General features: G+C 38.9%; 1 protein-coding gene across 1 annotated transcript; it reads left to right on the top strand.

The window, feature by feature from the left end:
* The first annotated feature begins 36,206 nt into the window (after positions 1-36,206).
* On the top strand, positions 36,207-58,240 carry LOC134364685 (zinc finger protein 883-like). The gene is made up of 4 exons (XM_063080738.1): positions 36,207-36,296; positions 37,333-37,479; positions 52,659-52,785; positions 54,840-58,240. The coding sequence occupies exons 2-4, from the start codon at positions 37,465-37,467 to the stop codon at positions 56,831-56,833; spliced, it is 2,136 nt and encodes a 711-aa protein (XP_062936808.1). The 5' UTR covers positions 36,207-36,296; positions 37,333-37,464; the 3' UTR covers positions 56,834-58,240.
* The last annotated feature ends 13,849 nt before the right edge of the window (positions 58,241-72,089 follow it).

Here is a 72,089-nt window from a genome sequence, read left to right as displayed (position 1 = left end):
ATATTTGCCTTTGATTTTTTTCTTCCCCCTAGTATATGGAGTACAAAAAAGTGCCATCTTATATAAGACACATATGACACATGAAGACACAGAGGTGAGAATTCCCAGATTTCTGTTTTGTGACCCAGAGATGTTGACTTCAGTTGAGAACAATGTGTGATTACAGGAGTTGGTGTCATTTGAGGATGCGGCTGTGGACTTCACCTGGGAGGAGTGGCAGGACCTGAATGATGCTCAGAGGGCTTTGGAGGGGGATGTGATATTGGAGACCTATGGTAACCTGGTGTCATTGAGTGAGTAAAACTCCCAGTAACTTTCTCAAAAAACAGCTTCTTTTTTGTTCATAAATATAGGAACCATTTATAAGGTTGCATGCTATATTGGTAAAATTACATTTTATGAAAACATGCCATCTCTGTCTCATGAGGTTCAATTTGGCTTCTTCATTGCAGAACTTCTGAAGCCGAGCTCTTGTCATTCTTCCAAGAATCACACATAGCAGTTTTACGTCCTACATTTTTTCCCATTAACAGAACACTGTATTAATAAACTTGAGGTGATTGTCAAGTTAGAATAAGGAGCAGAGCCATGGACAATAGAAGAATGCCCAGATCAGATCCTGCAAGTTTTGTCAGCAAATACAGGGTAGAAGCCAAGAAAAGTAAAGCCCTTCAGATGTTGGAAGTGTTCAGCTGTTTCTAGCAATTTCCCCCCCAAGATCCAGACCTGAGGATGGCTCTTCTGCAATCCTGTATTGCATAATCTCCAAGGTGGGGTGTCACATGTAGATCCCAATATTTTATTTTTCTGAATGTTTTATCTGTATCCAAAATCTAATTCCTACATTTTTCTTTTTTAACATTTATTTTTCATATTTACTTTCTTAACAATCTCGGTTGCCCTTGTGTCCTCAATTCTCATGTACTTTTTTTCATAGTGTATCTATTTGGTTTCTGTTGCTTGTAACAGAATACCTGCAACTGGATAATTTATAAGGAAAAAAATCTTTTCGTTACAAGTCTGTTCTGGAGGCTCAGCATTCCAAGTTCAAGAGGTTGTATGTGGTGAGGGCCATTGTTCTGGTGGGACTCTTCACAGAGTCCCAATATAGTGCAGGGTATCACATAGCAAGTCGATAAGAAAATAGGAAAAGAAGTAGTGAGCCTTGTACTACCACACCCAAAATCATGGAGCTGAGGAGAATCTGGCATGGGAGAATGGAAAGGAGTGGTCCTTGACTTTGAAGGAAAACCAGGAAATTCTGGGTGCTAAGGTCAATTGAATTAACGGTTTCTTGTTGAGGGGCTCAGATTGCTGTTTTGGAGTGGAGTTCAAATTGAGTATTTTCCTGTTTTCTTTGTGAAAATCATTCAGAAAAAAGAAAGGGGAAATATGCAGGAGAGTCTTTTTATATGGATAGAACACCACCATAACTTCATTGCCCAAAACAAAGGCTTTCACAAGAAATGAATTATCAAGTGGGGATGGGTGTGCCACAAATTGGGAATAGATTACAAGTTGATTTGAGAAGGAATAAAAGAACATTTTTCAAAGATGGTGGGAACAACATTTGTTGCAGAACCAAATATTTTAGAATTGAAGTGGGTGTCTCAGGTGGAGACCTGAAGTTTCCTGTAGCGTAATGGTTTATGAGAAGCAGAGGAAGTCAGGTTAAATGAAAAACTTGGAGGAAACTATCTTTATCTAGAGTAGAGAAAAGGATATTTTATTATTTGTAAAACTTCCACATTCCCATAGCTATTTTGTAATGGAGGAGTGTAAAGCATATAAACATAAATGCAAAATCCATACCCTAAGCCATTGGTGCATATTTGATAAAAATTTGGCTCACTTCTGTACCTGAAACTAGCTGATGAAGGAAAACCTAGCCATCTTCATAGTGAAATAATGAGAAAAACAGCAGCAGGAGACACCGACTGTTATAAAAATAAAACAGAGACTGGTGTAAAGAAATAAAAGGTGCTAAGCACTTAGTTGAAATCTACAAGTAGGCTGAAGGTAAAAATTCTTAACAAACATTTACTCCTAAATTAAAATTTAAAAATGAACGCAGAAGGAAGGAAAAACATGCTATAACATTAGAAAAAATATTAGTACAAGATTACATTAAGGCAGTAAGAAGAAATTCTAGACAGTCATGAAACCAATATCCATTATTGATTTTTTTTATATAATCATTTGCTACTAGCATTGGAAGGCCGTTGTGTACATTTACATGTACAGTCAATAAGATGTGTTTATTTGTGGCTCATAGATAGTTATGCTTTTCTCATTTCTCATGTCCAGATAGATGATGACCTAGTGCAGAGGAACCAAGAAAGTCATGATAGAAGCTAGCAGCAAATTGTAATCACCAACAGCAACACATCAGCCAAGAAGAGAGCTGTGTTAGGAAAATCATTTTATTTGAATTCATATGATGTTTACATCTGATTATAAATAATGGAAACTATTCAGGAGACATGAAGAGTTTTACATATGTCAGAATGCACTTCTTCCTAGACAGCCTTCCTAGAGACCCCTCATTTCCACTCGGCATTGCTCTAGTGAAGGTTGTCTGTGGTGACACTGCCCCTGTGATAGATCTCTTCCTGGGCCCCCAGACTTTTCCATACATCCTTTGAAATCTGGGTGGAGGCTCCAAAGGGTTCCTAGCTTTGGCAGTCTGTGAGCCTGCAGATCTAATGCCATGCAGATTCCTCCAAGGCTTCTGGCTTTTCCAAAGCTGCAAGTCCAGCCACACCTGAAGCCAATTTACACACAGCTGGAGAAGCCAAAGCAGCTGGGATGCTGAAGCAGGGAGCAGCTTCCCAAGGTGGTCCTGGGCAGTGAGCCCGTGGAGGGTTCTTCATACCTGTTCCCCAAGACAATTCTCTCTCCTTAGGTCTTTGGGCCACAAATGGAAGAGTTGACCCAGAGGCTTCTGCAATCCTTCAGGGCCTTCTCCTTCCCTTGATAACCCCTTTCCTTTGTACTAACCTTCTTAGCACCATTGGAATTTTCCTCTGAAAATGCTCTCTGCTTCTCTACCACATGGCAAGGCTGCAAATTTTACAAAACTTTATGCTCTGCTTCCCTTTTCAATTCTGGCTTTATGTCATGCCTTTGCCACCAGAACACAGCCTAGGCTGTTGCAAGTAGCCCTGCAGCTTCCTTAATGCTTTCCTGCTTAGAAATTTCTTCTGTGAAGTACTCTGGTTCACAATTCCTAAGTTCCAACTTCTACAAACTCCTAGGGCATGGACTGAGTGCAGCCAAACTCCTAACCAGTTCATAGCAAAGTTGATCTTTGCCCCAGTTTCCAATAAACTTCTCCTTATTTCTACCTGAGACCTCCTTAGAATGGTCTTAAGAGTCTGTATTTCTATGAGCATTCTGCTCACCACCACGTAACCAGTCTCCAAGACATTTCCAAACATTCCATCATCTCTTCATCATCTTCTGAGTCCTCCAAACTCCTCCAACCTTTGCCTAACACCCAATTCCAAAGCCACTTCCACATTTTCAAAGGTTTGTTGTAAGCAACACCCCAACTATCTGGTACCAATTTTCTGTATTAGTCCATTTATGTTGCTAATAGCAAAATACTTCAAATGGGGTAATTTATCAAGTAAATAAAGTTTATTGTTTACAGTTTCTGTGCCTGGAAAGTCCAAAGTCCATCTGGTGGTGGCCACAGTGACTCAGGGGTCTCACATTGCAAGATGGTGGAAGTAGAAGGAGCAGAGAGAGAGCAAGAGACTTCTCTTCTTTTGAAGCCCTCAGAACCACGCCCCTGAGCACCATTTTTAATCCATTCACTATTGCATGGTCCTACAATCCAATCACCTCTTCAAGTGTCCACCTTTCTTTTGCCATAATAGGATATCCCACCCTCTTTACAGTCACAGTGGGGGCTATGTTTCTAATACACAAAAGTTGGGAGATGCAATTCAAGCCTCAGGGAGTTTGAGGGGACATAATTCAATCCACTATGGGAGGCCAGGGAACTTCTGGTCCTTCCAGCTTTTATAGGTGTTCTTGGTGGTGCTAAGATCAAATGTTGTCTCTAATCTGAGTATTTTGTTTTTTCTTTCCATTCTGTGTTGGATTATTTGCTGTTCCCACCACTTAAGCTCTGCACTGGAACTAATGTTTTGTCCTTTGGTTACTTCTGCAATGGAAGAACTTCCTGTGGAGCCAGCACTTGAGCCCTGTGGCTGATCAAAATTGCCACTTTGCTGCTGATTCCCTGGGGAAGGCTTTTTATGCAGCTCAATTTTAATGGGTGACATTTTATGTACTTCTGTGTCTTGTGGGGTCGGGAAACTCTGTGTTGTGTGGAAACTCTGGTCTGGGCCGGAGGCTTTTCAGCAAACTGCACCCCCTGCAGCTCTATATTCCTGACCAGTCTGCACTGAGTGATCCTGTGCTGATTGGAGGGCAGCTCAGCTGCCTGTGCTATTCCAAAATGTTCCCCCACTGTGCCCATCTCCCCCATTGCCCACATTCAAAACACTTCCCACAGGACGGGCCATGGACCATTCCCTTGTGATGACTCACCAGCCTCTGACTGGTTTCTCTTTCCTGTTTTCTGTGGCTTCTTGCTCCTTTTGGGGTCCACAGAAACCCTGTTAGTGATCTTGCTGGCCTGGGGTCACCAAGGCCCTCTTCTCCCCTGCCAGTTCCAAGCAACATCATACAAAAGGCAGAGCTGTGGCTTTTGCCAGCTCTTGCTACATGTTGTCACCAGTTCCAACCTTAAAGTGTCTGGGGCTTGAAATGGTGGGAGCGATCCTTTCTGTCTCTCATCGTGGCCTCTCCTACCTTCATGCACTCTGTGGGTCTCTCCTCCTCTTCCACTGAGCTCTAGCAGCCCCAGCTTGGCTGTTGTTTCTTTTTAATGGTTGTAAATTTGTTGTTTTGTGGGAGAGAGTGATGCTGGAGACCATCTATTCTGCCATCTTGACCAGAAGCCTTACCTCAGGCTGTGGTGCATAGTTTTTTCCTACTTTCCTATTGTAGGTAAATTTGTTTGGCCATTATTACAAAATTCTCTCTTATATACATATAATTTTTGAAAAGTTTGCCTCTAACTCAGAGCCAGGTAGTGGGTTGAATAAAAATACTTCTATGAGAATGCACATATCAGGCACAGAACTGTTAAGAGATTAAATCTGCAATCATTTAAACTGCTATAAACAGTAATACTTATCTTATTCAGTGAAATGTAATGTTTGGAATGAAGATGTATCCATTATTTCTATTCCTCATATTTTTAAGTGGGACCACATAATAGATAAGAATCTGTGTACCATGTACTCTGTACTTCAGGACTATCTTGTGTTTATGTCTGCAGTGATGGAGTGCTATCTTTGTATCTTGCCACTAAGAGGAGCAACAGAGCAAATCCCAGTTCCACTTGTGTATTGCCTAGTGCATGGGTCTACTTGCACATAGGTCTGCAGACCTAGCAATGGCTCCAGAGCATGTTTTCATTGAAGGAGCCTCCTGGAGTCTGCAGTGGCCCCTTCTCTGTCCTTAGAGCCCCAATGAGTGGAGGGGACCCTGGCGCCAAGGAGGGTAAGAACAAGTAAGACAAAATGGGGTTCAGCATAGAACCTGAGGTCTGAATGCAGGTGTTGCAGGGCCCCATTGGACAGAGAGGTCACTTCTACTTGCTATCCTTCTGTCCCCTAATCTCTGGTACCAGTAGGCAGAAACTACAGCACCATTATTTCTTTATCATTTTACACGTTGTATTATTTTCTATTTAGGGGTTTAATTTTTCATTTTCTTGTTTATTTTAGTTGGGAGGTTAGCTTTTTGAACTTAGATCTTTTCAAAATATACATATTTATTGCTATAAATTTTATTCTAAACCCCTTTAGACTTTTGGTATATCGTGTTTTTGTTTTCAGTGTCAAAATGTTTCTAATTTTTGTCTGTGTGACTTTATGTCTTACTGGTGTTTGGAGTTCATTGTTTAATTTCCACATAATTGTGAACCACTGAAATACCTTTCAGTTAGTCAGTTTCAATTTAAATCTGTTGTGGTTAGAAAACATACTTTGATTCAATCCTCACATTTATTGAGGCTATTTTATGGACTAGCAAATGGTGTTTTTTCGGGTCCTTCCATGTGCACTTGAACAAAATGTGTATTCTGTTGTTGGGTGGCATGTTGTATGTATACATATCTGGAAAGTCAAGTTGCTTTATAATGTTGTCCAGGACTCCTATACCATTGTCAGCGTTTTGCCTAGTTGTTTTATCCATTAGTGAAAATTGCACCGCTCATCTCCAAACATTTATATAGAATACTCTACTTCTCTCTTAATTTCTTCCCTAATTATTTTCATTTAATGTTAGGCCTCTGTGTTTCATGCATGTGTATCTATAATTGTCATGAAGTTCTCATGACTGGCACTATTGTCATTATAAAATGTCTCTCTTTATAATATTTTTGTTTTAATATTTATTGTGTCTGATATTTGTATGGCCACCTAGTGCAGCTGTCTTTTGGTTCTGTTTACATTGCATACCTTTTGCTATCCTTTAACTTTCAACCTCTTTGTATCTTTGAATTTAAAGAGTTTTTCTTATGCACAATATTATGTTTTTTCTTGTTTGTGTTTTTACAAATTCATTCAGACAGTTCCTATCTTTTAAAAAATTTATTGTTTTAATTGATAGATTATAACTGTATATGTTCATGAGGTAGAATGTGATGTTTCAACACGTGTACACGGTGAAATGATAAAATCGGATTGATTAACATTCATTACCTCACATACTTATCATTTAATGGTGAGAACATTTAAAATCCACTTATCAACTTTGAAATATACAATGCATTACTGTTAGCTATATTCACCATGCTGTGCGATACACCACCAGACCTTATTCCTCCTGCCAAATTGAAACTTTGAACCATTTGGCCAACATGTCCACATTTACCTTTGGCCTCCATCCTAACACTCAGCTTCTATTCTATTCTATTTTCTATTTTTCTTTGGTTGACTTTTTGATAGACCACATATACATAAAATTATGTGGTATTTGTTTTTTGTGCCTGGATTATTTTCCTTAATTTAATGTACCCTAGGTTCATCCATCTTGTCGCAGTTGTCAATTTTTTTAAAGGCTGAGTAGAATTCCATTTTTTTATCTGCATGACATTTATCTTATCTGTTCTTTACTTGAGCATTTCTGTAGTTCTGATATGTCTGCTGTTGTAAATAATGGTGCAGTTAACATTGGAATGGTGATATCTCTTTGACAAACTGATTACAAATCATTTGAATATGTACTTAGAAGTGGGACTATTAGATCTACAGTAGTTTGATTTCTAGCTCTTTGAAAAAACTTTATGCTACTTTCCAAAATGGTGTTCTAACTTGCACTCCCACCTAAAGTGTATGAGTGTTCTCCTTTATTTGCATGCTCATGAACAGTTATCTTTCATCTTTTTTTTCTTTTTTTTCTGACCGGTAAGGAGATCACAACCCTCGGCACAGTGTGGTCAGCACCACGCTCAGCCAGTGAGCGCAGTGGCCGTCCTTATATAGGATCCAAACCCGCAGCCTTGGTGCTACCAGTGCTACACTCTCCCGAGTGAGCCATGGGGCCAGCCCATCTTTCATCTTTTCGATAATAGCCATTCTGACAAGTGTGATGTGTTCTCATTGTGGTTTTTAAATTGTGTTTCTCAGGGTTAGTGAAGTTGAAGATTTTTTTCATACTGCTATGGCCATTTCATGCCTTCCTTCAAGAAATGTCTATTCAGTTTCTTTGCTCATTTATTGATTGGGGTTATTTGGCATTTTGTTATTGAGTACCTTGAGTCCTTTATGTGTTTTCAATATTAACCATTTATCAGATGTATAGTTTGTAAATATCTACTCCGAATCTGTGGTTTTCTCCTCACTCTGTTGTTTCATTTTTTGAGAGAAGCACAAGTTACTCTGAATACCAGTTTGTACATGTGATTTATTTATTCTCGTTCAGTGGATTCTATAATTTCCAGTTCATGTAAAAGTTGTTTTGATAGTGTGTCACAATTTCTTGTCTAACACAGTTGTGATTAATCCCATCTCATAGAAAAATGAGAGGTTGACTTTTAGGTTTGTTACTTGAAGTCTCAGACCATCTGTAGAATTTCTCCACAATGCCCTATTCCATTCTTCCATGGTAACCATGTTCTCCAGTCCGGGAGCCTGGGTGGGCCTCTCTCATTAACCCCATCATGTCACTGACCCTACCTGGTGTGGGAGTCAGTCAAGAGAAGAATTCTCTTTGTACTTAACTCAATGGATTTGGGTCCAAGAGGTGAACACCTTTGCTCCCTTCATTGGCTATCACTGGGTTTATGCATATTGGGGAATGTGAAACCTACCTCAAGTGCACACAACTGAAGAGTGGATTGATTGACTTTCTGTACACTAAGCATTTTTCACATATTACTGTCAAAAGTGTCAGTTATATATTTTATGCCCATGTGTGGGCAAACTACACATGGTCTCAAGTTTCATTTCTATTTCTCAGCAAGCCAGTGGGAACTATAGCATGGAACTGAGTGCCCTTAGATTCCACTTACTCATTCTCTTTTTTAAAAATTCTGATGTCCTGGTGGGATCGAGACCCTCTGGGCTCATGGTGAGAGGGTCTCAGGCCTCATCTTTCTGCCTTGGGGAACCAGAATGTGGACAGTCCAGAGACTAGGAATTTTGGGAAGCACTCTGGCCCAGGCCACAGGCAGAGTCAGAAGCTTTTACCCAGTTTCAGGACCCTAGAAATGTGTTATGGTTCTCACTTCTTAAAACATTCCTTAGGTCTCTCTAATATATTTATTAAATGTTATTGAAGCCAGTCCCTAAAGGAGTCATCATTAGCAATATGTAGTAATATAACTAAGTCCTGCTTTAATTTCATTACATTTAATAATTCACAGATGGAAGAATTGTCCATATGCATATCAGGCACATTTCCTTCTGTGAGTGGGATACTTCTATTTGGGCCTTTAAATGTTTAGTCAGCTGGACAGCAGGAGACCAGTATGGATTGGGATGTTCGACTGCTCTGTTATCAATACATAATGAGTTTAAAGCTGATCAGTGGAATATTCATTGGACTAGTCCCCACTCAGTACAACAAAGGCTCAAGTGTGTTTTGTCTGGTGAATTATGGGATTCTAGATTTGCTTCCTTTGGCAGATCTCTTGAACCATGTGTAGTATAGTCACTAATGAAGGAATGATAAGATATCTAGCTACTGTCCCATGAATTTTTGCAGATTCCACTGTAAAATCTATTTCTGAGCAAGAGCATGTTAAGATCTCTAGCCAGAGTAGCCTTAGATAATACAATTGTTCTTGATTATTAGCTCACGAAGATGTTGTCTATGTTATTGCCATCACTACATGCTGGGCCTGAGTAACCTCCTCTGGGGCAATTGAGATTCAGGTCTATAAAATAAGGCAACAAGCTAAAGGCTACTGCAAGCCTCACCTAGTTCTCCACTGTCATTTTATTTATCTAATCAAATGCCTTTAAGTCTAGGTTAATGGCTTACAACCATTACAAAACCTGGAATGGTCATGTTTCTGGCATTTATACTTTGCAATTGTTTTTTAAACTGTGCACTCATTATCAATTAAATCTGTATTGAAATGCCATTCCTGACAAAATGTTTGCCCAGTGCTCTGAGTTGATAACCAATACCTACAAAACAGATAAATCAAACTTAAAGATTAAATCCAGACAACTCAAGCCCAAAAGGAACTGTTTCAGGCCCCTTCATTTCTCAAATATTCATTTGCCCCCAATTTGAGACCAGATCTACTGACTGGAACATGTTCATCCTACCATCAAGGGACACATAAAATCTGGCATTAGACTTATTTATCAGTGATGACTTCAAATAAAGCTCTTGGTGAAAGGGGAAAATGTAAAAGTTGATGAAATTAATTTTGTAAAACACAGAAAAAAATGGAGCCAGCAAAGGCACAAAAGAGGGAGGCTCATGCTTGCTTGTCTGAGGTAGGAATTTTTCCAAGTACCTTCTAAAAACCCATCAGAAATCACTTCACATCTTCCATGCATGTTCAGCTTTGTACAAACACACATTTCTGTAACAAAGTTGGTTATTAAACACTGTTTGCCATTGCAGTAATCAGATAAGATGCTCCAAAAAGAAACTGCCTAGTTATGGCATCTCAAGCAATGAACTGATGACAAATCTGACTCTGAGCCTCCAAAACCAAGCAACTTATGTGAATTTCTCCCTAATGCCAGTAAAAGTTTTCTCTCACCCTTTCCCCACAGAATGCCTTCATGTCTTGTTGTGCTGTGCATTCCAGATTTTAATCCAATTGTATATTCATGATAACTTCAATGTATTTGGAGATTTTTATTCTCTACAATATTTTTTTGTAGGGTAACAGAAGAAAAGTACCTTAACACATTACATCCCTCATATGACAATCACAAAACTAACACCATCCTCAATGGTGAAATGTTAAAATCTTTTAATGGAAGATCAGAAACAAGATCAAGATGTCCACCCCCCTACTTTTATTCATCATAGTACTATGATTTCTAGGTAGAGAAAATGAAGATTATAATTTTAAAAGGGTGATGTTTTAGGGTGAGTGAGTAGGACATGTGAGAGGGCTGAGTCTTGCTTAACACTGATCCCTGGTTTTCCATTTTTCTAATGTAAATGTCTATTCTGCTGTGTTTTAATTCCTGTGTTTTGTCTGATCCTACAATTGCCCCTGAGTGACTATCCTACAAATCTATGGAACTCAGCCTTGATCTCCCCAGAGCCATTTTGACTCAGATTTTATCATCTAAAGCCTCTCTTCCTCAGACCCCTAACTCCCAGGCTCTAACTTAAAGATCTCTTGATGTAATATCTGGGATTTATTAAATACATGACTGGCAGGCATTAAGGGGGGGTGAATCAGTGACTGATAGTCTATCCTCTAAGATAGGGATTGTCATTTCCTTTTTGTGGGCCTCAGTCTTCTGTCCATAAAAATGGAGAGAGTAATACACATTTGGATGGTGAGACATTATAATATTTATATATCATTTTTTATCTGCAGTTCCTCACTTATGCTACTTGTCTTAGTCCATTTTGTGTTGCTATAACAGAATTACCTGAGACTGGGTAATTTATAAGGAAAAGAAGTTTATTTGGCTTATGATTCTGGGACAACTGCATCTGGCACAAGCCTCAGACTGCTTCTACTCATGGCAGAACGTGACGGGTACAAGCAGATCACACGGCAAGAGGAAGCCAGACAGACAGAGAGAGGAGGTGCCGGGCTCTGTTAAACAACCAGCTCTCTCAGGAACTAATAGAGTGAGAACTCAATCGTTAATCTCCCCTCCTCCAGGGAGAGAATTAGTCCATTCATGAGGGATCCACTTCCATGAATCAGTTTCCAACACTGCCACACTGGGGATCAAATTTCCATATGAGTTTTGGAGGGTACAACACATCCAAACTCCATCCCTACTCTTTTACCTTTTCCTCTCTTTTTTTTATACCTGCTCCTTTTTTCTCCCTGGGACAGTAAGTCCCCTGAACCACCTTAGGTGATTGTAAGTGATAAGACCCCATTTCAGGAGGATCTCTGCCCCATTCCAGAGAGGAAGGAATGCTGCCCAGAGAACTCAAGAAGAACCTGAAGAAACAGGTCTTGTTGGGTTTCCCCATGCGGTCTCCTTGAATTAGATCATACACTTTTGGACCAATCACATTTCTACATGGTTGTCCATGCTTCAATCATGCCTACATAAAGAAGCTTCTATAACACCCCAAGAGCACAAGTTTAGAAGAGCTTCCAGATAGTTAAACACGTGGAGGTTCCTGGAAGGTGGTCACCCGGGGAGGGCATGGAAGCTTCACACCCTGTCTCCCATACCTCCTCCTATGCATCGCTTTGTCTCTGTCCTTTGTGATATTCTTTATAATAAACCAGTTAGTGTAAGTCCATGTTTCCATGAGTTCTATAAGCCATTCAAGCAATCTAATTGAATCCAAAGAGGGTGTTGTGAAACCCCAATTTATAACTGTTTGGTGAGAAGTTTCAGAGGCCTGGACTTCCAGCTGGCACCTGAAATGAGGGGGTGTCTTGGGGACTGAGTCCTCATCCTGTGGGATCTACTGCTATCTCCAGGTAGATCCTGTCAGAATTGAATTGAATTAGAGGACACTCAGCTGGTGTCTGTTGCATGATTGCTGGCTTGCTTGCTAATGGGGAGAAACCCACACACATTAGGTCACAGATGTCAGTCTTCAGTGTTGATGACTGTGCTGTGAGAGCAAAGGAAAAACAGTTTACTTTTTACTATTCAAATGGGCACCTCACGCTGGGTTAATGTCTAATAATGTAAAGGCCAAGAGTGCAATCCCTTTCCTTCTGTGAAGGTAACGTCCTCAGAGTCAAGGAGAGGAGGCTCAGAGATGATATCCAGGAGTTTACACACTAGTCATAAATTGAAGTGCTCACATTTATACATTTTTCTTCAAGTTATTCCTAGCATTTAAATTTTTATACTATAACTAGAATTGTGTCATTAATTTTATTTTTCTATTGTTCATTTACTGTATAAAGAAGTACAATGAACTTTTGCATATTGTTCTTGTATGTATCCTGTTACTTTTGTAAACTCAATTATTAGGTCTAAGATTTTTCAGTGAATTCCTTAGGATTTTCCAAATATGAGATCATGTCATCTGTGAATTAAAATAATTAAAGATTTTTTCTTTCCAAAGAAGATGTCTTTTATATATTTTTGCATTTCTTTTCATTCTTTTTTTTTTTCACAACTCTTAACTAGTTCTGGCTAGTACCTTCGTTACACTAATGAATAGATGTGGTGTAAATGGATACATTTATTTTGTTCCTAATTTAGAAAATAAGGAAGCAGACTTTTACCATTAAGGCTAATGTCAGCTGTGAGGATTTTATACAGCCTTTTTCAGTTTGAGAAAATCCTCTGTATGCCGACATCACGAAAGAAAGTTGAATTCTGGCAAATTTATTTTTTGGGTCTATTTAGATGGTTATATGGATTTGTTAATGATTGTATTGATATGGTATATAGATGGTTATGTGGTTTTGTTAATGATTGTATTGATATGGTATATAGATGGTTATGTGGTTTTGTTAATGATTGTATTGATATGGTATAGAATCTTGAACAATTTGGGGCAATTAATCAAACTTGTGTTCCTGGAATAAACACAACTAGGTCATAGAGTATAGTTAGTTTTGTATGTTGCTGGATTCTGCTTGTTTGTATTTTGTTGAAGATTTTTATGTCTACTTTCATAAAACATGCTTGTCACAATGTTTCTTTCCTTTTGCAGTTTTTTGGTGTAGTTTTATTATCATGATAATCCTGGCCTCATAAAATGAGTTGGGAAGTTTCACTGCTTCTATATTTTGGAGAGTTTAGGAAGAATTGAAATTAAATCTCCAAATGTTTGGTAGAAGTCATTAAAATTTCTGGATATGGGCATTTCTTTGTGTCCTAAATTCAATAATATTAATAGTTCACTGTAAATTGAGTAAATATTTAAATAAAGGCACAGAATGTGAGACTTGATTAAACACAAAAACAGACAAAAACAGATTCAGAAATATGCTATCCAAAGAAACACACTTTATTTTTTAAATTATTTTATTTTTTTACAAAAGATGGCCAGTAAAGAGATCTTAACTCTTCCTTGGTGTTCTCAGCACCATGCTCTCCAAAGTGAGCCAACCGGCCATCCCCTATAAGGGTATCCAAACTCTTGGCCTTGGTGTCATCAGCACTAAACTCTCCCAAGTGAGCCATGGGCCAGCCTCAGAGACACACTTCAAATACAAAGACACTGACTGAAAGGAAAAGGACAGAAAACAAAAAGTATACTATACAAACTGTAAGAACAAGTTGAATTTGAGATCTTACTACCAGACAAAATAAACTTCAACACAAAATATATTACCCCAGATAGAAAACTTTCATAATAATAAATGGATCTTACAATAGGATATTATAGTGAGTATATATGTATGTGCCTAAAAGCAAAGCCTCAAAAGACATTTTTTTAAAAAGCCACAGAACTGCCCAAGAAACACAGAAAATATACAACTACAGTTGGACAATTAATACTCCTTTTTTATTAATAGGTGGGACCACCAGATGAATCTTCAGTAAGAACACAGACATTAGTGACACTGTCCTGACTTGACTGACAATGATAAATCACTATGGGAACACTCACCCAGACAGAACAAATGCTAAGTGATAAAACAAGTCTCAAGACAGAAATCTTACAACATGGGTTTTCTGAAATTAAATAAAATGAAATGTAGTTAGAAATCAAAAAGAAAAAGAAATTCAGAAAATCCTCAAATATTCAAAAATTAAGTCATACACTTGTAAACAATTTGTGAATAAAACAAGAAATGTAACAGGAAATGAGAATATATGTTGAACAAAATGCATTGTAACAATGATGTTTGTGATAGAGTAAAGGAAGCAACAAATTCTTTCTCACTCCTGCCATTGGGGTAAAAACTAATTTCCCTTAAATGTGGGTTGGCCTTGGCAACTTGCTAAGCCAACAGAATCTGGAATATTAGAAGCACAAAAGTCATTAGAGACCAAACATCGTACCTTAATTGGAAACATGGATTGTCAAAATTTAGATAGAATATTAAAGTCTAAATGAATGAATAACAATCGTCTCACATTTTATGTTATGATATTAAATTATAATTATAAATTTTAAAGTTTCACTTAAGAAAAAGCATAGAGGAGACACTGCATAACTTTGGAGTTGGCAATAATTTAACCAATATTACACAGGAAACAAGAACAATAAAAAAAAGTCAAACTGTATAAAATTAAAACCTTTTCTGCATCAAATGACACAATGGAGTTGAATGACATCCCATATAATGGGGAAAGTATTTGCAAAACATACGTCAGAAGATATTGATATTCCGATATTATGTTTTTAATCTCTACAAATAAAAAACAAAAGAAAATTTAATACACATAAAAAGACATACCAATTGTTGATGCACACATGAGAAGAGGACCAACATAACTTAGTCATTAGAAGAATGCATATCAAAACCACCATAAACTGTTGCTTTGCATCCATTACCATGGCCCATACAAAAAAAAAAGGTGTTGGGAAGGAAGTGTAGCTGCAACATTCATGTATTGCTGGTGGAAATGTAAGATGTGGAATATGTTATGAAGATTTCTGAACATAGAATTACCAATGGGCCCATCAATTCCACCCCTACGTATATACCCAGAAGAAGTGAAAGCCAAGACTAAATCAGACATTAGCACCTGCATGTTCACAGCAGCATTATCCACAATGGCCAAAAGGAGGAAGCACCAAGCATCCCCCTGTGTATGAATGAATAGACATCAGGTGGTATATATGAATAATAATACTATTGAGCTTTAAAAAGTAAGAAAAACAGTGTAAAGTACTACCACATAGATGAAGCTTGAAGACATTAAGCTACATGAAATAAGCCAGCCATGAGAAAACAAACATGTTATGATTGCACATATATGTGGTTTCTAAAGTAAAAAAATTCATAGACGTAGACTGTAGAATAGTGCTTCCCAGTCCTTGTGATAGAGGAAAATAAGGATTTAGTGTTTGGTATGTCCAAATTTTATTTGGGGAACATGAAAACATTATGCAGATGTATGGTGGTTATGGTTGCAGATTAATTTGAATATATTTAATTCTACTGATCTGTAACTTTAAAAACGATTAAAGTGTCAAATTTTATGTAATGTATATCATAATAAAAAGTATTTTTAAGATAAAATCATGGACATAAAATTTATAAGAAAAAGGTGCAAATTATTAAAAGCTGTGCTCCCTGTTTTTATTCCTTGTGTATCTTTCTCTTGACCCTTGCTCACATGTATCCCACTAACTCCTGCATACTTTCACCCACTGAATCCTAAGTGTGTTTCCACACCTGCTGGCTGGGAGCACAAACTACAAGATGGATGAATCCTCATCACTGAACAAACATATTCTTCAGGTTTTCCGAAAAGTGAGACTTCCACTGTCAAATAGAAAGTTACTATTTTTGAGCTACCACAGTGCCTCCCCCTTTACAGTCACTGCATGTAGGCATCGCAATAAAAGTTTAAAAACACAAAAACAAAGGTAGCAGGACATGAGACCAGATGTGATTGGAACTGAGGGAGAGGGAGGAGTTTGGAAAAAATCCCCTTTTGGTGGTTTGGGTCAAGACTACTTGGTAACATTATCATATATGAGTGTAGTTCAAAAAATTCATAGAAATAAGGAGTAGGGCTGGCCGGTTAGCTCAGTTGGTTACAGTGTGGTGTTATAACACATAGGTCAAGGGTGTAGATCCCTACACTGTCCAGCTGAAAAAGAAAAGGAAAATGAAGAATAGAAACTAAAAGGTAATAGTAATCTTTCCATGAAAGTTTTGAAGTAATCTTTTCCATGAAGTTTTTCACCCTCATGACAGGAGAAGATTAACGAATATGGCTTTTGTTTTGGATTGGTTAAGCTCAAGGTGATTTTTGGATACCTACAAGGAAGCATTAAACTGCAAGTTGAACCTATTGTCGAAAGGCTGGGAATGAGCTCCATACTGGAGAGATACAGTTAGCAGCATCAAACCATGGAAAGCAATATCTGTCAAGGAGACCTGCAGAGTGAGATGAACGGGAGCAGGATGGAACACTTGGGTGAGATGCATTAAGGACAAAAAGAAAGTGGAAGAATTCAGAAGATACAGAGAAGAAACCACCAGCGAGTCTGTTACAAAATAACAGAGAACAATTTCTATGGGAAAATCATGAATAGCAGTTTCAAATACAGCAGAAGATTCAAGTAAGGCAAAGCCAAAAAAGGTCTTTGAATTGGATTATAATGTAAATTGTTGGTAAATTTTTAATGAACTGAACTAAAGCTACATCAAGTAGATTATAATGCAAATGATCAACAAAGTGTTTACCAGAAGATATTACTTTGGACTGTCAGTGGTACAACCCACATGTTATTAAGGGTCTGCAGTGGATTCTGTTCTCTACATATCCCAGGCTTTCCCAAGCTTCAAGTAGGGAGTTTTAAAAGCTGCCTGTGACCACACCACTTAAGCAATTCCAGAAGAACCTTATTAACTGATACATGATTTAGCACTGCATAACTGCTGCCACTGCAGAATGAGGAATGTTTATTTCCAGGTTGTTAATGAAACACTGTCCACTACACCGTGCATGTGACCAATAAAGACTGTGCTTCAGACTTTATATGTCATGAGAATTTAACATGTTGTTGTCTTTGGGTCAATTTGAATCATAACAATATGTTTTATTGCCATGGGATCAGAAAGTCCAGACACCAATTTGCACTCAGATCATTCTAAGTTCCTGTAATCTGCCTTTATGAACATTCCAAATTTCTCTTTTCTATGTATATTTCACTAATGTTAAATTTTATTTATTTTTACTTTTTTGCTTTAATTACTGAATACTTGTATAGTTCATAAAATATAATGCAGAAGAAGCAGATGAGTACCCAAATAAACACCTTACCAGAGATGGAGTCATATTCTCTGCTCTTGGAGACAGGTAAAGGACTCTGATTCATAGATGGAAGAGAAGGAGAGTGGAGGCGCTCATTAGAGAAATGAACCTAGGGCTTGGTACTAGATTCTGTTGTGCAAAGCTCTCCAAAAAACAACTAGGAAACAAAATAACAAAAGAAGCCTCCCCTGGGGCAATAGTCCCTCACACGAGAATGGGCAGGAAAGAACTCCCTGAAGGAGCACCCACACTGAACATGCTGATCCTTTTTTTCTCTTCATCGGTAGAGATTAAACCCACAATTATTCCTAGGCTAATGAAAACATTTATTCGCTAGCGATTTAGTAACTGTTAATGTTACAAAAAAAGTAATTTAAACTTTTAAAGATGGTTGTTTCAAATAGTTACAGTACACCAGAAAAGGAACATTACATGCTCACTAAAAGTGATGTTATAGAAAGATACTTAAGAGGTATTAACTACTTGCCCATTAATAAAGACACCAGACAAAAGTCCATAATAGTGTTTCCACTGGAACACCTCTTGCCTTTGTAGACCTAAACTTCATGGAAACTATGCATCTTGCAACCTCACATTTTTGGCCCATGATGGTATAGGGGAAATGTCCATAGTGTATATTGGTCATAGTATACTTTTCTACAAGTGATTCCTAATGACACCTCTCCCTCTATTTATGCCTTCACATAGTTCCCTCCCACAAGGACATTGGGCTTTGCCATTTCACTTAGTTTGTCCAATGGGTCTTCAGTAAATGAGATAGTTTTGAAGAATATTTGCCCAACCGTGTTTGCCTTCTTGAATACTGTCATGTTGTGAAGAAGCCCAGGGCTTACCTATTGGATAACAAGGGCCCTGCCAAAAGCCAGGACAAACTGCTACATTTGTGAGTGAAGTCCTCTTAAAGGAATCAGCCTCAGCCAAGGCCCCAGACCCCTATAGCCTCATTTATGATTGCAGGTAGTACCAGCATACTACAGCCCAGTGGAGCCCAGCCCCGAATACTGATTCATAGAATTATAAATGAATGTTTTTTAAACCAGTAAGTTTTTCTTCATTTGCTACACATCAAATCCTAATACCTCCAATCCCCCCAAATTTAGTATGTTTAGCATAGTGGTGAGAAGGAAAGAAAGAATCAGATTACGTGACAAATACAACCAACAGAACTGCACAATCACACATATAAGTTGTAATAAGCACAAGAAATGTCGACCAGATGGAACTCAACACAGTTGCCAGTAATAAGAGATACTATGTGAACCATAAAAATAAATTCTCTTGAGATCATAAGACTATATTTAATTTGTACATCATTAGGCTATTGCTTATATGTGGGCATGGTTTTATTTATATTTTAAGAAACTAATTAGGGGCCGACCCATGGCTCACTCGGGAGAGTGCGGTGCTGATAACACCAAGGCCACGGGTTCGGATCCCATATAGGGATGGCCGGTTCGCTCACTGGGTGAGCATGGTGCTGACAACACCAAGTCAAGGGTTAAGATCCCCTTATCGGTCATCTTTAAAAAAAAAAAAAAAAGAAAGAAACTAATTAGAAGTAACTGTGTGATTCTAATTTTCACTTTTTAAATAGTGGAATATAGGGTTGTATTAACTTCCTCTAGAACTTATGATTTTTTAAGATAAGATTACTGACATGGATTGAAAAAACCTTTTAATGCCCCATGGGTTCACAATATCCACAGAAAGCATTAGGCAAAAAACGGATAGGTATATTCAAGGCAAAGTTTTCTGAAACATTTGTTCTAAATTGAAAGCTGCTTATGACATTGATCTCAAAAATCAATATGAATTTTGACTTTCTTGTGGCAAAGTAGATAATACTAGTCAAAAACTCAGCATGCCTGGTATGTATAAATTACTTGACCCTGGGAAACTTACTCATCACCTCACATCCAATTTCTTTTTTACATGAGAGAAAGACACTGGCAAACCCTCCCTGAGCTACCAAGAAGCATTATCATAATAGAGGAGGTATCAACATATTTTGTTTGTGGAAACAAATTGTGATGGACTAGGTTTGAGAGAGCTTTAATTCTGGAAACAATGAGGGTAGAATGATGTAATGGGAGTGTGTTAGGGAGCAACGTAGACATATCCTCTCAATTATAACAGGTCATCCTCTTCTACAAAGCACACCCCGAAGACACATCCAATGAGTAATGATTCCCTAGGCTCTTTCCTCTCAACCAACTCATATCTTCCTGCTGAATGTTGGCCTGAACTTATCAATATCACCCAGTCACTGAGAGCTGCTGAAGAAGGCAGTATCACCCAAAACTTGTTCACTCTCAGACTTAGGCTCAAAAATTGCTTGGGGCATAAAAATATAAGACATTCCATCTGTGACTCTTCTGTCTCTGCTCTGAAGGGCTAGTGAGGGTGTTCATGTGAGAGAAGAGTCCTTTCAGGTACAATTTGTACTTATGGAGCCCCCGTATTCACAGTGCATGAGAACTACTTTGCTCTCTCCCAAAATGGGACCTTCATCCAGTACACCATTCTCCCTTATAGATCTCACTGTCCCTGGAAATTAATTTAAGTATAAACTTTTCTGAACTCAAACCATGAGTTCTAGGCAGGCTGTACAGTGCAGGAGTGGACAGAAACTTCCCTCATTGAATAGACACAAAGAAACAATGCAAATACAATTTTTGCATAGTAACACTTAGTCTGGACACACCTCACAATTTTATTCCTAGGGGATTTGGGGGTCATTTCACTAGTATTAATACAATCAAGTCACAGATGCAAGCTCCTTCATGGCAGAGCTGGAACTTGAAATTACTGCACATCTCCCATACTCATGTTGTCTGCAAACCCCAACCCAGCTCACCCCCACTTGAGAGCCTTTTTGAAATTGACCCCTGGTTAAGTATAAGAAAATGGAACAATGATCTTAAATCAATAACTTAACCTTCCACAATAAGACACTGAAAGTAGTAGAGCAAACAGAATCTGAAGTTAGCATAAGGAATAAAAAAATTACAAGACAATATTATGAAATAGAAAATAAAAAACAATAAAGAATAACAATAAAATTATCAGCAGATTAAAAAAGATCCAAAAAATTGACAAATCTTTAGCTTGTCCAAAGCAGAATAAAAATAAAAGAGAGAGAGAGAAGACTCCAATAGCTAAAATTAAGTATAGGTCATTACTACCAACTTTAGAAAACAAAGAAAATGTTAGAGAAGAGTAATATGAAGAGTTCTATGCTGATATGTTAATTTAGATAAAATGAAGAAATTCCTAGAAGGATAGAACTCCTGAGACTCCTCATAATAAAAGTAATAATAAAGTCAAGAAAATAACTCGTAGTCTGAGTAGACCTATTGTGTGAGGCGCCCTCCCACAAGAAATGCACTTACAGGCCACTCGTGCAGAAAAGGGCAGTTTGTTCCCTCCAGCGGGCCAGCGAATGTCTCTGCGGGGCAGCCAAGGAAGAGTAGTATTGGACCTTGGTCTTGTTGGGTTTTTGGTTTTTTTTTTTGTCTTTTTCGTGACCAGCACTCAGCCAGTGAGCGCACTGGCCATTCCTACATGGGATCCGAACCCGCGGCGGGAGCGTCGCCGCGCTCCCAGCGCAGCACTCTACCAAGTGCGCCACAAAAGCAAAAACTACATCCTGTTGATAAAAGGGATTGCCCGGAATCATAAAGAATTACACAAAGAGATAGATGCTCATCCAGAATGTACGTTGGAGGGCTTCAGTGGCGAGCGGGTGGGCTGCCCTCTCAAAGGAAAAGCAGCAGGAGGAGAGTCGGGCTGGGCCTTTTATACCCAGCGAGGCTGAGCTGGATGGTTCCTATGGGCTAGGAAGGAAGGGGAAGGGGAGAGCGGGGTTTATGCCGAGCTGGGACTCTTCTAGAGGTGTAGAAATTCACACATGCAGGAAGGGGACGTGGTGGTGTGGAAGAAGGGGGAGGGGTTTTTTTGTGCGATTCTCAGGAAATGTGCTGTTCTAGGGACCTGACACTTTTCGCAGCCAATTTGGGTGTTTCTCCCGTCCACCTGCCGCCGTCTTAGACATCGGCTAAAACGCAATTGCCTAACATTCCCCCCTCTTGGGTATAGATAGGAAAACGGGCAATGCTATCATCTCTGGCTACTTCCTGCTGAATGCGGGGCATCATAGGGGCTGTAAGAAGTGGGCACGTGGGAGTCGGAGTGGATCAGAAGCTGGTTGATGGATGCCCAAGACACCTCTTGAATTCATTCCTGAATGAAGCGAAGGAGACAAGGGGCCCTGGTTAGCAGTATCCCAAGGATAAGAAGGGGGCTTAGTAGGGGGGAGGAGCCATGTACTTAATGGGTTTTGCCACCACTGATGTGAGGTAGGGTCTCCCTGTGGAGATTGGTTTTGACTACGCCTGTTTCATTGATGTAGTGACAGCATTCTTCATTCAGGAACATGCAGGTGCCGCCTCTATCTGCAGTGAGGGGGTCCAAGGTGAAAAATGGGGATAGAAAAATTAACTGAGGCCTTGCAGTTGCAAAATTCTTTTGTAAATTCACCCTTCACAAACCACTAGTATGACTTAGACCTTCTGCCACGTGCTTAAGCCTTTTTTTTTTTTTTTTTTTGGTTCCCATACTTCTTTCCATTCTGGAGCAATCCAGCCATTCTATTTTAGGACAAAATTCACTACATTAGATGCTTTCCCACCCAAAAGTATTTTTCTTTTTAACCTTCCTAACCACAACTACTACATCTTCATAGCTTTCCCATATCTCCTCTTTTCCTACAGTCTTGTTTCTTTTTAGCAACAATACCAAATTAGCCTTATTTGTCTAAGAATTGAATACAGAATGATCTGGTTTTGGCCGCATTTACAACTTTGGCCTTAAAACCTTCTAGCAGAGATAAATGCAACCCTGTTTGACCAGTAAACCCAGGGGAAAAATGTATGCTGATAGTTCTGTTATCATTTCTCATAGCAGTCTGATATTCAAAAAGCCCTTTTACCCTTTTTTCAGTAAGCTTCTGCTTTAACACATGCAGAACTCCACACAGATAGACACACTGTCCAGGTTTCTGTTAACTAAAATGCCCATCTGTATCCTGAATCAGTAGCGGTGGGTCTAAGAGACAGAGTCTGGTGGAGAACGGTGACGTAATAGCCGAAACTTGTAGGCCCCAAGGGTTGGGCGGTTTTGACATTTTGGGGAGGGGGTGTAAGAAGGAGCATATTCAAGTTTGGAAATGTGCACCAAACAACCACGGGAGTAACTGAATAAGCACGGGCTTGTAAAAGGGTTAGGTAGGTTAGGTAGGACAGACGGGGTGGGGGTGAGGCTGGAAGGTTGTGGGTTAACAGGAAGGGCTGTTCATAGGAGTTTAAAAGGGCTGAAGGCTGATGGTCCACTAGGGGTGTCCCTAAGCCTAGCAAGTGCCAACAGGAGAAAGATTGGCCAAGATAGGTGGGTTTTTAGGGAGAGTTTGATAAGAGGTTTTTTGAAAAAGTCGTTGGCCTGCTTAATCTTACCAAGAATTGTAGATGGTAAGGGATTTTGAGTTTTCAGGTGATGTACGCTGGTTCGTAAATAGATGAAAGGGCTTTAAAAGGTCCAGGAGAGTTGAAGTGGGTCTTGCAGTGAGATAATCCCGTAGCCCAGAGAAAAGGTGTTTAACAGTGGTTGGGTCATTTAATGGTCCCTGCAGGGTGTCCTTAGCTGCCTTGTATAAGGGTCGTGCTAGGAGGGCAAAGTTGGGGATCCACTGTTGGAAGAAACCCACAAGGCCCAAAAAGGAGAGAATGTCGTCGGCACTCTGGGGAATTTTGAGATCCTGGAGGAGGCAGATACGGTCCCCTGTAAGAGACTTGGAAGTGGGGGGTCAGGCATATGCCTAGGTAAGTCACTGTGGCAGTGCAGAGTTGAGCCTTGGAAGGTGTGACCCGATAACACCTAGATCCAAGGAAGTTGAGAAGGGTGGCAGTAATGGTGGATAAGGGGGAAAGATGAATGGTGGCCTGAAGCTTGTGAAGGAAATCCAGGCCAAGGAGGGGGAAGGGGCAGGAGGGAGCCATTAGGAAAGAATGAGAAGGGAAACCCATCCAGGCTAAAGGAAGGGGTTGTGGTGGTCCATGGATTAGAAGAGGTGCCATCAATTCCCATGATTGCCACTGGGGAGGGGAAGCTGGTGCCCGAGTAGGAAGGCAGAACAGAGTAGGTAGCCCCGTGTCCAACAGGAAGGAAATGGACTCACCCACTGCCTGGAGCATGACCCTGGGCTCGGCGTGGGTGAGAGGGCTTTCCGAGTTTGGGCCCCATCAGTCATCATCCAGGCCATGGAGCTGGAAGGCAGGACTTACTGGCTAGGAGCTTCCCCTGTGTGGAGGCGCCGGGGACCCTCTGATGCCAGGGCAGTCAGATCTCCAGTGGTGCATCCTCTGGGATTGAGGGCATGGGTGTGTTGGTTCCTTTGGATCTGGACATTGGAAGGCCCAGTGTCTGTCAGCACCCCACTTGAAGCAGGCACCAGGGGGGTGCTGGGTTACCTTTTTCCATGGGCTCCCAGAGCCAACTGGCTGCAGGGATGCTACCAAGGCTTGGGTTTGTAGTTGGACCTTCTGCTGGACACAGGCCTGTCTTTTAAGCTCGGCTGTTTCCTCCTGGGTATTAAAAACTTTAAATGCCATTCTCACCAGGTTGGGAATGGGAGGTCGAGGGCCTTACTGGTAGAGGGAGGCAGAGGACACTCCACCCAGTGAATTCAGTTAGCCAATTAAAATGTTCTCTACCAAAAAAGGAGGGGAGAGGAGAGGTGCAGGAGATCGGGGAAGGGGAATAGGGGTGAAGACTTGAGTAGCCTCAGGTGACCAAGGCGGGACCAATTAGGAGGATTCCAGGAATCCAGGGGATAAAAGGCGGCAGGGAGTTCTGGGGGTCAAAGATGGGAACTCTAGGAGTTCAGCCAAGAGAGTGTTAAGGGCTCAAAAGCGAAAGCAAACTACAAAACAGGCCATGGGAGCTCCAGGAGCTCAAAAGGCAAAACAATATTACAGCTATAATTGATCAAAATGGCAGGTCCTGCTGGAGATTGAAAGGAAGGGAGTTCCAGGAACACGGGCGGGGGAGGGAGGCGAAACAGAGGAGGACAGCTCCATTAGCTCAAGAGGAGTGGCCAGGTTTCAGGAAGCCTCCGGTGACCAAGGCAGAGTCAAAGACCAGGCAGGACCAGGTAAGAAGAGAAATGTATGAACTTTTAGGAAAGAGAGTGAAAGAGAGTGAGCAGGGGGAGCTCCAGGAGCTCCAGAGAAAAGGACAAAATGACCACAATTGAGTGAAGGTAAAACAGGCAAGGGAAAAACAATTTAAGATAAAACTGGGAACATAAGGAGGGATTCCTTAGGACCGTGTCCAGGCAGAAGTGGGAGGCGACCCGGGGGTGAAGGTGCTGGACCAGCATGAGGCACCGGGGCAGGTGCCGGAGGAGCAGGGCAGGAGGGAGGAGGAGGCTCTGGATAGGGAGGGGAGGATGAGATGCTGGACCCCGAGCTGGTGGGCTGGCCAGGATTGAGGGGGTTCGGACAGAGGAGAAGGGGGGAAGGATGTGGGGATTTTAGGTGCAGACGGAGCCAGTGTGGAGTGAGCGAGGAAGTCCGGTTCCAAACTGAAAGTAAAAAGGGTTAAGAGGCTAACAATGGCTGTGAAAATGGGGGGAAGAAAAGAACCAGATAAAAAGGTAATATTGGGATTAACACTTGTTCATCTGGTGATATAGTTGCCTGTGGCTGGTAAGAAAAGCTTGGATATAAGGAATTGGCCCATTTTCCCGATTGCTCACAAAAGTTGTATAACTCCCGTAGATTGCTGGGACTTAGGGACCCAAAAGGAGGCCACGTGTTTTGATTGTCTAAGTTATAGGCTGGCCACTTCTCGGTAGAAAGTCTAATGAGCTTTTTTGGTTTAATGACTGGGGCCAGGCCCAAAGTTTTGAAATTATCGAGGAGGCATTTTAGAGGGCAGTCGGCCAGGAGAGATGGAGCGTCCCCCATGATACAGGAAGGAGAGAGTACCATGGCCAAAGGGGCGTCCATGCTTCGGATGGGGCACCGAGAAATCTCAAACCCCGGAAGTGGTCGTCACCGGTTTCCTGGTGGTTGAGGGACCCCAAAGGGCCATAGAGCTGAGGGGCACCCAGCGCTGGGACTCGCGAATGCCTATTAGCAGAAATGAAAACCCCACAGCGAGTGAGAGGGAGTGGGAAACGGGAACCTCTGCTTGCCTTGGCCAAGTCATGGAGAAAGAGAGAGAGACAGAGAGATAGAGAGAGAGAGAGGGAGAGAGAGAGAGAGAGAGAGAGAAACAGAGAGAGAAATGAAAGCGGTAATCCAAAGACTCACCAATTAGAAGGCCGGTGTTGCATGTGCCCGTGGCGATCGGGAAGAAGGGCCCAGCTGAGTGTCATCACTGGTGTGGGCTCCGGGCCATGGGCAGAGAAACGGATGGGGTCCCACTAGGAGTGGGGAAACCCCATCCAAGTCACAGCACCAATGAAAGGGATGGCCCAGAGTTGCAAAGAATTACACCGAGAGACAGATGCTCAGCCAGAATGTACGTTGGAGGGCTTCAGGGGTGAGCGGGTGGGCTGCCCTCTCAAAGCAAAAGCAGCGGGAGGAGAGTCAGGCTGGGCCTTTTATACCCAGTGAGGCTGAGCTGGACGGTTCCTATGGACAATTAAGGAAGGGGAAGGGGCGAGCGAGGTTTAAGCCGAGCTGGGACTCTTCTAGAGGTGGAGAAATTCACACATGCGGGAAGGGGACGTGGTGGTGAGGAAGAAGGGGAGGGGTTTTTGTGATGCTCAGAAAACATGCTGTTTTAGGGACCTGACACTTTCCACAGCCATTTTAGGTGTTCCTCCTGTCTGCCCACCGCTGTCTTAGACATCGGCTAAAACATAATTGTCTAACAGTTGGCACACTGGTTTGTCCAGGTGTACAATGCAAAGTAGGGACCTAGGTCACAGAAGCCAAGAATGAGCTGTTAGAGGAATCAAGAACACACTTTTCATTGTGTATCTTCAATGTAATTGTTCACTGCATATGGTTTCTGTTTCTATGCAACAGCTTTTATTTCTATGAGAAGGTCAATGGTTTATCATGCAGAAGCGGGGATCGTCTGCAGGTCAGACAGGGGGCAAAATGGAGTTACTTAGGTTAAGCAAGCAATTTTACAGAAGCAGATAGCGTATGTTATGAGGGTGTCAGGAGCTCTATTTCACTCTTACAAGTGCTTTAATAATAAAATACTATATACACCATGAAGTTCTTATATTCCGAAACTTCAGTTAAATTACACCAAACATTTGGAGATTTAATATAAAGTCTGCTCAAACTGTCCAAAAATAGAAGCACAGTAGAGATATGTTTCTGTTCATTACATGAAGCAGTTTTACTACCACACCAGCAGGATCCTGAGATATCCCAAAGAAAAAAAAATCACACCAATTTATCTTGTAAGTCTAGGTTGACAATCCTTCAAAAACACTACAACCACCCAGAATGCAGCAACATAGAAACATAGTTACCTCCACGGCCTCCTTAAATCCCCGGAATGTCAGCTTTGGGCAGCGGAAGCCACACCTGCTCTTCCTGACACGCCCTGACCTCTGACACTCTAACCCTTGACAGCACACCTGTGTCCCCTGTTCTACGTTCATGGCTCACACAGGCCCATCAGCTCCAGCCTGTGTGAGACCCACCGATGTTGCTCCACCAAGTGCTGGGAACCCCATCCTGACCCCCAGGGTCCACCCACTGGACGAGGGTTCCTCTTTCAGCCTGGCATTAACTTTCAGGGGCAAAAAACCCAAACCCCAAATCTGAGGAGCAGCCTCTGGAGAGCCCCAGGGTGGGAAGTTGCAGGCGAAGATGGCGGGAGTGGGTGGAGCGGCACATGCGCAGAACGAACACGGAGCAGCCCTCCCCATAGTCCTCTACGGATGATGTCACTGGAGAGCTGAGAACATTTCCCAGAAGTCTCTCCAGCTTCCCTTAGTAACCAAAGAAGGAAAAGCTTTTGCTTATTTTCTCAGCAGGGAGTCCTGTTACCAGGAGACCAGCACCTGCTGAATAAGGGCTGGCCTCTATGCACGTGACAATGACGTGAAATTCTGGTTCTTTTTAAAATCCTGCTTTGTCAACCTTGGGGTGGAAATAATGGGGAAATTCAAATTTGGGTCAACTAGTCAATTATCATAATAAATATATATATTTAGTTGTGATATTGGTATTCCTGTCATAGAAATCACATCTATTTTTTACAAATGCGTTTTAAACGATGGAAAAATTTTGTCTCTATTTAACTTTCATTTTGTAAACAAACAAGAAATTAGTATAACTCTTTTAGCCTATTAAAAGATGTTCTCATCCAGTAAACTAATTTGTGAGTCTACAGTGGATTACATTACACAGTTGGAAAAACTGCTTTTGTGTATATTCTAAAGTAAAGCAGCTGAATTACAAGATAGGTGTGTTTGAGTGAGCTGGACTGAAGCCATGTTGGGACCTAAAACCTTATAGGCCTTAGGGATAAAAAAAATGACATGCTAATTACTTTGACATAGTCACTGGACACTATATAAATGTACGCAAATATCACATTTTATTTCATAAATATGTAGAGTTATCACACGTCAATTAACAAAAAATAAGTTAAAAAGAACTATTCAGAGCCAGAAGTAGATTACAGGTGACAAGAAACTGCAGGAGAAGTGATAATGGGGAGTTATTGATTAGAGGGTGCAGAGATTATGCTTAGGAGGTCATAAACAGCTTTGGGTATATAGAAGTGGGGTTTACACAGCATTGTTAATGTTTATAATTTCAAGCAATTGCATGTTTAAAAATGCTTAAAATGGCAAAACATTTGTTATATATATTTCACAATAATAAAAAGGATTAGTAATAAAAACACCAGTTATTGGCGTAATATCAGGGATCCTTTAAATACAGGATGATTAGCAGGGGTTGTGGGGTCAATCAGTGACTATACTCCATCCTCTAAAATACAGATTCTCATTCCTTTGTTAGTGGGCCTGTCTTCTGTCCGTAAAAATGGGGAGAGTAAAACACATGTGGATGTGCCGAACTCACGCTGAGCCCATTTTGTAAAATAAAGTCCATGAATGAAATCTTTCTCTCTCTATTAAGGTATTAAGGTACAGTCCTCAGAGCCAAAGACAGGAGGCTCTGGAATGATACCTAAGTCTTTCCACACTGGTCATGTGTTGTAGTTTTCATTGTTCAAGTTTACTCTTCTTTTGTTTGACTTATTCATGTTTTGATTTAGATATGCAGAATTGTTTTCTCAATTTTATTTTGGAACTATTTCTTATGTACAAAAATTTGATTAATTTCTGTACATTGATTTTCTATCCTATTACTTTCCTGAAGTTGTTTATTAATTTTAATAGCTTTTAGTGAATTCCTTACAATTTTCTAGATACAAGATCATGTCATCTGTGAATAAAGATGATTGTGCTTCCTTTCCAGTGTAGATGGTTTCTATTTATTTCTGTTGCCAAATGTCCTGGCTAGCACATCTAGTGCAGCAATAAGTAGATGTGATGAGAATGGATATATTGATCTTGCTCCTCATCTCAGAAAGTAAGTCTACTGGCTCTCGCTGTGAAGAATAATGTCCGCTGTGGGTGTTTTGTTTGTTTTTTATTATTATTATTATTATTGTATTTTAATGCCCTTTAACTGTTGTTGATGTTTCCTTCTATGCGAAGGTTAAATGTTTTCATCATAAAACGATGTTAAATTTTGTCAAATTCATATTCTGTATATATTGAGATGGTTGTGTGATTTTGTTTGTCATTGTATTGATGTGTATATTATGTTAAATGGTTTTTAGCTGTTAACCAACCTTCTATTTTTGAGAATTTAGCTTGGTCATGGGGAATAATTATTTTATATGTTGCCGAATTCTGTTGTATTGCTTTTGCAGGATTTTGTATTTATACTTAAAAGGTAAACTGGTCAGATTTTTTTCTTTGTAATATCTCAGTATGCTTTTGTTATTGCAGTAAAACTGCCTCATGTAATGAATATTAAAGTGTCTATACTGAGTTTCTATTCTTTGGTCAGTTCAAGCAGAATTTACATTAAATCTCCAAATGTTTGGTAGAATTAAATAGTGAAGTTTCTGAATAAAAGCTTTTCATGGTGTATAGTAATTTTTTTATTATTAAAACACTTGTAATAGGTCCATTGAGATTATTTATTATTTTCTTGAGAAAGTTTCAGTAGTTTCTGACTTTCCAGGAATTTCTCCATTTTATCTATATTATCTAACATATTGACATACAATCTTGCATGTTAGTCTTCAATATTTTCTTTATTTTTGTAAGTTTCGTAGCAATGACGTTTAATTTTTTATTTTAGTTGAGTCTTCTCTCACTCTTCTACATTTTTTCTCTATGACCTTGAACTAGCTAAAGTTTGTCAAATTTCTTGATCTTTTATTAACTTGCTTTTAATGTTATTGTTATTCTTTATTGTTGTTTATTTCCTATTCCATTGTTTTTTTGTGTGTAATTTTATTTTTTTCTTTTCTTATGCTTACTTTAGATTCCGTTTACCTTAAATTTTTCAGCATAATTTGGGGAAGCTTCAGTTATTATTTTGAGAACATTGTTCCTTTTTAATATACATGTTCACATGTATAAACTTATATCTAATCACAGTGTTAGCAGCCTTTCAAACTTTTTTATTCTTTTTTACTGATAGACACTTCCATCATTATAAAATGTTCCTCATTTTTTCTAATGAAGTTTTATGTTTTAAAATCTATTTTGTTTTGTTTCCCGAAAGATCTGATCAGTGGTTATAGGTACCAGTTACTGCTGGCTACATCTGCTTGATACAAATAGAAGAATTAAGCTGCAAGAGACTCTCTAATTTTTTATGGCTTCTACAAGGTATTATTACAATCATAATGGCTTAAAACAGCAGAAATTTATTCTTTCATAATTCTGAAGGGCAGATGTCTAAAATCAGTGTCATTGGACAATAACATGAAACAGAGATGCGTAGATGACAGCAGTGTCCAACACCTCTGAAATTTTAAATGGAGGGCACTTGGAGAGCACTGAACCCAGACAACTAGGTGAAGAGAGAGGGCTGAGAATAGATGGAGAGCAGGAGGCAGAGCCCAGCCCACTTGGCGCACCTCGTCTGCAACTTTGACTAGGAAAAGAGAACGTTTAGAGCCCTGTAGTGTCCTGATTATTGCTCTCTTCATCTTTTACAAGAATCTTGATCTTCTCCCCAAAACTCCCACTCACAATGCATGTGAGGTGCTGTATTTATCCAAACCTCTGAAGGCTGTGCACATATGAAGTTCACTCTTTCTCTCTCTCACTCTCTTTTTCTCTCTCTGCATTGCTCCTTCCTCTCCGCAACTCTGTCTGCAAATTCCCATGGCCTCATCTCTCTGAAGCCCACCACTGTCATTTCAATTTAGCACATCTCCGTGCTCCCTTCCGTGTGGCGTGGAGAGCTGGAGCAGATTGTGACACCCACCAGATTTGACTTTGTTCTTCTCCCCTAAAAAGTAAACTTCTTATCTCAGTGGTTATAGACAAGAGAACATATTTCTCACTCACCTTTACATTCAGGTCAACAAGGGGTACGTGCTGCTGCTCAGAGTCACTCAGGGACCAAGGCTGTTTTTGGTCCTGAACTCTTAGAGTTACTTCACCTGGAGCACATTTCAGATTGGACACTTGTTCTTCCCTGCATTATTCGAGGTGAATCATGGGCCATAAATAGTCTTCTGACTCTGCATAACTGTAAGCGAGCTTAGAAACATGGGGATGGGATGGAACATTTATCTCCGGGTTTCAACACACTTAACATGGTCCCAGCCCATGGTAGGACATGTCTGCTATCCCAAAACAAGTCAGAAGTCAATTTCTCATCTCCTAAATTGGTGGAAAAGGAGGTCTCCAAGGAAGATAAAGCTGGACATTAGTCACATTGGTTAAGGACAGTTCTTCATCAGTACTAAACTGTTGTAGTAGGAAAAATAGTAAAGAAAACACAACTTCAATTTGTACAAAAGTGACTGGATATTTAAAAGAGAGTAGGAGAAATGAGAGAGCAGCCAGGAGATCAGGGCCACCTGGGCTGGGAATAACTGCAAAAGCAGGAAGCGGGTTGGCTCACGTAAAAGGCATCTGAAATTCAAACCTCTGCTGTATCACCATTTTTTTCTTATCTTTTTGGCAAACCCTTTACTCTGTCTGTTGTCAGGTGATCTTCAAGACTTACTCCCTCCACCTGCCAGTGCGACAAATAATGAGGAGGAATAGAAGGAAGAACTGAATGTGGGAATGAAGTGATGGGAGAGACTCGACAAACCAAAATTGAGAAGAAAGAGACAGTACAGGGGTAACAATTTGCTTTCTGTGTGTTCTGATCACAGCCTGCAGGTCCTGAAGCCCCAATGCCTCATTCAAACTGCATGGGAATAGACAATTCAGAGACAGAGAGAGTGTTTACTTCTCAAGAGGAGAGGCATTAAGAGTTAGGGGTGTAGGGGATGAAAGAAAGAGTTCTGAGAAAGAGAGAATGGAGGGCTCCTGATAAGGGTGAATGCAGCACTTCTGTGATGCATCTGAATAACCCGAGTTGTCCTGCGCTCTCTGGCATCTGAGTCTCCTCTCGCTTTCACCTTATTGTCGACATTTGCTCATGGTGACCCCACTCCCCAAATTCTATTTGAATAATGCATTCAGGTGCATTTTGGCTGAGATTTTTATTTTAGGCCTGTGGCCAAGGAGCAGTGGGCAACTGCAGCATCGCTTAGAAGAGAGTATCCCTCTCTCTCTCTCTCTCCCCCCCCCCACACATAAACACACACACACGCATGCACACATGCACACATGCAAGCACAGTAGGAAACAAGAATTTTCTTCTTACAGGCAGATTTGTGTGATGACCACATTACAAGAAAGTGGCAACTTGGTGAACACATTTCAAAGGCAAAAGCATTGACTAAGAATAACTTGTGGTTTTCAGATATTTTTGAAATTCAGCCCATGATAAGAAATACATTTCGTATTACGCCAGTATAGCCTTGAACGATTGAAGCACAACATCACACATGAAAAACTTAAATTTACAGAGTGTGATACTGTCTGATATATTATTTTACATTACATTTCAAGTAAAAATGTACTTATCAGAAGGAAACAACATGCTCCACAATCCTCAATGGGCCAAATAAATCAAAAGGGACATTAGAAAATATATTAATATGATTGAAAATGAAAGTACAATGTACAAAATTTGGAAGACAATTAAAGCAACGCTTTGAGGAAAGTCTATAGATGTAAATATTTATATTTAAAAACAAGGATCTCACATCAGTAATCTAAACTTACATGTGAAGACACTGAAAGAGGAAGAGCAAGTGAAATTTAATGTAAGGAGAAGGAAGAAATGAATCAATCTGGCAGGAGTTATCAATGAAATAGCTAATGGGAAAAAAAAAAAGAATAGAACACTAACATTAGGCTCATGTGAGATTAAAGAAACTGACAAATGCTTAGCTAGAACAGAGAGAGAGAGAGAGAGAGAAAGCAGAAATAACTAAGTTTAGAATTTAAAAGGGAGACATTACTACCATCCTCACACATAAAACTATTTACTGAAAAATAATATGCAGAATGGCATGTTAACATATTACATAATGTACATGAAATGAACAAATTCCTACAAACAACCTGCAAAATCTGAATCAAGAAAAAATAAATCATAATAGTAGACCTAGTACATGTGAGGTGATTGTATTAACAATGAAAAACCACTACATACCCAGAAAAGATCATGTCCAGAAACTTTAATGAGAAATACTATCAAACATTTGGAGATTTGCCATCAGCTGTTCCCAAATTCTACTCAAGATAGACATTGTAGAGCTGCTTTTCTGCTCACTGCCTGCATCAGTATTACCATGATACCGAGATTCTACAAAGAGATTACAAGCAAAGAAAAATTCAGAAGAATGTGTCTTATGACTATAGTCGCAAAATTCAGTAAAAATAGACAAGTAAATAGAATCAAGCAACATATAAAAATAATTATACCCTGTGTCAATGTTTCACATATCTCAGAACTACATTTTTGGTTAATAGAAAAAATTACACATTGTGATACACTATATCAATAAAATAATAAACAAAACCACACGACATCTCAGTAGATGGACAAAACAAATTTAACAAAACCCAACATCCTTCTATGAAGAAAACATTCAATAAAATAAAAATAGAAGGGAACATCCTCAAACTGATGAAGAGACTTTGAAAAACCCACTGTTCACACTATTGTTAGTGGTGAAAGTTCACATGCTTTTTTTCTACGATTAGGAGCAAGATAAACAATGCACTCTCACCACATCTTTTCATCATTGTGCTAGACAGAAAAACTGCAACAAGTAAATAAAAGGAATCTAGATTGCAAAGAAAGTACGATTTTCTGTATTTTCAGTGACATGTTCTTATGTAGGAAACCATAAGGAATTAATGAAAAACAGTTACAGTTTTGAAAAGTAAAAAAGGACAAGATCAATATACAAAAACCACAATTCATGTACACAAAAAGAAATAATAGAAATGTAAAATTGAAGAAATGATTCTAGTTACAATAGAATCAAAATAAAATCCTTAGAAATAACTTTAATAATAGAAGTGAACAGGGAAAGCTACAACACATGGCTAGTGTGGAAGCACTTAGGCATCATCCCTGAGCCACTTCTCGTTGGAGGAGAGAACTTTACTTTCACAGAAGAAGGAAAGGGATTGCATTATTGAACTTTATGTTAATAGAGGTGGGCTCAGGGTGAGGGCTGTACATCCAAATGTGTATTACTGTCTCCATTTTTATGGACAGGAGGCAGACATACAAAGAGAGGGAATGACAAACTGTATCCAGAGTGTGAAAGATCAGGCAGCTACTCCCACCACCCAATCCCTGCCAATCTTCCTGTGTTTAAAGGATCCCCACATCCCATACCAAAAATTGTTTAAGAGAGAGGCATGGGATTTAGGAGTTCAAGGTGGGGGTCTATAGATTCTAAAGACTGACACAAGAAGGCTGTGGGAAGATCAAGGCTTAGTTCACTGGATCTGCGATTAGAATCACTGAGGGGAAGTTGAAGAATCCAAGAAAACACAGGAATTTGAGCAAAGCAGGAAATACATTAGGAAAAGAGAAAACCAGGTATAGGTTTTAAGCATGACCACAGCCTCTCATCCCATCCACACACCCCCAATGTTCGTCCTTCTTTTACTCTGCCCGACATTCTAACATGCAAGCCCATATCAACTCTGATGACTCAGGATAGGCATTTTTGCTTTTTTTGTGGGTTTTGTTTGTTTGTTTGGTGGCTGGCCAATAATTGGATCTGAACTCTTGACATTTCTGTTATCAGCACCACATTCTCCCAAGTGAGCTACTGAGCCAGTCCTGTTTCCCTGTTTTAAGAGGAACTTCAATGTACCAGAAACTTTGATAAACCCATGTAGAGAACCTGTTGCCTTGTTTGGTGCATAAACCAAAGAAGAAAAGACAAAGTTCATGTCGACCCCCCAGTACAAAAATTTGATTTAATAAATATACAGATGGGTTCATGGAACATGGGAATTTCTGGGCAATTAATTAGCAGACATGGCAACTGTAAATTGGCACACGGATTAAGAAATGCACCTACCCTGTGACCTTCCTATTTTATTTCACTATGCACTAGAGCAGTTTTTCTAACTGCATAATACAATGCAGTGAGACTCACAAATTAGTTTACTGGATGAGAAAAAACCTCTTTCAATGTTTTGAAAGAAAATTACCATGTCAATTTTTGTTAACACATTTAAAATAAAAGAGAGATATGATTTTTTCATACTTTAAAATGCATGTTTAAAAATAGACATGGGTTCTATAACAGCTAAACCAGGCCCCCATTTGAATTTCCCCATTGCTGACACAATGTCTCAGGTTGTCAAACTAACATGTACTAAAAAATCAAAATCCCACATTTGAGGGCTGGCCGGTGGGTCACTAGGGAGAGTGCAGTGCTGATAACACGAAGGCTGCGGGTTCGAATCCTATATAGGGATGGCCGGTTTGCTCACTGGCTGAGCGTGGTGCTGACAAAGCCAAGTCAAGGGTTAAGGTCCCCTTACCAGTCACCTTAAAAAAAAATCCCACATTTGTGGAATAGAGACTAGTCTATTGCCTGGTTAGAGACTAGTCTTGATCCAGCCAGGCTTGATTTCCTGGCAACAGTACTCATTTGGCTCTAAATGAGGGTCCCCAGTGTATTCTGGGAAATGTAGTCTCACTGACCATTAACAACACAAGTGCAGGACTATGGGAAAAGGTCCTGTGTGTTTCTTCTGCGCATGTGCATCCTCGCTCTCCTCGCTTTCTGGGAAATGTAGTTTTGCTTTGCAATGACGTCGCCCTCACTGGACTACTATGGGACTGGGATTTCTGGGTTTCTACTGCGCATGTGCACCTCCGCCCACTCCGCCCTCTTTTGTGTGGAGATTCCCGGCGCTGCCGCTGTCTTCACGCTGCTCCTCAGATCCTGGGGTTGTACTGTGCGTCCCTGAAGGTGGGTGTAAGGGTGAAAGTGGAGCCCGCGGACCTCTAGGGCCCTGGGGAGCGGAACGGTGTCCGGGCACTTGGGGGCAGAAGCGCCATGGGCCTTGGGGGCCCTGGGGAGCGGGACGGTGTCCCAGCACTTGGGGGCAGAAGCGCCGCGTGCCTCGGGCGGGCGGGGCCTGACGTGCGGCGAGAGCGCGGACCTGGGCCGGGCCGGGGAAAGGGTGCCCGGGCTGCGCTTTCCAGACGGTTCCGTCAGAGGATGGCTCTGCTGGAAGGAGGGCGGGCGCTGCCGGGTGTGCAGAAGCCGGTTCCAGATGTCCCAGGACGGGGGCTCAAGTCCCAGGTGGCGATGGGAACGTGGGTGGGGGTGTGTGAAGACAACGAGCCTCGGGGGAGGTCACGTTCCAGCTCCGCCATCAGGAACCTAGTACTGACCTATGGGACATGCACTTAATCTGTAACGTGAGCATGTGGACATTAGTGTGATGCTCCAGGTCCCAGAGGTGAATCTGGGATTGTGAGGTGTGTGCAGACTGTCACTCTGTTTCCATTGTGTTGTGGGGTGTCTCAGTGTCTCTCCTTGAGGTCCAGTCTCTCATCCCTCCTGCCCTGTGAGGCCAGCCTAGCTCTCCTGGTCATGGGCAAAAGATGTTGGGTTGCCAGATGTGTACTACGCAGATATTTAGGTAAATATGAATAAGATGGGTTGCAGTGGAAACACTTGTCTGGAATTCTGTGTGAAGTCATTATATTAATACGAAAATAGTCAATATAGCCGAACTATATTTCTATAGCATTAGTTTTAGTAATGACACAGTGTGTTTTTCTTTAGTTTAAATGATTAAGTTGTATGTTTAGGTTAGGTTGATTCTTGCTAAATTAGTAGGTAATGTATGTTTTCATTAACCAAAAACAAATTGTGTGTCTAATGTGTACCATTGATGTACTTTCTAGTGCACCTTTAATGGGTCTTTGCTGCACCTTACTGATGATAAAGGCTTGTTGTTTCACAGGAAGGCTTTTTGTTTGTTTGTGTTTTTCAGCTACTGTGTGGAGAGTTTTGGGGAGGAGAATCCCAGGTCAAGCCACAACAGTTCCCTCATTAATCCACTCCATTCCCTCCTCTCCCAGCTAAGCTGCCAGAGTGCACTGTGCATTTCCAAGAGCAAGAAAAGATGGATAAATCTACAGTGAGTTATTTCTTTATTTATTCCTCATTTTTTTCACTGTATTACCTGGGTATTATGGGGCATGGGGAGCATGAATTAAAATGGAAAAGTAGAAATGAGTAAACCTCAGCTTGAAGCAAATATACTGACATGAGGTAAAGTTAGCGTGTGGATATAGCAACATGTAAGACTTCAGAGTCATCTAAGTTGAGTACAGATTTGTCTCTGGTCTTTCTAATGTCATGTCAAAAAGGCAGACACTTTCTTTTTACATGATTGGAATGGAACCTGAGAAAAGAATATGCCAAATTCTCAAGGGGTATGAGGATTTATTGGCACTAAATTTTGATACCCTCTCTATTAGAAAGTTTTTGACTGCCAACCTGGAAATAAACACATAGCTTTCCACAGTGGAAATGGGTGGCAAGTGCTAAGGCACATGTTGCTGAATAAACAGTCTGTAAGGTTTCATGTAATTTAAGCCTTTCTCAGCCACATAATTTTGTTAAAATATACTGAGTTCTGGGGGCTTACATGTATGATTTAGCATTTGCAAATCAAAACGCAATGGTTTAAAATATCAGGCCACTTTATTTTCTTGAAGTTCTATGGATCCACATGTCCGGTGCCATGATTGAGGCTGTTGATTGAAGATGGCTTCACTCACATGTCCTCTTTGTTTGGAAGACTGTAGTTGATTCATGGATAAACCATGGAATTATCACTTAGTGAAATCCAGTGCCTTTTCTGTAGTCTTTTTCTAACTTGAAATTTCTGCCACATTTGAAACTGCTGTACATGATCTTCCCCTGGAAATACTTCTATGTTAGTTAGTTTCTCTCATGCCCTTACTGATGGTTTTCTTTCTTCTCTTCAGAATTCTTCTTCTCAACATAGCTCATCAAAATGCTTCATTCTGGGCACTATTCTTCTCACTGTGCTCTTCTTCTTGACTTAATCAGTCCTCTTTAGTTTGCATGCTTTTTTCTATTTAGCTTCTTCTCTTTTCTACTTCCTCCCTTTTCCTTGGATCATAAGTTGAACTCACTGTTGGCTGCTTTTTCTAGCTATTCAAAAGTTACCTTAAGGTCAATGAATCCAAAATGAAAATGACATCTACTTCTATTCTCTTACATGTGGTATCACTACCACCCAGGCAGTGACCCAAACCAGTGAAATGGGATGTTTCCTGGACTCTTCCCTGTGTCTGTGTCTAATTCTTTGTGGTGTCAATTTTTGCTACTTTTGTTTGCTTGTTCTTTTCATTTTATTCTGATTTCTGTATACACCGCCTCAGTATATTTTAACAAAATTATGTGGGTGAGAAAGGCTTAAATTACATGAAACCTTACAGACTGTTTATTCAGCAACATGTGGAGGAGGTGGTTGTACTTATAAAGACTATAACTTTGTTCCCATGGAAATATTCTTGTAAAAAAGCTGAAGGGTATGTTTCCTGGGTGATGAGGTTCAATCCCCAGTGACCTGTGCTTTTAACCAGCACCTGTGGTCACAGCCTTAAGAGTCTGAAGGGAGAAAGCCTTCAGGAGTTAGTGGGACATGGATGAAGAGCCAGTAAAAAGGCATGCAAAGAATAAAAACAGAAATTGTAGATTTTCATAATTTGTACATTTTGCTTCTATAAATTTATGTCAGTGATTCTATGTGTAGTTTTTCTTACCGTACAGTTTTGTGTTTCTAGTTCAAGAAGACTTGTCATGTTTTTAAACTTTCTTACATATTTTAGTGTAGTCTTGTCGTATTTCAGATAATCACTTAGAAATGAATGAGAAAGATGGGTGTGTTCTTTAATCATCAGTATGTTTATGAACCAGAACTGTAGCTAACAGTTGGTTAAGAAAGAAAAGTGACAATCTAGTTAACTGAAATTTTACATTCTCAATTAGGGTTTGTGATGTAACATAAGATGTGAAATGGTGGCTTTATTTATTTTGGACCTAATGTTCAATGTGAACCTACATGCTTCCTGTTGCATTCAGAGTACTGTCTGTGGTCTCTAATGACTTGTTTGGTGTCAATGATCAGCTGTGTAACAAAGTGACACAAAACTTGGTTGCTTAGAATAAGAATTTCTTCCTTACTCCATGTTGGAATGTTGTGGGTAAGTAGACTGTAAAAGGGCAGTGTGGGTTGACAGCTGCAGACGTGTCTGGTCTCATGTGGAAGAACACTAGTGGCTGGGGGCATTGGGCAGACATCCATCCCTCTCTTTGTGGCCAGGTGGGCTTCCTCAGAGTCTGGCAGTCTCAGGGAGGTCAGGATTTTCTGCTTCTCCCTGGACAGGTGTCCAAGAGGCCCAGGCAGAGACTGTGAGGCTTATGGTTATCTCTACTCAGACACCAAAGCATGTCTTCCACCACATTTTTTTCGTCAAGCACATCACTGAGAGCAACCCTGATTGAACAGGAAGGCAGTTAGATTCCACCTCTCAATAAGAGAAACAGTAAGACATTGCAGCAATCCTTAATAGACCACAGTTGGCTCTCTGGCCATAAATTTCTACCACATGCAGTATATACTCTGCTCCTCTCAAGAGCCATAGAAATCTACTGTCATACAATTGACTGAAAATCCAGCTAAGTCAGGTCCAGTGGCCTATTACCTCCATCTCCTCAACATTTGGTAAGCTCACAGTGAGGAGAATGGCATAAACATGTGGGCACTTCCCTTCAGACAGTGTGGGTTGTAAGGGGCAGTACCATGCAGGCACTGGTCTGAGCAGTTAGTTATCCCCTTTGAACACCTGGTTTATTTCTTTGATTAGGGCCCTGTATTTGTCTCTGGAAACAGTGCCTCCTGCTTCTGCACTGTGCCCTCTGGGCTCTCACTACTGTCAACATCCGTTTTTCTTAAATGCCTGAGTTTGCAGTTGATAAATTTCTTTGCCTATTTTTAGGTTATAATCTTGAAAATCCAATGACCCTTTAAAACCTTTATTTATTTATTTATTTATTTTGTTTGATGGGTAAGGGGATCGCAAACCTCGGCATGGTGTGGTCTGCACCACGCTCAGCCAGTGAGTGCACCGGCCATCCCCATATAGGATCCAAACTCGTGGCCTCAGCGCTAAGAGCATCGCACTCTCCCAAGAGAGCCATGGGGCCCACCCTAAAAATTTTTTTTCTAATTCTGCCCTTTTGATACGAGAAATTACCCTGCTGTACATCTTTAAAAAGCACAGGCTTCCATTGTACTATAATGCATTATACAAATGCTACCTCTGTATTAGGCCCTTTTTTCTCTGGCCTCCACTTCTGTCTCAGGCAGCTATTTCTTAAGAAGTTTTATTGTTTATCAGGCACTGTCTAAGTATCACATCCTGTGGTACTTAGAATACTGGAAATAGGGCCGGCCTGTGGCTCACTCGGGAGAGTGCAGTGCTGATAACACCAAGGCTACGGGTTCGGATCCCATATAGGGATGGCCGGTTTGCTCACTGGGTGAGCATGGTGCTGACAACACCAAGTAAAGGATTAAGTTCCCCTAACCAGTCATCTTTATTTAAAAAAAAAAAAAAAGAATCCTGGAAATATTTTTGTGTGTTTTTTTACAAAATACCGTGATTCTTGGCACAAAGTAGTTTTTGTCTTTGGAAATGTTTTCTTGGAAAAATGTTGGATTGAAAAGTAGTGTTATTTCAAACTCAGCAAGTTCTGGCTCCTTTACATTTTCTTTAAACTTTGTTTGAAAATTGAACATCTTTCTTTGTTTTATTGTTACTTGTTTATTTATTGATGGATGGCCTATGTGGGGATCCAAATCCTTGACCATAGTGTTATCAAAACTGTGCTCTAACCATGTTAGTGATCTGGCCAGCCAGCCATCTTTACTTTATCTCTCTTATCATAATTTCGCAGTGACAGAGGAGACCAGGTAGCACTTTTCCCATTGTTCACAGAATTCTCCTTTGGCAGACCCCTGAGAGGTTGAGATATCCTTTCCATTTTCCATGCTATCAGGCAATAGTTTAGCCCACATCCGTCAGTGCTCCCTTTATTTCTTGTAATATATTTTGTGCTGAAGATTCTTTTGGCTGGTGTTAATATTTCCACTTAAGCTTTTCATAGTTTGTGTTTGTGTAGTATTTTAATTTTTTACCTTTCAGTCTGTTTGTGTCTTTGTATTTGAAGTGTTTGTCTCTGGATAGCATATCATTGGGCCTTACTTTCCTATAAAGTCTGGTAGTTTTTGCCTTCAGTAGAATATTTAAACTAATTCCATTTAATCTTATTATTAAAAGGGATAGATATGTCTGCCATTTTTTTATTTTGTTGTTGTTTTTGTCATCTCATCTGCCTTTCAATCTTTTGCTTTTCCTCTTTTCCTAAATTAATTTTCAGTTAATCAAATATTTTAAAATATTTTAGTTTGTTCCATCTATTAGTTTTTAAAATATTTATTTAAATTATAGTTTGGTAAAGAAAGATACACATAGCAAAAAATTTAGCATTTGAACCACTTTTTACCTTTAAGTAGTGTTATGTATATAGACATTAATGTGCAGGAGATGTTCAGAACTTTTTAATCTTGGAATACTGAAGTTCTATGTCCATTAAATAACAACCCTGAATTTTTCCCTCTTTGTAGCCTCTGGAATCTGACATTCTAGTTTGGTTTCTCAAAATTTATCTCATATATGGGCCGAGCCCATGGCGCACTTAGGAGAGTGCGGCGCTGGGAGCACAGCGACGCTCCCTCCACGGGGTCGGATCCTGTATGGGAATGGCCGGTGCACTCACTGGCTGAGTGCCGGTCACGAAAAAGACAAAAAAAAAAGAGAGAGAGAGAGGAAAAAAAAGCAAAAAAAAAAAGAAAGTAAATTTATCTCATATCAGTGGGACCATACAATTCTTGTGATTTCCTGAGTGGCTTATTTTGCTTTGCATAATGTCCTCACCATTCCTTGTTATAGCATATGTCAAGATTTGATTTCTTTTTATGACTGAATAATATTCATTTCTGTATACATGCCACAATTTATTTACCCATTTATTCATGGATGGACATTTGGGTTGCTTGCACCTCTTCACTGTGTGACTAACGGTGCTGTGAATTCCACTGTTGTGGAAATATGTTTTGGAGATTCAGCTATAAATTATTTTGGATATATACATTGAACTTGGACTTCCAAGTCACATGGTAATACCATTGTTTAATTTTTTGAGATGACTGTGTTTTTTCTTAAATGGTACAGGGGCTGCACCATTTTACATCACCACCCACAGCATACTAAAGTTCAATTTCACCAAAACATGTTATGCTCTATTGAAGGTGAAGCAATATCATGGTGGATTTGCATTTGCTAATGTTTAATGATGTTAAGCGTCTTATCATGTGTTTGTTAGACACTGGTATATCATCTTTGGAGAAATGTCTGTTTAGTTTCTTTGCTATTTTTTGTTGGGGGTGGGGTTGGGGTGAATGCCTGGTATGGGGAAGTGAACCCTTGAACTTGGTGATACAATTCTGCTCTCTAACCAACTGAGTTAACCACCTAGCCCCGTCCTTTGCTTGTCTCTTAAACAGGCTATATGTGTTGTTTTATAGCTGTGGAAGGTTTTTTCCATTATGTATTCTTGATGTTAATTTCTTATGACATAGGTGACTTACCAGTATTTTATATTTTGAGGTTCTGACAAATAGTATTCCATTTTTAATTAAAGATCCTACTTGGTCATTACTGGTGTGTTGAACCATAATAAAATTTTGTTTATTAACCTTGTGTCCTGCAATCTTGCTACAATCACTTTTAACTCCAGGAGTTTTTCCATTTATTTACTACAATTTTTTACACAGATACTTATATCATATGCAACCAAAATGATTTTATTGACTTATTTTCCCCAGTCTTTAACCTTTTTTTCATTTTCTTCTGTTATTGCAGTATGAAGTACTTTTAGTGAGATGTTGTGTGAGAAGGCCCATTCTGGTCCTGTTCCTGATTTTCTGGAAGAGCTTTGAGTATATCACCAGGAATAATAATGTTAACTACAATTTCTTGTAGATATAACTTTATCTAGTTGTGGAGGAGAGTTTTTATGATGAATGGGTGCTGTATTTTGTCATAGGCTTTTTCTGAATCTGTTGATATGACCATCATCTAATTTCTTTGTTTTTAGTGTTTTGGTGTGTGATTAAACTAATTGGTGTTCAAGTATTGAACAAGCTTTGCATGCTTGGGATAAATACCACTTGGTTGTGGTGTATAATTCAATTTAAACATTGATTGATTAGGTTTTTGAATATTTTCTTAAAGATATTTGTATGTTCACATGAGGTAATGGTTTGTAGCTTTCTATTGTAATATCTGTTTGATTTTGGTATTGAGTTAATGCTGTCCTTGTAGAATGAGTTGTGAGGTAACTTATCTTCTGTTATCTGAAATAGATGGTAGAGAGTTGGTATAATTTCTTCCTTTGAAATGTTTGGATGAATTACCCAGTAAACACATTGGGCCCAGATGCTTTCTGTTTTGAAGACTATTATTTTGTTAACTCAAGTTTCATAATAGATATACTCCTATTCTAATACTGTATTTTATTGTGTGTGAGTTTTGGAAAATTTTGTCTTTCAAGGAACTGGTCCGTTTCATCTAGGTTATTAAATTTATTCCCAGCATTGTTCATAGCATTTATTTTTTTAATGTCTACAATCTCTGTAGTGATGTTCTCTTTTTCATTTCTGTGTGTGTGTGTGTGTGTGTGTGTGTGTGTGTGTGTGTGTGTGTGTGTGTGTGTGTGTGTGGCCGGTAAGGGGATCGCAACCCTTGGCTTGGTGTCATCCGCACCACGCTCAGACTGTGAGCGCACCGGCCAGCCCTATGTAGGATCTGAACCTGCTGCAGGAGCACTGCTGCGCTCCCAGCACCTCACTCTCCCAAGTGAGCAACGAGGTCAGCCCTCTTTTTCATTTCAGATATTAGTAACTTCTGATCTGTGTCATTATCTTTTTAGTTAGTTTAAATGTAGGCTTATCAATTTTATTGATCTTTTTGAGGAATCAATTTTTTGTTGACAATTTTCTCTTCATTTCCTTTCTTAATTACATTTTTGCTCCAATTTTTATTTTTCTGTTTCCTTTTAATTTAATTTGCTCTTTTTTGTACTTTCCATAGATATAAACTGAGCTTATTGATTTTAGGTGTTTCTTTTAAAAAAATACATGCATTCAATGCTGTCAATTTTTTGAAAGTATTATTATTTCTCCATTCCAAAAATTTACATAAGTTGCATTTACTCTTTTATTTACTTAAAAATATTTTTAAAAATTTTTCTTGAAATTTTTTATTCTTTTATTTTTATTTTTTTTTACCCATATACAATTCCAACACAGAATTTTGCCCAAGTGCCTACATGGAGACTACACTACAGCATCTACCTGAAAACAGTACTAAAATACCCCATTCAACAGTCAGTATAAAACACATCCACAAAAGGAATTCCCTCCCCTCAAAGCCCACACTTGAGTATTGGGAAAAAACAATTGCTCTACCAGCTGACTAGAGACCAATTGAGAGATACTAGAAATTTGAAAAAAACAACTTGTGACACTACCAAATGGACATCATAATTTTCACCTAGCACACCATATACAGCAAGAAGTCCTTGAAATGACTGAAAAAGAATTTGAAGCAACAACCTCAAGGAAAGTCAATTAGATCAAAGATGACTCAGAGGGCACAACAAAATGAGAAAAAGTATCCAAGATCTCAAGAAGGAAATGTGCAAAGAGACTCTTGCTCTAAAAAAAGAATGTAGCAGAGCTCATGGAACTGGAAGTGTCATTAAATGAAATTTGTAACATAACTGAGAGCTTTAGCAGCATGCTTGAATGAGCAGAAGAACAAATTTGTGGTCTTGAAGACAGTCTTTTCAAAATAACACAAGTGGACCCCCCCAAAAAGAAAGAAAAAATAATAATTAAAAAAAACCCAGAAAGTGAAAGAGAACCAACAGACAACCTGAAGCCACACTTTGTCTGAATGATGGGTGTTCCAGAAGAGGAGGAAAAAGAAAAAGGGATTGGTAATATATTCAATTAAATAAAAGCTGAAAACTTTCCAGGTATAGGGAGAGAATGAATTTTCAGGTTCAGGAGGCTCAAAGATCCCAGAATCAATTCAATTCAAAAAGATACTCTCCAAGATACATTATAATCAAATTGGGAAAGCTCAAAGACAAAGAGTACTCTAAAAGCAATAAGGCAAAAACATTAACTCACCTATTAGGGAGCCATTGTCAGAGTAAGAACAATTTTTTCAGGGCCGAGCCCGTGGCGCACTCGGTAGAGTGCAGCGCTGGGAGCGCAGCGATGCTCCCGCCGCGGGTTCGGATCCCATATAGGAATGACCGGTGCACTCACTGGCTGAGTGCCGGTCACGAAAAAACGACAAAAAAAAAAAAAAAAAATTACTTTAAAAAAAAAAAAAAAAAAGAACAATTTTTTCATCAGAAATCTTAAAAGCAAGAAGAGGATAGGATGATATATTCAAAATGCTAAAAGACAAAAATTGCCAGCAAAGACTACTATACACAGCAAGTCTATCCCCTAGAAATGAGGAGAAAGAATATATTTCCCACAAAAACAAATATGATGGGAGTTCACCACCACATGACCAGCTCTACAAGATATTCTCGAGGGAGTACTGCATCTCATATCGAAACAATAATCATCACCATGAATACAAAAGAAAACAAAACCCAGGAATAGAACAAAACAGCTAATGTTAAAGAGAAAAAAGCCTATCTAACCCCCTCAAAAAAAAAAAAAAAAAAACAGAAAGTAAACTATAAAATGGGAATAAAGGAACAAAAGGTATTTAAAACATCCAAACAAAAATCAAAATGACAGGTGCAAGTTACATATCTAAATAGTGACTCAGTGTAAATGGATTAAATACCTCACTTAAAAGACACAGAATGACTAATTGGATTAATGATAAAAGGATCTATCCAGTAAGAAGACATAATAATCATAAATATATATTCACCCAACATTGGAGTACTCAGATAACTAAGGCACATGCTATTAGAACTAAAGAAATAGATAGACTCTAATACAATAACTGGGGACCTGAATTCCCCTCTCTCACTGGATAGATCATCTAGGTGAAAAATCAACAGAAACACATGATTTAAACTGCACTTTAGGCCAATTGGACTTGGCAGTTATCTCTGGAACATTTTATCCAGCAACCACAGGATATATATTTTTCTCATCAGCAAAAGGAACATGCACTAGGATAGACCACATGCTAGGTCACAAATCAAGTCTCAACAAATTTTTATAATATTGAAATGATTTCCTTTATATTTTCTGACGACAATAGATTAAAACAAGAAATCAATAACACAAAACTCTGGTAAGTTTACAAATACATGAAAATTAACATTCTCCTGTATGACCTCTGGGTCTAAGAAGAAATTAAGAGGAAATCAAAAAATCTCTTGAAACTAATGGAAACAAAGACAAATCATATCAAAACATGTGGGATACTGCAAAAGCAGTACTGAGGGAAATTGATTGTGATAAATACTTATATTGAAAGAATAGAAGGGCTGTGAGTAAACAATTGAACACTACACCTCAAGGAACAAAAAATCTAAAAGCAATCCAATCCCAAAACTTGTAGATGGCAAAAAATCATTAAGATCAGATTAATACTAAATGAAATAGAGCCTCCCAAAATGATACAAATAATCAATGAAAGAAAAGGTTTTTTTTTTTTTGAGAAGTTAATCAAAATAGACACAACTTTAGGTAGGCAAACTAAAGAAAGAAGAGAGAAGACACAAATAACAGTAATCAGAAGTGAAAAAGGATCAAAACCTATGCCACCAAAACACAAAGAATCATTGGACACTATTATAAACAACTATACACCAATAAGTATCAAAACCTGGAGGAAATAGAGAAATTTCTGGACACATAAAAATAATGAAGACTGAATCAGGAAAACATAGGAAACTTGAACAGACCAATACCAAGCAATGAGATTGAAGCAGTAATCAGAAATCTCCCAACAAAAAAATGCCAAAACCAGAAGGTTTTGCTGCTGAATTCTACCAAAACTTAAAGAGGAATTAATACCAATTCTCTTGAAATTATTCCAAAATATTAATACAGAGATCATTCTCCCAAACTCATCCTATGAGGCAAACAACCCCCTGATCCCAAAAGCAGATAAAGACACCACCAAAAAAGAAAGCTATTGGCCAAGATATTTGATGAATATAGATGGGAAAATCCTCAATAAAATATTAGGAAATAGAATACAGCAACACATCCAAAAAATTATTCATCACACTGAAGTAGGATTCATCCCAGGGAAACAAGAATCCTGCAACATACAGATGTCAATAATTGTGGTACACTACATCAACAAATCAGAGAAAAACCATGTGATTATCTCAACAGACTTTGAAGAAGCATTTGACAGAATTCAACATCACTTCATGGTAAAGAGTGTGAGCAAATTAGGTATAGAATAAAGTATCTCAACACAGTAAAATATATATGATATACCTATATATGATAAACCTAATATCATTGTCACTCTGAATGGGGAGAAGTTGAAAGCTTTTCCTTAAGAATTGGAACAAGACAAGGGTATCTGCCCTCAGCTGTTATTCAACATAGTATAGGAAGTATTAGCCAGAGGAATCAGGGAAGAGAAAGAAAGCAAGGGCATCCCAAACAGAAAAGAGAAAGTCAAGTTATCCCTGTTGGCATACATAATGATCCTATATACCGAGAAGCTCTAAGAGATTCCTAAAAAGTCTCCAAAGAAGCTCTTAGATTGAGTAAACAATTTCAGTAAAGCAGCAGGATACATGCAAAAATCACTAGTGTTTTTGAACTAGCCAGAAAAGTCAAGAAAGCTATATTCCATTTATGATAGTCACGGCCAAAATAAAATATCTTGGAATACAGTCAGCGAAGGATGTGAAAGATCTCAACACTGGAATCTACAAATCATTGTTGAAAGAAATGAAAGAAGACAACAAAAAGTGGAAAGATATTCCGTGCTATTGGATTGGAAGGAATGGATTAAAAAACTTAAATATAAGACCTGAAACTATAAAATTCCTAAAAGATATTATAGGGGAAACGCTTCTGGAAGTAGGAGTGGGCAAAGACTTTATGAATATGACCCCCACAATGTAGGCAACAAAAGAAAAACCAAATGGGATTATATCAAATTGAAAAGCTGCTGCACAGCAGAAGAAACAACAGAGGAAAAGAACAACCTACAGAGTGGGAGAAATTATTTGCAAACTATGCATCTGATGAAGGATTAATATGCAGAATATACAAGTAACTTAATTGTAGAATAACAAGTAGTCTGATTTTAAAAATGGGCAAAGGAGCTGAATAGGCATTTCCAAAATTAAGATATATAAATGGCCAACAGATACAGGAGAAAATGCTCAACATCACTCAGCATCCAGGAAGTGTAAATCAAAGCCACATTGAAATATCTTATCATTCCAGTTAGACTGGCTGCTATCAAAAGGGCAGAGAATAACAAATGCTGGTGAGTGCAGAGAAGGAGGAAGCCTCCTATACCATTGGTGGGACTGTACACTGGTGCAGCCATTATCGAAAACCATGTGGGGTTCCTCCATCAACTACAAATAGAACTGCCATATGACTTAGCAATCCCATTACTAAATATACATTCAAAGGATTGGAAATAATCATGTAGAAGGGACACCTATACTCCCATGTTTATTGCAGCTCTATTTACAGTAGGCAAGAGTTGGAATCAACCTAAATGTCCATTATCAGAGGACTGGATAAGGAAAATGTGCTATATTTCTACAATGGAATACTCCCTGCTTTTAAAAAGCATGAAATATTGCCGTTCACAGCAACATGGATGAACTTGGAAATAGTTAAGTAAAATAAGCCAGGTGAAGAAAGAAAAATTTTGGATGTTCTCACTTATATGTGACAGGTAAGAAAATAAATAACTTAAAAATTAAAAGAAATGTACAACAATCACAATATTGCATTGAAGTTCAAGAGTAGAAAACAACTGAGATTAATAGAGAGAGGAAATGCACAGGCGGATGGTGGAAGGGAGGTATTTGTAAAGGGTCACAAAAATTTATTACACTGTATATAGAAGAACATACTTATTCTGATTTGAACATCACATATTGCACATATATTGATATCCAATTTTTTACCTCAAAGATATGTACAGTCAACTATGTTGCAATGAAAAAAGCCTAATTAAAGAAAAGCTTTTTATTGAACCTTCACTTATTTCTTTAGTTCTCTTTATGTATATCCAGATTCTAACCTATACCTTTTTTTCTTCTCTGTAAATTTTTTCTTTTGTTTCACACTGCTTCCACTACAGGTGTCCTGGCAGCAAATTCTCTCAATTTTTGTTTCCCTGAGAAAGTCTTTATTTTTTCTTCTTTTTTACAGGTTGATTTCATAGTGTGCAGAATTCTATGTTGTAGGGTACTTTCATCAATTGTTTGTATATTTCACTGTACTCTCTCTTTACATGGATTCTCAGGAGATGTTGGGTATAATTAGTATCTTGTTTCTTTTTAGTTAAGATTTTTTTTCCTTCTTTTTGCTTCAGATTTTTTTTATTATTTTTGGTTTTCTGAAGTTTGAGAACTACGTGCCTAGATGTAGATTTTTGGCGTTTATCTGGTTCTGTGTTATCTTAAATCCCTTGATCTTTGGTTTGGTGCCTGAGATTAATTTGTTGAAGTTCTCAGACGTTATTGTTTTAAGTGTTTCTTCTATTTTTTTTCTCCATCTCTCTCCTTCTGCTGGTTTTCTCATTACTCTATATTACAACTTTTGACATTGTCCAGCACTCTTCAGATATTATGTTCTGTTCCTTTTGTGTTTTTCTTGTGTGTGTATGCTTTTCAGTTTTTATTCTCTGTGATCTATCCTCAAACTCAGACATTTTTTTCTCAGCTGTGTTCAGTCAGCTATGTTCAGTTGGTGAGAGTGTGGTGTCACTACTATCAAGGACCACAGTTTGATCCCTATACTGGCCTGCCCCCTGTGTATCTCTCTAACATCCACATAATTATTTAAAGGATTTTCACTCATAGAACTTCAAATGTGTTTCCAGACAGACCAAATGCAAGTTATATATATATATATATATATATATATATATATATATATATATATATATATATATATAAAATGAATTATTTATTCATATGAATTATATTTGTAGACTTTTTAATACTGAGCTTTCCTTTAATTGTGGAATAAATTTAGAAAATTTCTTTTTGTCCTTCACATTGTATTTCTTTTCCTATATCTTATATTAAAGGATAAAGTGCTTCTGCAGACTCTATCCTTGTTCTTGTTTTATTTTCTTGTTTTTACTTGGAAGCTCTTAAGTTTGCTCAATCATTCTGATTTCTTCAGGTAGCAGGGAAATTTTGATATTTCCCTGCATTGGACTGAACTTGGCCCCCTGTATGACAGTGTTAGGATGGTGGGTAATCCTATCATGGGAGTTGAAAGATGGGTCCTTAATGATGTGATTAGATCATAGGACCATAACATAATGAATGGGTTAATAATGGTGGGCAAGGATGTGGTTCTGAGGGCTTTAAAAGAAGAACATAGGAGAGGTTGACCTCAATCTGCCCTACCATTTTCTGCCATGTGAGACCCCTGGGTCACTATCATCTCCACCAAGTTCTTCACTAGCTGTGTTCCCTGGACGTTTGACTCCCTAACTTTTGAATCTGCAAGCAGTAAATTTCATTTTCTAACAAATCACCCAGTTCCAGGTATTTTGTTATAAGCAACAGAAATGGACTAATACATTTCCAAATCTTTATCTTTAGCTTAGATCTCTCTTGAGCTCTGGAATCATGTATCCAATTGCAATTTCTCTTGAACTCTGGAATCATGTATCCAATTGCAATTTGTACATTCCCACAGATATTTCAAGTATAATGTATTCAATGTTTTATTTCTGCCCATTACATTTTTCTGTCATTCTAAAAGCTACACTTTACAGTGCTGTAATTATGTAGAGAGGCAGAGAGTAAAGCACTTTTATTTTCTGCACAGGAATTTAGTACCACAGTGTCTTCCTGCTTTTTGTTTCTGTATTACTTTCCTCTTCTGTATGCTTCTTGCTCTGTTATTTGTTTATTTATTTTCTATTGGTTGGCCTGTATGGGGATCTGAACCTGTGACCTTAGTGTTAACAGAAGCATGCTCTTTCAAGTGAATTAGCTAACCAGCCTAGCTCTGTGTTCTAATGCAGCCGGTATTCAACTACGCTGTTTTCTTCTGCTCTGATTCTCTCTAAAGCTTTTTCCATTCTCCTGTGGATGACTATTAAATTGTAAATGTAGTATGTAACTGATTTGTACTTACAAAACCACATTACTTACACACTGTGTTTAGAAAGTGGCAGCGTTCACTGTCATTTAGGCACAAGCAATCCTTTGGTATGTTTGAAGGAAATTATGGAGTGCCTTTGTATATGCGTTCAGTTTACAAGTAGTTAACAAACAAATTGCATATAATGTTTGGCTTTTTGTAATAGAAAAATATTTAAATGCAGAAGCATTCAATAATGTGTTTCTTTAATAGTGTGTGTATCTGCTATCACTGCCCATGGGCTTTCACTTAGACATGGTGCCATGTGTAGTTCCATTAATGTGGGGTGTCTTCCTTTGCTCTTGTGACTGCAGTTTTACTTTTGCCTCATGCTCATGTGAACATGTGCTTCACATGGAAGAGCTTATCATCTTTGGCATTTCAGTGGAGTGCAAACAGAATGCAGCATAGAAATATATTTTGTCTTTCTTTCCCCATTCTCTATTGAACTCCTGTCACAATTTGTTAATCTGACACACTCATTCAGGTATGGATGTATACTTATATTTTCAAACCTGCTTTTAAACTTCTTGGAGAAGCAGTATTTTATTCATAGTTTTATAACTAGCAAGAAGAATGGTACATAGCGATAAAGTAAGCTTTGTAATCATGTTTTTACTAATTAATATGTCATAAGTGACAGGATATTCCTGCTGGGATTTTTTTCCCTCCACTATATGGAGATTAGAAAAGCAGCACCTTATTTAACACAGAACACACTCATCCTCACACAGAAGTGTGAACTCTGAGATTCCTATTTTGTGACCCATGTGCCATTACAGAAGTTGGTGTCACTTGAGGATGTGGCTGTGGAATTCACCTGGGAGGAGTGGAGGTACTTGAATGATGCTCAGAGGACTTTGTACAGGGATGTGATGCTGGAGATCTACAGCAGCCTGGTGTCATTGGGTGAGTGAAACTTCCCAGTAACTTTCCGAAGAAACATTTTGTTATTTTTTTTATAAAAATAGGAATGGTTTATAGGGTATTATGCTATTTGGTAAAATTACATTTCATGAAAAACATGTCATCCCTATCTAACAAAAGTTTCAAATTGGCCTCTTTATTGTATAATTTCTGGAGCTGAGCTCTTGTCATTCTTCCAAGGATCTGGCTTTAGTTTTATAAAGTCCCATATTACTTCCCATTAACAGGGTACTGCATTAGTAAACCTGACTTGATTCTCAAGTTGGAGAAAGGAGCAGAGCCATGGATAAGAAAAGAATACCCAAAGCAGTGCCTCCCACGTTAGTAAGCACATCCTGGGTAGAGTCCAGGAAGAGTAAAACCCCACAGATCTTGACTGTGTTCAGGTGTTTCTAGCAACTATTCCACAGGTCCGTGAGCTGAGGCTGGCTCATCTTGCATTAAACACATGTATTATGTAGTCTCTCAGATGGACTCATACGTATATATCTCCATATTTTATTTTGCTGTTTTTTAACAATGTATTTTTCTAAAATATAATCCCTACATTTCTCTTCTTTGACATTTATTTTTGCTATTCATCTTTTCGATATTCTCAGTTCCCCTCATGTCCTGCACTGTCATGGACATTGGTTTTCAGACTCTGTCCTTTTGTGTTACTTAAAACAGAATATCTGTAACTGGGTAATTTATGAAGAAACAAACTCTATGTCTTACAGTTCTGTTCTGGAGGCTGAGCATTCCAAGGTCTAGGGGCTGCCTGTGGGTAAGAGCCTTGTTTTTGGTGGTGACTCTTGGCAGAATCCCAAAGTAGTGCAGGATATCACATAGGAAGTTGATAAGAAAATAAGAGGCCCAGATATGAGACTTGTATACCACCACATCAGAAATTATACAGCTGAGGCTGACTTAGCACAGGGCATGGAAAAGGAGAGTTCTTGATTTTATGGAAGAACCAAAAGACTCATGGTATGAAGGTCAAGTAAACCAAGGGTTTCAAGTTGAGGGACTGAGATTGTTGTTTGGAAGTGGAATTTGAAGTTAGTATTTTCCTCTTCTCTTTGTAGAAATCATTCTAAAATGACAATTAAATTTAGAAATGTACAGGAGACTCTTATTTTTTATGAACATAGTAGCCATCCAAAACTCCAGTGCATAATACTGAAGCTTTCATGAGCAATGAATTATCAAGTGTGAGTGTGTGTTCCAGAGTTTGGGAAGATAATGCAGGTTGATTTTATAAGGAGTCAAAAGCACCTTTTTCAAAGATGGTGGCAAAGCCTTGGTTGCAGAACCAAATATTTTAGACCAGCAGGGTGTCCTGTAGGGATGGACTGAAGTTTCCTGTAGAGTAATGGTTTTTTGAAGCACAGGAAGTCAGGTTAAATGAGTAATTTGTGGGAGGCTCTGTTTAGGGTGGGAAAAAGGAGATTTTATAATTTCAAAAACTTCCAAATGGCTACAGCCATTTCCTAAGGAAGAGTAAAAAGTATAGAAACATTAATGCAAAATTCTTTACCTAAGTCATTATCCTCTATGTGATGAAAAATTGGATCATTCTGCACCTGAAGGTAGCCAATGAAGGAAAACCTGGCCATATTCAAAGCAGAAGAATGAGAAAAAGAGCTGCAGGAGATAACCACTATTGTTATAAAAATAAAATAGAGTAAAAACTGTAATAATAAAAGAAAGTTAAAGAAAAAAGGGTGAAAAAACAAATGGAAGGTGATAAGCAATTATTTGAAATCTGCAATTAGGAAAATGGTAAAAATTATCAAATACTTCATCATGATTTAGAAACAAAAATTGAATGAAGAAGTAAAGAAGAATGTGATGTAGTGTTAGAAAATATACGAATACAATATAACATTATGTCAGTATAAAGAAAACCCATATACTTCTGAAGCCACTATTGATTTTTATAAAATCTCTTATTACTTGGGTTGGGAGAAACTTCTCTACCTTTACATGAGCATGCAATAAAATATGCTTATGTGTGGCTCATGGATATGGGGTTTTTTTTTTTGTCATTTCAGATGTCCAGATAGTCAATGACCTAATTGAGAGGAGCCAAGAAAGTCATGGTAGATACTTGTGGCGAGGTGTAATCATGAATGGAAATCAATCAACTGAGGAAAGAGTGGTGTTAGGAAAATCAGTGAATGCACATTCAATGCATATTTTGAATCTGGTTATAAATAATGAAAACTATTCAGGAATGGGGCATGAGGAGCTTAATAAATGTCAGCATGCAGTTCTTCCAGAGACTGGTGCCATGTGTGCTGGACAGAAAGCTGATGAGCATAATATATCTGAGGAATCACACAGTCATCATGAGCATCTTAGTGAGCATGCTAAGACTCCAGCTGGGCAACTTTTTGAATATAGTGGAAATGGCCAGTTCTCCAATACAGTGCCAATAATGTTTGCATATAAGAAAACTCATATGGGTGAGACCACTTGTAAATATAGTGAGTATGGGAAAGCCTGTAATAAGTCATCTGTCATTGCCCAAGAGATAGCTCAGGTAGGGATGAAAACTTTTCAATGTATCATATGTGGGAAAATGTTCTATAAAAAGGCTAGACTTACTCAACATCCGATTATACAAACAGGAGAGAAACATGATAAATACAGTGAGTTTCAGAAATCTTTTATCAAGCAATCATACCTTATTTCATATCAGGGAACATCTACAGGGAAAGCTTTTAACCAAAAGTCACCCCTCAACAGGCATCAGAGAATTCACAAAAGTAAAACAATATATGAATGTAAGGAAAATTCAAAAGCTTTTAACCAAATATCAGCCTTCAGTATGCATTGGAGAACACACCCAGGTGATAAGCCCCACAAAAGTAATAGATGTAGAAAAAGAATGAACAACAAGCCATCCTTCAGGATGAATCAGAGTACTCACACAGAGAAAACACCTTATGAATGTAAAGAATGTGGAAAAGCTTTTAAACAAAAGCCAAAACTCAGCAGGCATCAGAGAATTCACAAAGGTGAGAAACCATATGAATGTAAAGAATGTGGAAACGCTTTTAAGTTTAAGTCACACCTCAGAATGCATCAGAGCATTCACACAGGTGAGAAACCATATGAATGTAAAGAATGTGGAAAAGCTTTTAAGTTAAAATCACACCTCAATAAGCATCAGAGAATTCACACAGGTGCGAAACCATTTGAATGTAAAGAATGTGGAAAAGCTTTTAAACAAAAGTCATACTTCAGCATGCATCAGAGAATTCACACAGGCGAGAGACCATATCAATGTAAAGAATGTGGAAAAGCTTTTAACCAAAAGTCACACCTCGGCAGGCATCAGAGAATTCACACAGGTGAGAAACCATATGAATGTAAAGAATGTGGAAAAGCTTTTAATCGAAAGTCAGAGGTTAGCATGCACCAGAGCGTTCATCCAGGTGAGAAACCATATAAATGTAAAGAATGTGGAAAAGATTTTAAGTTAAAGTTACACCTCAGCAAGCATAAGAGAATTCATAGAGGTGGGAAACCATATGGTTGTAAAGAATGTGGAAAAGCTTTTAACCAAAAGTCAACCCTCAGCATGCATCAGAGAATTCACACAGGTGAGAGACCATATGAATGTAAAGTATGTGGAAAAGATTTTAACCGAAACTCACACCTCAGCAGGCATCAGAGAATTCACACAGGTGAGAAACCATATGAATGTAAAGAATGTGGAAAAGCTTTTAATCGAAAGTCATACCTCAGCAAGCATCAGAGAATTCACACAGGTGAGAAACCGTATGAATGTAAAGAATGTGGAAAAGCTTTTAAGTTTAAGTCACACCTCAGAATGCATCAGCGCATTCACAGAGGTGAGAAACCATATGAATGTAAAGAATGTGGAAAAGCTTTTAACCAAAAGTCACACCTTAGCATGCATCAGAGATTTCACACAGGTGAGAGACCATATCAGTGTAAAGAATGTGGAAATGCTTTTAACCGAGAGTCAGAGCTCAGCAGGCATCAGAGAATTCACAGAGCTAAGAAGCCACAGTAATGTAAAGAATGTGGAGAAGCTTTTAACCAAAAGTCAACCCTCAGCATACATCAGGGAATTCATACAGTTGAGAAGCCATGTGAATGTAATCAATGTGGAAAAAGGTTTTTTTTACAATGTCACAGTTGAGAAGACATCAGGATACTCACACAGGAAAAAACTCCTTATGAATGCAATATGACAGGCCTTGTACTGAAATTCCCTCTAACAGATAAAAAAGAATTCACAGAAAGGAAAATCTCAGTGAATGTAATTTATATGGGAAAAGATTTTTCCAGAAGTGATACTGCAAGACATCAGAGAACTTGTATCTGGAAGAAGACCTGTAAATATACAGCTGTCCTCAGGCATTGAAGAATGTCTTGAGGATCCCCTATTGATATAAAAATTTGCTGATGCTCACCTCCCTTCTATAAATGTTGTAGTGTTTGTGTATTACCAATTCACTTCCTGCTGTGTATATTACATCTTGTGTTGATTACTTATAATACTGAAAAAATGTGAATACTATGTAAATTGTTGTTATACTGCTTGTTTTTCAGTTGTAGAATTGTTTCATTTATTGTTTTTATTTACTTTTGAGGATTTTTGATAAGTAGTTTCTTGAATCAACAGATGTGTAACCCTCAGATGTGGAAGGAGGACTGTAATGAGTGTGAAAACATCTTTTCTCCAAAGTCTCAAGGCTGACTATGGTTAGAGCATTTCTGCTTATAACATTGGTGCTCTTAACACAAATGATCTCCATACCAGCCGTGCACCAAAAAATAAATAAATAAAAATAAAAAGGAATCACATCATAGCAGGCATTAGAGGATTTAAAGAGGGGAGTAATTCTATATGGGTTAAACTGACTGTGTCTTTTTTAAAATAAAACCACTCCTTTCTCTTGTTTGCATAGCCTACAATCTGAGCATTCCACAATTGGGTGGATGACCATGTAATTTAACTCTGTTCAGGGGAATATAAATATAAGTGGTGAACATTACTTCCAGTTCAGGCAACAAAATAAAAAAATTGCATTCAATTCCTGGTTTCTCATGTTATTTGTAACTGATTAAAGATGACTCTTGGGTGCAGTTGGGGGCCACAGGTGAAAGAAAGCCACCCTAATTTAAAGTAGAAAAAATTGAAGAAACCAGAGATATTCTCGCCACTACCCCAAAACCTCTTTTTACACGTTATATAAAAAATTATTTCCTGTTAAGCCATTTTTATGTGTGCCCTGTTTGCATTACAACACAATAGGTGCACTCCAGCTAAATGATTTTATAGACTTTCTGAGAGGATTTACCAGTACTTGCATATGGGAAGAGAATCCTGTGTTGTCACCATTTATACCTGAGTCAGTTTGTGGGAAAACCAAATTATGGGGAGAAAGAATGACACTTCTTATTGGGACAGTTTATTGAACAGTGAAAATAAAGTTAAATATCTTTCTAAATCTCTATATTGTGTCAAAGCTTTCAAGAAAACTTTCAACACTTTTTATGTCAGAATTTGAAATGAAGAGAAAACTATGTAATAAATGTAAGTTTTCAAATAGATACGATAAATGGAGTATTAAAAGCATTTTTATCATTTTCAGTGATACCAATATTTAAATATGACTGGTGACACTACCTTCCAGGGGACATTGTCTGAAGACATTTTTGGTTGACATAACTGAAGGTTGGGAGGTGCTACTCCATTGAGTGGGAAGACACAGATGTTGGTAAACAGCCTACAATGTAAAAGAAAGACATCTCACATGCAACATTTATGCATAAAAATGTTTGTTAAAAATGCTTCTTAATGGAACCCAGCATAACTGTGGATAGGAAATATGTACACTTAGTATAATAAATAGTTTGGTTTGACTTCCTTCCGGATTTTTGACATTAACTGCCACTCTAACTTCAGTATATTTTGTTAAATATATTGTCTAAGGTACTGCATTACATAGATTTTTTTTAATAGAAGTTGACCAGTAAGGGGATTTTAACCCATGACTCGGTGTTGTTTGCACCATGCTCTCCCAAGTGAGCTTACCAGCCATTCTTATATAGAGATCCAAATCCATGGCCTTGGTGTTATCAGTACCATGCTCTCCCCAGTGAGCCACGGGCTAGCCCAGATTTTTTCCTCCTCTCCCATTTTAGGTAAATTTGTATGACCAGTATTACAAAACTGTCTAAGTAAAGGTAATTTCTTATGATGCTTGAAGCTAATGCAAAGTGAGTCTAGGGGTTGAACAGAAACATTTCTATGTGAATGCACAAATTCTCAGGCACATAATTGTAAACAACTTGTTTGAACTTATTTAAACAGCTGTAAACGGTAATGATTTTCTTATTTTACTCAGTGAAAAGCAGTGCCTGGAAGGGATACTTTTCGTTTATACCTATTCCTCATATTTTCAAATGGTGCCAAATCATAGGTATGAGTGTGTACCACATGCCCTATAGTTAAGCAATCTTTTGTGTTTCTGTTTGCGGTGATGGAGTGCTATTTTTGCATCTTGCCACTAAGAAGTAAATCCCGACTCTACTTGTGTATTGCCTTGTGCATGGCTGTGCTTGTGTGTAGTCCTCCATACCTAGAGATGGCCCCAGAGCCTATTTTCACCTAAGGACACTTCTCAAGTGTGTGGTGACTCTCTGTCTGCCATCAGAGCCCTTGGTGTGGGGGAGAGCCAGGCCCCAAAGAAGGGTATGAGCAAGACAAAATAGTGTCCAGCATAGAACCTGAGGGATGTGGTTGGTGGCAGGGTCTCTGGGATCCTTTTGGGCAGGGAGGTCATTTCCATCTGCCACCATTCTGACCCCAAATCTCTGTAACACTGGGCAGAGAGTACAGCACCATCATTTATTTGTTATTTTTCACTCTAATCTTTATTATTTTCTTTTTTCTGTTTTGAGAGGTTTAATTTTTGTCTTTTATCTTGGATTTTATTTGGAAGGTTAGGTTTTTGATTTCAGAACTTTCTGAAATGTATACATTTACAAATTTAAATTTTACTCTAAGCCCTTTTTAAATTTTGGTATGTTGTATTACTGTTTGTGAAAATGTTTCAAATTTTAGTGTTGTTTTTATGGCTCACTGGCAGATTGGGAGTTTGTTCTTTTACTTTCATGTAGTTGTGAACTACTGAAGTATCATTCAGTTAATAATTTTCTGTTTAAATCTATTGTGGTCAGAGAACATATACTGTATAATTTCAATCCTTGAATTTATTGAAGATATTTTATCGCATCACAGATGGTCTTTTCTGGAGTATGTTCCAAGGGCTTGAATAGATTGGATATTCTGTTTTTGGGTGTTGTGTCTATGTATACATATCTGTAAATTCAAGTTGTTTCATAATATTGTCCAAGACTTCTATACTCTTGTTAGTCTTTTGCTGAGTTGTTCTAACAAATATTGAAAGTTGCACTTAACATATCTTAACATTTACATAGAACAGTGTTTTACCCTTAATTTCTTCTCTAGTTACTTTTATTTGATGTTGGACTTATTTGTTTTGTGCATGTATACCTACAATTGTTATGGTGTCCTCCTGAATAACACTTTTGTCATAAATGACCCTCTTTATTCCTGGTAACATTTTTTTTGAGTGGCAAGTGTATCGCAACCCTTAGCTCGGTGTGGTCTGCACGACGCTCAGCCAGGGAGTGCACCGGCCATCCCTATACAGGATCTTGACGCTACCAGCACCACACTCTCCTGAGTGAGCCATGGGGCCGGCCCCCTAGTAACAATTTTGTTTGTTTGGTATTAGTATGGTCAACTGGTGTATCTGTGTTATGGCTATGTTTACATTGTATATCTTTTCCTGCCATTAACTTTCAACCTGTTCATATCGTTGAATTCAATGTGTTTCTCATGTGCTCAATATATAGTTTTTTGTTTTTTTCTAATACTATTGGACAAGACTTTAAAAAATTTTTTTATTTTGTTTTACTTGACAGGTTATAATGGTATGTGCTTATGAGGTACAATTTGATGTTTTAACACATGTATACATTGTGAAATTATTAAATCAGGGTAATTCACATATTCATTATCTGACACAGATTTCTTTGTGGTGAGAACATTTGAAATCCACTTTGTTAACAACTTTGAAATATACATTACTATTAACTCTATTCACCATGCTGTGCAATCGATCACCAGAACTTATTCCTCCTGCTGAAGTGAAACTTCCTACTCTTGGACCAACACATCCCCATTCTAACCCTCAGTTTTGGTAAACTTCATTCTTCTCTCTGTTTGTATTAGTTTGACTTTTTAATAGTCCACATATAAGTAAATTTAAGTGGTACTTCTCTTTCTATCCCTGGCTTATTTTATTTAACACAACGTTTTCTAGATTCTTCTATGTTGCCACAATTGACAATTTGTTTCCTTTTTAATGTCTGAGTAGAATTTTGTTTTATATGTAAACATTTCTTTTATCCATTCTTTCTGTGATGATTGCTTCTGTAATTTCGATATCTTGACTGTTGTGAATAATGGTTCTGTAAACATGGGAGGGCTGACATATCTTTGTCATACTGATGTCAGTTCTTTTTGACATATACCCAAAAGTGGGATTGCTGGATCTTTTGGTTTTTTTACTTTTAGCTTTGTGACTACTTTATGCTAGTTTCCCAATTGGTGTTCCGATATACCGTGTGTATTCACACCTTCATGAATACTTATCTTTTATCTTTTTGATAATGCCTGTTCTAACGGGTCTGATGTGATCTCATCGTAGTTTTAAATTGCATTTCCCTGTGGATTAGTGATGTTGACAATGTTTTCATACATCTGTTGGCCATTTCATGTCTCCTTTTAAGAAATGTCTATTCAGGTTTTTGTTCCCTTTTTGAGTTGGATCATTTTTTAATTTTTATTGAATATTTTGAGTTGTGTATATATGCTTTAGATTTAGCCAATGTGAGATGTATGGCATGCAAATGTTTTCTCTGAATCTTTGGGTTGTCTCCTCACTTTGATATTTGTTTTATTTTCTGTGCAGAAGCTTTTCAGTTTGATGGTATAAATTCCTTCTAACCAGGAGAATAGCTAAATTGAACTTTTACATGTAAAGTCTGTACTTTATTCAGTTTCTTCTCTAGTTTCCACTGGATGTAAAATTGTTTTGATTTTGTGTCAACATTTCATCTATAATGCAGCTGTAGCTAACACCATATTTGAGTTAGAAAAATGAGAGTTTGAGATTTAGGTTTGTTGCTTGAGGTCTCAGACTGGCTGTAAAGCTATTCCACCATGCCATATTCTTCCATTCTTCTGTGGAAACCATGTTTACCAGTCTGGAAGCCTGGGTGAGCTTCTCTCTTCAACCCCACCATGTTACTGGATTACTTGGCATGGGCTCCTGTCAAGAGAAGGGATCTTTTGTCCTTAAATCAATGTGCTTGGACCCAGGAGATGCACATCTTGACTTCAGTCCCTTACCTTAAAAGGGTTAATGTATATCGGTGAATTTGAAATGGCATGACGTATACACAATTTAAGACAACGTTGATTGACTTTCTTCATACTGAATATATTAGACATGCTCCTGTCAAAAAGTCAGTTATGTGTCTTATGCCTGTAAGAGGACAAACTACACACAGCTTCAAATTACATTTGTTTTTCTTCAATAAACCAGTGGGAATGATAAACATGCAACTGACTGGCTTTGGATCCCAGAGCACTGACTTTTTTTTTTTTAATTGTGAGAGTCTGGTTGGTCCCAGATCCTCCAGGCCTATGTGGAGAGGGTCTCAGTCCTTGTCCCTCTACCTTGGGAGCTTCGAAAACCTATCAGTTCTTATGTCAGCATTTCAGGGACCCAGAAGTTAGGAAAACTCTGGTACAGGCAGAAGGCAGAGTGAAGCAAAGTCTTTATAAACAACCAGTGGCTTGGGGGTGCTGGGCCAACCTCCATCCCTCCCTCTGCAAAGGCTCAGCTGAAGTGGGTTACACCCGAATAATGTCTTCATTTCCCACAATCTTCTCTGGTAAGTTCATGGTTTGGTGTGTCCTCCTGGCCTGGAAGGGCATTGGGCCATGCTCAGTGGGCAGCTGTGGGTCAATTTCCTCAAGGACTTCTAGGGATTTGGGACTTGTCTTTGGGAGGTCACATCTCAGCTAGGACATCTCCATGATCTACTTGCTTGTACCAGACTCCAACCAACCAACACTGTGCCTTTGTATCTTTGCATTTGCTCTGTCCACAGCAAGAGTGCCCTGTCTTGCCAACACTCCTCTTAGGATTCCCATGGTCCTCATTGCCCTCAGTCCCCTACCCACATTTAGGTGCTGTTTTTGCGCCCTTCCGCCGAATATGAGGACTTTCCACCTTTCTTGGACCAACCTCTTCATGAATGTTCAGGACTTGCACACCACACTTGTCAGGTCTTCCTTCAACTGGATGAAAGGGGTAGCATAGGAAGATGCAATGGGGGAAGAAACGGAATAGGTGGAGGAGAGACAAGAGGTAGTGGAAAGACACAGAAAGAAGCTGAAGAGGACAAGAGTCTACATTTTTGGGGTGTGACAGGTGCTCTATGCCCACCAATGCTGCTATTGATGCAGGTACTGGTGGTGCTGGATGGTAGCCTCCAGGAGCTCCTTGGCCACCTTCTCTTGAAATATCTGCCTCTGGGCTGGTGGTAAGTGGTAAGCACCTCTTTCTCATTCTGCCCTCTCCATCTCCAACTATGCATCTTACCACATGGTTGCTGCCTCTTGGCTGTGAAGTAAGGAATGGGCCAAATGAGTAGGTGAGGTCAGATAAGATCCACCCTCCTGCCCTAGCCTCATGTCCACTGAGCAGCTGCCATTATATATATATTACATATAATATAACATACATGTAATGTTATTGAAACCAATCCCAAAAGGAGGAATAGTTAGCAATATGTAGTAATATACTTTTCTACTTACTCCTGGTATAATTCCTTTACACACAATAATTCGAGAATGAAAGAATCATTTGTGCTTGTAACAAGTACATTCATTTCTATAGGTGGAATGCCTTAATTTGGGCTTCCAGATGTTTAGACAATTGGACAATAGGAGGCCAATGTGGATTGGAATATTTGACTCCTCTATTATCAATACAGAAGAGATCTAAAACAGATCATTAGAATAATTATTGCACTAGTCTCCTCCCACTACATCAAAGGTCAAGCATGATTTGCCTGGTTAATTATGGAATTCTGGGTTGTCTTCCTTTGGCAGATCTCTTGAACAAAGTATGCTGCAGCCACTAATGAAGAAACAATAAGAAATCTTATCTGCTACACTAGGAATGTTTGCAGTCTCCAAAGGCTGTTGCTGCACAACAGCATATTAACATTTCTAGTCAGGGTAGTCTCAGGTAATAGAATTGTTCTTGATTATCTATTAACTAAGTAAGGTGATGTCTTTATTATTGCAAATACTGCATGATGTACCTGTATAAAGGCTGAGGAAATTGAGACTCAGTTGCATAAAATAAGAAAGCAAGCCACATGGCTACCATAAGCCTCACCTAGTTCCCCATTGTAATTTGAACTATGTAATTAAATGCCTTTTACTATAGGTTCATGGCTTAGAACCATCGTGCACCCTAGAATGTTCACAAAGTTGGCATCTTTCCTTTATTCCTTTCTTTTAAAACTATGTCCTTGTTATCTATTAAAGCTGTGCAGAAATGCAACCACTGGCAAAATGATGTTTGCCAAGTGCTCTGAGATAACTACCAATACCTACAAAACAGATTAACTTAAACATGACACCTAGGTAACCCAGGCACAAAAGCACCTTTTTCTGCCCTCTTTGCTGCTCAAATGTAATAAAAAGATCTTGACACTGACTTGCAGTTGTTCATTATCTTCACTGATATTAGATCTGATCCAGTGACTGGAACATGTTCATTGCAGCATCAAGGGACACATAAAATCTGACACTGGACTAATTTATCAGTAATGTTTTCAGAGAAAGGTCTCGATCAAAAGGGGGAAATGTAGCAGGAGAGGCTGCCTCATTTACAGGCAACAGCTTTGAAGAATGGAGCAGGAAAAGAAATGTTTGTTACCTGCAAAAGCGAGTGACTAAACAGGGAACACGGCATCAGGGCTGCTGTGGATGCAGACAGGATCCCAGAGGCCGGGGCCGCACTGAAGGCGGCCAGCTGCCCTATCCAGGATTCGAGGTTTCGGGCAGACAAAAAAGAAGATTCCTGGGACCGCCCGAACCACGCCGCGGGACCGAGTGAGCAGCCCGAGGCGGCGGCGGCCGAGAATGGGGAAAGGGACAAACCAGAGGCAGAGAGTGAGCGCCTGACCTGGTACAGCCCTGTGAGTGACCCCTGGCCCAGCCCTGCTCAGGGGGGCTGACGAACACCCAGCTCCCGCCTGCATCACCGGGCCACTCACTGCCCCAGGGCTGCCTCCATTTTCCCAGGTGCTGTCAGCTTCGGCCCAGCTCAGGTCCTCACTGAGCCTTCACACTTGCTTGCCCTGGCGCGGGGTTTCCAGGTCCTGCGTGCCGGACTCCCCTCCCACTCCCTCCACAGTTCTCTGGTGGGACTGGTGGCGTGGGGCGTTCCCAGCCAGTGTTGGGAGTGCAAGGAAGAATGGGCGGGGCCGAGAGTCACTCCACCACACCCTGGACTCGGGCCCCTGGTAAACTTCCTGTTACTGCGAGGCAGATACCATCTCTGTGGCCACCAGTTCGGAAAAACGCCTAACCAATTTCTGGTTGGGAATAGTGTGGTAGGAGAGTCCCCAAGTCCGCTTGAAACTGCTGGAGAACTGACTGCAGGCGGGCGCTAGACTCGGTCCATGCCGGAGGGATACAAAGGTGAACAAATCCCGAGAAAGATCTACACAGTGCTACAAAGGCACCCAGAGTGACTGGTCATCTGTGCCTACCAGAAACCTGGTAGACTTCCCCGGCGAGGTGGTGCCAAGCAGGGTCTTGAAGGCCCAGCTGATAGACGAGAGTTGCAGAAGACACGTCCCAGCCCAGCACAGTGTGCACAGAGTGGGGAGACGTGTGGCCAGGGAGGCAGAGACTCGACAGAAACCACACACCCTCTGGGGTCGCCACTGCATGATCCAACAGCCTGGGCCAGAGCACACGGAACAGGGAGAAGTCCTACACGGGAAGTGAAAGCTTAACAGAGATCACACACCCTGTGGTATGTGATCCAGCAGCCCAGCAGAGTCAAAGCTGACCAGAGAGGTGGCTCCCTGGAGAGGCCCAAGAACTGAGGCAACCAAACACACAAAGCACTAGAGGCCAACTGAGCAGACATGGAGGTAACCATACGAAATCGGAAACCACAGCAACATCTTAGTTAGTCAATAGTATCAAACTGGTGGACTGTGAAACCCCCTGCCACAATGAATAAACAGCAAAAAAAAGATACCAGAAATACAAAAATAATCAAGAAAGTACACCACCAAAAGTTAATAAATCTCAAAGTCTAGATCCTATAGAAGACCTTGAAATGACTTACAAGGAATTTCGAGCAATAAATCTAAGGAAACTGAATGAGATACAAGAAAACTCAGCTAGACATCATGATGAAATGAAGAAAAGTATACAGAATCTGAAAGAGGAAATGTACAAGGAAATCAATGTCCTGAAAAAAATGTAGCAGAACTTGCTGAACTGAAGAAGTTATTCAGCAAAATAAAAAACACAACGGAGAGTTTAACCAGCAGGCTTGTCGAAGTTGAAGAGAGAACCTCTGAACTTGAAGACGGGCTGTATGAAATAACACAAGCAGACAAAAAGAAAGAAAAAAGAATCAAGGACATTGAAGAAAATCTGAGAGAGGTATCAGACAACTTTAAGTGCTCAAATATCCGAGTCATGGGTATTCCAGAAGGGGAGGAAAATGGAGATTCCATTGAAAACATATTCAACAAAATAGTAGCAGAAAACTTCCCAGGTATACGAAAAATCACAGATCTTCAGATCCAGGAAGCTCAACGATCTCCAAACCTATTCAACCCAAAAAGGCCTTCTCCATGATATGTTATAGTCAAATTGGCAAAACTCAGAGACAAAGAGAGAATCTTAAAAGCTTAAAGAGAAAAGCGTCATATCACCTATAAGGGAGCCTTAATCAGGCTAACATCAGACTTTTCATCACAAACCCTAAAAGCTAGAAAGGAATGGGATGATATACTCAAAATACTAAAAGACAGAGATTGCCAGCCAAGAATACTCTATCCTGCAAGGCTATCCTTCCAAAATGAAGGGCAAATAGTATATTTCTGAGACAAACAAAAACTGTGGGAGTTCACCACCACACAACCACCCTTACAAGAAATCCTCACGGGAGTATTGGGTTTGGTTCCTGAAAAATAACTACCACTGCCATAAAAACCCAAGAAAAATCAAAACCCACTAGTATAATAAAAATGGCATTCATGAAGAGAAAACAATGAAACAAAAACGCTATCTACAACCTAAGGAACTAACAAAAACAGAAATCAAACAGTAAATCAGAAAGCAAGCAACAAAAGACACTTAACACAACCAAACAACAACCAATAAAATGCTAGGAATAAATCAACACCTTTCAATAACAACTCTTAATGTAAAAGGCTTAAATTCCCCAATCAAAAGACACAGACTGGCTGACTGGACCAAAAAGGAGGACCCAACTATATGCTGCCTACAAGAGACCCATTTCGCCAATAAAGATTCACACAGACTAAGAGTGAAAGGATGGAAAAAGATTTACCATGCAAACAAAAAAGAAAAACGAGCTGAAGTAGCTATTCTTATATCTGACAAAATAGACTTTAAACTAAAACCCATAAAAAGAGACAATGAGGGACACTAGGTAATGATAAAAGGACTGATCCATCAAGAAGACATAACAATCACAAATATGTATGCACCGAATGTTGGAGCAGCCAGATTTATAAAACAAACTCTACTAGACCTAAAGAAGGAAATAGACACTAATACCATAATAGCAGGGGAACTGAACACCCCACTGTCAATATTAGACAGATCATCTAGGCAAAGAATCAGTAGAGAAACACAAGATCTAAACAAGACTCTAGACCAATTGGAATTGGCAGATATCTACAGAACATTCCATCCAACAACCTCAGAATATTCATTCTTCTCATCAGCACATGGATCATTCTCCAGGATAGATCACATATTAGGTCACAAATCAAGTCTCAAATTCAAAAAAATTGAAATTATCCCATGTATTTTCTCAGACCACCATGGATTAATACTAGAAATTAATAACAAACGAATCTCTGGAAACTATACAAACACATGGAAATTAAAGAGCATTCTACTTAATGACACATGGGTCCAAGAAGAAATCAAACAGGAAATAAAAAAATTTATTGAAACTAATGAAAGCAATGATACGTCATACCAAAACCTGTGGGATACTGCAAAAGCAGTATTGAGGTGGAAATTTATTGCATTAAACGCTCACTTCAGAAGAAAGGAAAGATGGGAAGTGAACAGCCTAACACTTCATCTTAAAGAACTAGAAAAACAAGAATAATCCAAACCTAAAGTTAGCAGACGGAAAGAAATCATTAAGATCAGAGCAGAACTGAATGAAATTGAAACCCAAAAAACAATTCAAAAGATCAACGAATCAAAAAGTTGGTTTTTTGAAAAGATAAATAAAATTGACAAACCATTAGCATGGCTAACAAAAAAAGAAGAAGAGAGAAGACTCAAATAACAAAAATTAGAAATGAAAAAGGCGATATTACAACTGATTCATCTGAAATACAAGGAATCATTCGAGACTACTATAAACAAATATACACCAACAAATATGAAAATCTGGAGGAAATGGATAAATTTCTGGACACACACAAGCTCCCAAAACTGAACCATGAAGACGTAGAAAATTTGAACAGACCAATAACAATAAAGGAGATTGAAGCTGTTATCAGAAAGCTCCCAACAAAGAAAAGCCCAGGACCAGATGGATTCACAGCAGAATTTTACCAGACATTCAAAGAGGAATTGACACCGATTCTTTACAAACTATTCCAAAAGATTGAAACGGACACAAATCTCCCAAACTCATTCTATGAAGCAAACATCATCCTGATCCCAAAACCAGGTAAAGATATAACCAAAAAAGAAAACTACAGGCCGGTATCCTTGATGAATATAGATGCAAAAATCCTCACTAAAATACTAGCAAACAGAATACAGCAACACATACGTAAAATTATTCACCACAATCAAGTGGGATTCATCCCAGGGATGCAAGGTTGGTGCAACATATGCAAATCAATAAATGTGATACACCATATTAATAAACTCAAACACAAGGACCATATGATCATCTCTATAGATGCTGAAAAAGCATTTGATAAAGTTCAGCACTCATTCATGACAAAGACCCTCTATAAGTTAGGTATACAGGGAAAGTATCTCAATGTAATTAAAGCCATATATTACAAACCCACTGCCAATATCATCCTGAATGGGGAAAAGCTGAAAGCTTTTCCTTTAAGAACAGGAACTAGACAAGGATGCCCACTCTCACCACTCTTATTCAACATAGTGTTGGAAGTACTAGCCAGAGCAATCAGAGAAGAGAAGGAAATAAAGGGCATCCAGATTGGAAAAGATGAAGTCAAACTGTCCCTGTTTGCAGATGACCTGATCCTATATATCGAACAGCCTAAAACCTCTACAAAAAAACTGTTGGAATTGATAAATGATTTCAGCACAGTAGCAGGATACAAAATCAACACACAAAAATCAGTAGCATTTCTTTTCTCCAATAGGGAACATGCAGAACGAGAAATCAAGAAAGCCTGCCCATTTACAATAGCCACCAAAAAAATAAAATACTTAGGAATTGAGTTAACCAAGGAGGTGAAAAATCTCTATAATGAGAACTACAAACCACTGCTGAGAGAAATAGAGAGGATACAAGAAGATGGAAAGACATCCCATGCTCTTGGATTGGAAGAATCAACTTAGTGAAAATGTCCATACTACCCAAAAGTGATATACAAATTCAATGCAATCCCCATCAAAATTCCAAAGACATTTTTCTCAGAAATGGAAAAAACTATCCAGACATTTATATGGAACAATAAAAGACCACGAATAGCCAAAGCAATGCTGAGCAAAAAAATAAAGCTGGAGGCATAACACTACCTGACTTTAAGCTATACTACAAAGCCATAATAACCAAAACAGTATGGTACTGGCATAAAAACAGACACACTGATCAATGGAATAGAATAGAGAATCCAGAAATGAACCCACACACTTACTTTCATCTGATCCTTGACAAAGGCACCAAGCCTATTCAGTGGGGAAGGGACTGCCTCTTCAGCAAATGGTGCTGGGATAACTGGATATCCATATGCAGGAGAATGAAACTAGATCCATACCTCTCACCGTATACTAAAATCAACTCAAAATGGATTAAGGATTAAAATATACAGCCTGAAACAATAAAACTTAAAGAAAACATACGAGAAACACTTCAGGAAATAGGACTGGGCACAGACTTCATGAATACGACCCCCAAAGCACGGGCAACCAAAGGAAAAATAAACAAATGGGATTATATCAAACTAAAAAGCTTCTGCACAGCAAAAGAAACAATTAACAGAGTTAAAAGACAACCAACAGAGTGGGAGAAAATATTTGCAAAATATTCATCTGACAAAGGATTAATATCCAGAATATATAAGGAACTCAAACAACTTTACAAGAAGAAAACAAGCAACCCAATTAAAAAATGGGCAAAAGAGCTAAGTAGGCATTTCTCTAAGGAAGACATACAAATGGCCAACAGACATATGAAAAAATGCTCAACATCACTCAGCATCTGGGAAATGCAAATCAAAACCACATTGAGATACCATCTAACCCCAGTTAGGATGGCTAAAATCCAAAAGTCTCTGAACGATAAATGCTGGTGAGGCTGCGGAGAAAAAGGAACTCTCATACATTGTTGGTGGGACTGCAAAATGGTGCAGCCTCTACGGAAAATGGTATGGAGGTTCCTCAAACAATTGCAGATAGATCTACCATATGACCCAGCTATCCCACTGCTGGGAATATACCCAGAGGAATGGAAATCATCAAGTCGAAGGTATACCTGTTCCCCAATGTTCATTGCAGCACTCTTTACAATAGCCAAGAGCTGGAACCAGCCCAAATGTCCATCATCGGATGCGTGGATATGGAAAATGTGGTACATCTACCCAATGGAATACTACTCAGCTATAAAAACGAATGAAATACTGTCATTTGCAACAACATGGATGGACCTTGAGAGAATTATATTAAGTGAAACAAGTCAGGCACAGAAAGAGAAATACCACATGTTCTCACTTATTCGTGGGAGCTAAAAATTAATATATAAATTCACACACACACACACACACACACACACAAACCGGGGGGGCAGAGACGATATAACAACCACAACTACTTGAAGTTGATACGACAAGCAAACAGAAAGGACATTGTTGGGGGGAGGAGGGAGGGAGAAGGGTGGGAGTTTTTGGTGATGGGGAGCAATAATCAGCCACAATGTATATTGACAAAATAAAACTTAAAAAAAAAAAAAGTTTGTGGAAAAGAATAATTAAAATATAATATAAATCATTCTTTAAACTTTTATAGACTCCTCTCACATGTAAAAGACTAGACATAATACACAGTATGTAATTCAATCACAATGGAATAAACCTGGAAATGAATAACCCAAAGAAAATTGAAAAATTCAAATATGTGGAATTAATCAACACACTTCAAAATCATGAACAGGTCAAAGAAACCAAAAGGACATAACAAAATACACTCATATGACCAAAAATGAAGATGGAATGTCCAAAATTTGGAAGACGGTTAAGCAATGCTTAGAGGAAAGTTGATAGCTGTATATGTTTATATTAAAAAAGAAGAACGATCTCAAATCAGTAACCTAAGCTTACATTTAAAGATCCTAAAAGAGAAAGAGCAAATGAAATTTAAACAGAAGAAAGTAAAGAATCAAGATTGCAGCAGAAACCAATGAAGTAGAGAATGGGAAATCAGGACAGAATTCAGCACCAAAATTAGGATCATGAAAGATCCAAGAAACTGACAAATCTTTAGCTAGAGCAAGGAAGAGATGAGAGAGAGAGAGAGAACACAGCAAAATTTAGAAATTAAAGAGGAGACATTACTATCATCCTCACAACGAAAAAACTATTTAATACGTTAGATAATTTACATGAAATGGATAAATTCCTAGAAGTGAACTGTG

The sequence above is a fragment of the Cynocephalus volans genome, chromosome 16 (assembly GCF_027409185.1).
Source record: "Cynocephalus volans isolate mCynVol1 chromosome 16, mCynVol1.pri, whole genome shotgun sequence".
NCBI classification, from domain to species: Eukaryota; Metazoa; Chordata; class Mammalia; order Dermoptera; family Cynocephalidae; genus Cynocephalus; species Cynocephalus volans.
The sequence above is the reverse complement of the archived record's forward strand: the minus strand, read 5'-3'. Positions and strand labels throughout refer to the sequence as shown.

What these genes read in the sequence shown, in the direction of transcription:
- LOC134364685 (XM_063080738.1), top strand. An exon ending in CAGCAGCCTGGTGTCATTGG is followed by an intron (nt 52,786 to 54,839) that starts GTGAGTGAAACT and finishes TTGTCATTTCAG; the next exon opens with ATGTCCAGATAGTCAATGAC.